Genomic DNA, 71,155 nt, shown 5'->3' with positions numbered 1-71,155 from the left:
ATACGAAATAATTCTAAAACAAAATTGTTGTGTCCACAATTTATTTTATGTGCATGTAAATCCACTTAACTCAATTCAGTAACAAATCTAAATAATAGATTCATCGTGAACACGTTAATCCAGAATTTAGTGTGCACGATTTTGGGCTGGGAATTTAAGTCCAAAACTCCTAACTAGAACCCAAAAGCATAGACTTTTAGGGAATGGGCCAACACTATAGATCACACTACCACCCCGACCCCATCTTGCAAGTAGAGAGGCAAAGAAATGGAGACAGTGAAGAAACTTATAGGCGCATCCCACCATGCACCTTGCAAACAACGATGAAGTGGGGAATTAGGATTGGAGGTTTTGAACCTAATACGTCCTGCAACCAGTACTCTGAACTTTTGATACATACATAGACAAAGAGGAAAAAAAAAATAGATGCAGCCCTACCCTCCAAACCACAAAGAAGTGGGTGGTTGAGATTAGGTTCCAACCCAGAAGCTCCTGCAACGAGAGCATTCATATGATGATAGACAACCACTAGAGACCAAAAGCTTAAGCTATTAGGGAATGTGCCAACAATGTATATCATGCTAACAGCCCAATCTCAAATTGTCTTTTATTTGCAACAGAAAATGCCAAATGTTCATATAAAGAACCCTTTTTTTTCCCGTTTGATCATTGCTAAAACAATTAGTTTAGATTCCTTCTTATTAACTAACTAAGGAAAATCATCTATTCAATTTAATCTGTGACAATTCTAAGTACAAATCTCATAGGGCTTGACTGTCCACTTTAGGGTTGAACCATAAGAAAAGAAAGCAATCGATCTAAGACAATGGTGCCTAAAGTAAGTCCATCTTATCAAGGCTAGAGAACCAACCTATAGAATCTATCCCTTTGAAAACAGGACTAGGCTAGACCCTAAGCTCTCTGTTCACAACTTCTGGTCAAATCCTTGTCAGTTGGGGAAAGTGCAGCACCTGTTCTGCACAATCAATATATTAAAAGGGGGAAAGAGGGAAGAAAATAAATTGTTCGAGTATCTGCTTTGATGCAACAGTCATACTCAACCTGACATGCGCTGCTGTATCTCAATTCTTAAGCAAATCAAACTATGATTTCATATATAACAAACAAAATTCCAAAATATGGTATGCAGTAACTTTATTATTCAATTCCAAAATATGGTATGCAGTAACTTTATTATTCAATAACCTAGAATCTGATATATCTTAAATCATGCATCACAGCATCATGTGTTTACTTTTACGAATATCGCAATGTAGCAAAGCGCAAAAAGAGTCAATACATTAGGTTGCAAGGCCTAAAGGATTATAGTTAACTGCAGAAAACACTTTATGGGATCAGCAAATTGGCAAACAACCTAGATCTCCAGGATGCCTACAACATACAGGCACATGCAATTGAATACATAACAGAGCATCACATACCACAACCATTTGCTTAAAAGTACAACTACACAAAATCACTTCAGTAGTGTATGATAAAGCTTAGTGATGGCAACCAATACGATCAACTAGGTCAGGCTGAACAATTGTTAAGAGAACTGCTGCAATGAGTATATATTATATGCCCAACAGAATTAACACATTCTTTTTTTTATTTTTGGTCACTGCATACGGTTGAATCTGGAACCACCTAGATTTGGTGATCTTCCTAGGAAGCCTTTTAAGTGCCCCCCCACCAGGCGTTGAGGTAAGAAACCTAGCTTTTTTTGTTCAATTTTGTTTCTTTCTTTTGTTTGGGCCAGAAGGGGGGTGTTCAGTAAAAGATGATTATGTGACACTGACAATATGATGCAAAACTATGAACATGCCATCCTTCTGTGTCGCAGAAAAAAACAAGAAGCAAACAGGATTGAAGAATGTCTCACATGAATGCATGTTTAGGAGAATCCAAAGGAACACCTTTTCAGACCTTACTCAACTTTGTTACGCTTCTCTTCCAAGTTAACCGCTGAAATTGTAGAATTAACACGTCTCCTCAGTAGTATCATTTGGCAGGTATGTAATGCAGTTAGTGTTTAGAGCGACCTATTGTCAAAGGTTTATTTATTTTGTCAAAAAAAACCCATTCTGTCAAGTACTTATTCAAAGACATCACATGAGTGCGGCACTTGGAGACTCAAAGAGCATCAAGACTAAAGCCAGAGTCGAGATGGAACCAAGACAGTGAAGACAAGATCAGGACATCGTCAAGCCTTCAGAACACTTCAAGTAAGGTAGGTTATGTCTACAGAGTTGAGAACATTTCTATGACTCTTTTAAGGAAAAAAAATACAAATATGACAATGAAAGACAAACCTACATAAATTGTTTGGTTAAATAAAGAAGATGCCCTCAATTTATCGAGGCCAAAAAGTTTGACCAGCATACACAAGGTAGACCCAAAAAACATTTTTATGAAAGCAAAATACAATGAATAGAGATCTCTCTGAGCAACTTTCTACGTCGGTGTATCTAAAGGCAATTTCTCAAAAAGCCTCCAACTGAGTCATGTCTTATTCTCAAGAACGGTCACTTGATACAGATTTCAATAATTAGGTAGACATATATACACAATTTATTTATATACATACGAGAATGCATGAAAATGAAGTACATTCAGCATAAATTTCCATAAATTGATATAATGACAAGCTGAAGTAACTGACCAAGAAGAGCCCCTGAGCAACGGTGGCCTGGACAAGCTGTTGAAGCAAAACACCTTTAACAACGGAGGGGAGTGGAACCGAGTTCTTATCATCTTCTTCTCTTCTTGTATGCAAGCGGTAATTGTCCAAAGGCGGCAACAACTGATATAACCCCGCATACAACCAGTATACCAAAATTGGGGCAAAGGTCCCCATTGCCTCATCACTCACATACCCTTCCCAAAACACCATCTTTTTTCTGTTTTCTTTTTCTTTTTCTTTCGCAAGTCAAATCCAATTCAAGCTTATATCATATATTACTCCCAAACAAAATCCACTACATTTACAGTTGAAGATCTAGAATTCGAATGCACATTCTCTGAACCCTGAAAAGGAAACGAAGGAAGAATAACTAAATGCCAGAGTTTCTCATTTTTTCTGAATCAGGAGCGGTTTCAGTCAAACCAACATGATTTCATAATAATCAATCAAGAATGCAGAAGTTACTATTTTCACAATTTTCAAATTTTCTCGGAAAATCATACAGAGCAGGAAAATAGTATTCCTAGAAGACTAGACAAAACAAAAACACAAGGACATTGAAATGTAATGAAATGAATGTTTTCAGAAACAATTCAGCAGAAGAAATTGCTACGACTTACAGAGAATGTGGGTTCTCATTCAGATCTAAGGCCCTGTTTGGCGCACAGCAATGCGAAACTCTTTTCCGTTGACAGTTGTGAGATTCCAACAAATTAAACACGATAAAAAGGGTTTTGTGATCTTGTTTGGGAGACAAGAAAATTAATGATTGAATTTTCTCTCTTTTTCCCGTCATTCTCCTTTTATACCTCCTTTTCTTTTTCCTTTTTAAGGAATTTTTTTATAATCCTGGCTTTAAAATACTTTTAGGCCACGTATGATTTCTGTGGTGTCGCGTAGGCAGTGATTTTTGAGTTGTGGAAGGACCGCCAGGATCCCCAAGCTTTGATACTTGTCAGGCCCACTTTTTTTGTTGCTTCAGTTATTTAATTCTGGCCATTAGCTTGCGCACGAAGTCCTCTAATTGGAAGAAAATATGTTCACGAACTATCTATTTTTTAGTTAAAATTTATTTTTTAATTCAATATAAATAGTTTATTTCTATTAAAAAAAATTATATAAAATATAGGCAATATTAATTAAAGATTTAAAAATATTCATTAAATGTGGCAACATTAAATTATAAGTATCCACTAAGAGTCCATTCTCTCTTCTTAGATTTAGAAGCTCCTAGAGGCCTTCCTATTTTAGAAGTTAGATAGGGAGCATAATTGGAGGTGAGTTTTTACATTTCCTTTCTAAATTTTATATAAGAAGATGGTTTGGGGAGTCCATTACGGATGCTCTAATGAAATTGTTTTTTGAGCCTGATTTTGTAGTAAATAAAAATAGGGTGGGCATAGTCCGGATTCGATTGATTTCGCTTTTAAAACGGCCGAGCCATATTTTCTTTCCTTGTGCATTGTTTTTAGGGTTAAAAACATTTTTGGTCACTAGGGTTAGCCTGGAAAACAAAAGATTACCGAAATTTCAATTTTTCCAATTTCGTCTATCTCATTTGGTCAACAAATTAAGTCACATTCTCTAATTTCGTCATTTTTTAGTGCACGTGTTGCATGCGTGCAGGGGCAAAATTGGAACTCCAATTCAATCTTGATCATCATCATCATCCCAGCCCTGCCAATCCCCTTCTTTCTCTCCCTTCCACGTTAGCCACCTACACAACATCCTCCCCCATCCATCCAGGTCACAACTAACCTCATCGGTGACAACACCTCTCCTCCTCAATTTCGACCACCCTTCTCTCTCTTCCATAATCTCTTAATAAAAACCCATAAATCTTGCACTTTGAATCAAAATCCAGAAATCTTTTGCTTTGATAAAACACCATAAAATCTTTTGACCCTGAAACACCTCCAAAGCTCTCTCTCTCTTCTCTTCGACAACTCCGCCCACCTCTCTTTAAACCTCCCCGACCTCGTGAGCGTTCCATTCTCGTCACCAAAAAACAGCACTTCCTTTTTCGGGCTCCATTGAGGTCAACTCCATCACCGAAGACGACCTCAGAGGCTTCCGTAGCACGTGGTGCACCGAGTTCATCTAAAATGGTAAAACTTGATGTAACATTATGCTGGCAGATGTGAAAGTGGGGGATCAACTGCTTGTGGATAGGGGAATGGTGAGGTTTGAGGTGGTTGAGAAGCTTGGTTTGGATGTTCAAGTGTAGATGCACAAATCCCCACATCAATCTCATGGATTCAACTGCAATAACAACATCCCCTTATCATAAATGGTCGTTGTTCTAGACCAAATGGTCACCCCTTGCCCAAAGGTTACAATTTTGCTTTATTTTTATTTATTAATTGTTTAAATGGTGGAAGTACAATTTTGACCATGCACACACACATCACGTGCACTTAAAATGACAGAACTGAGGGATGTGACTTAATTTGTTAACAACTGCGAATGAGATGACGAAATTGGGAAAATTAGAATTTCAGTGACAAAAATTGTTTTCAAGCCCAACTCCACTAACCAAAAAATATTTTTAACCCATTTTTTAAAAAACATTGTTAGCGCAATTACAACAAAAAATTCACAACTTGCTACATAATTTTTTTTTTCCCTCATTTTCTAGCATATCAAGCCATCTTAAAACTCAACATATCATAAAACTTCAAATTTCAATAATTGAGGGCTCGTCTAGTAACTTTTTGGATGAATATTTTCATAAAATGAAAACGAGTGTTTCCCTCTTTTCAGCCGAGTTGGTTGATGGAAGCAACTTTTTTGTCCTTCTTTTGGATGCATAGGTGTTCCACCATCAAGTTACCGATTGGCTTGAATGGAAAGGGTTAGATTGTTGTGCTCGTGCTTCTTAATTCTAACTAGCCAATTGACCGGCCAAGCAAGGAACCTTATCTTGGCCTAGGCTTTGTAGGTATATTTTTCGGGTTTTTTTGGATATTTAAGTGAGAATGTTAAAATTTAATTAAAATGTGATTTAAACTAATTGACAAGAAAGTAAAGTTTGAAAAAGTAGATTAAAGCGATAACAAATGTAAATTTAAGCAAGAACGACATAAGAATGGTAAAGATGATAAAATAAAGTAATCTTAAATTGAAATTAAACTGTAACATCCCATATCGACCAACAGAGAGGGGGTGATGTGCCTTATATGTACATGCCCGCCTCCATCTAGCATGAGGCCTTTTGGGATGGGTGACCCACTGGGAAGTTTCTTGTGAGCTCCCATAAACAAAACCGCGAGGGCAGAGAAGGGGGCCCAAAGTGAACAATATCGTGCTACGGCGGAGCCGATCCCGGGATATGACATAAACTTAACCTAAATTTGATAACAATTGAAAATTTCGCGATACCTCTATCTCTCCAACGTGCTGGAAGAGATAGGCAATGAGTTTGAGTCTGCTGAAGCCTACAACACCTAGGGGTGTTGCGAAATCGAAGGTGAACACATTATATCTCTAGGTAAAAGAAGGGCGTAGAGTATTTTGGATTGAAGTATATGGATTAGTAATGCATTTTCCTTATTATCTATTAATGATTAGGGATGGGTGTAGTAATTCCTTTTAGGGTTTTGTAATGGAAATTTTTGGCGTATTCATGTGTTGGGTACCCGTTTAAATTTGGCGTAGGAGTTGACATTTGGAGCGTTGATATAGTTTGGAGGGGACAATTCTAGGTGTTGTGTTTGTTAAACGAATTGATGATTCATTTATGGAACTTGATATGGAGCATAATGATGACCAAACTTAACTGAAGATCCATTTGTGGAACTTGCAGATTCATTTAACTTATTGAATTAATTGTTCTATTAATTTTGAATTTTCCTTTGGCAATATATGTGATAATCCGATGATGTAATGTAATACCCTTACATGTTGACATGCAGAGATTGCAATTTGAGATCGATGGTGTTTTAGCACAAACATGGAGCACCAAAAGGATATGAAGTTAGTTATTCCCGAAGACCAAGTATTTTGTGCGAAGATACAGTGTGAAAGCTAAGCGTTAATCGCGTGCTCCCAATTATTCGCAATAAGCTCAGTGACCAGCTGCTAAAACAGTTCAAAGCTTCGCAAGTTTTCTTCTTGGGGAAGGTGTCATACAATTCACCAAGCATGACTTTTGCTTAATAATATGTCTGTCTTGTGTAAAGTTCCCCAAATATACACAGACAATGATCGTGGTAGGCTGCAGGACACGTACTTCAAACTGAAGAAGAAAAATACTATCGGTGATGTATAGTTACATTCAAGTCTTGCACTGTGGAGCTCGATCATTGCAGATATGTCTTTTATATTTCGTCGAAGCAGTGTTGTTGGGTCAAGAAATAACTAATCAGATAAACTTGAAGTATCCGAAGCTCGTAGAAAATATGATAATATGGAAACAGTATCCATGGGAAGCTGTTTCATACGCAAAGACCCATAATTCATTATCAATGGCACTAGTAATAGGGTATAAGTTATAACATAAGTAAAGGTAAGGGTGAAAGTAGCAAAAGAGAGGGTAGACTACAATGGGATGTAGCAGAAGAGGAAAGTGAATGGGAGTAGAAGCAGAGAAAAGGATGAGAAAGTTGAAGAGTTGAAGAAGGTCAAGGGCAAGAAGGCAAAGGGCAATAATCACCCAACATTATTAACAACTTTATTGCCAAAAATAAATATAGGAATTGAAAACATGTGTGACCATTAGGCCAAATCTCGAAATTTTTTTTTTTTTTAAAAGGTGTTTTTGTATTTTTTTTTAAAAAATTATCTGCATATGCACGTAAAATAGAATAGGCATTTTTTGTATACCAATATGTATGTAATCAAGAAGGCATTTTTCCATGAATTGACATTAGATTGAATAAAACAATAAACAAACATAACACAAATTCTGATTTATAAATAACAAAAAGACAATGTATATAAGATCAAGAAATAGATTTCCATTTCAGGTTATTTATTTATTTATTTAAAATTTGACAGAACTAAACAAGTGGAAAATGATAAGTTTTTGTATTGTTTTATTTTACAAAATTCAAACTAAGTTATTTTCCTGGAGTTTTATAGCAATACTCACACTTGCATAAGATAGAGTATTAATTGGTAACACTTATCTCGCCGTATATGATATTGGACCCCTGATATATCGATTCCCTCGTAACTCCCGCTTGAAAATCACATAAATCTCTATTCCCATAAATAAAATAAGCTTTGAACAAGATCGTTGGTGCAATATATATGTATAGTTATATAAAATAAGTTATATAAAATACTTGAAAGACACCACACATAACATAAATCTCTATTTTCCAAGGCCAAAGATAGTTGATATCCAACATCAACAATAATATAATTACTATATTAATATACCAACGCTATTGAAATAAAATCATTAATTAAACCTATTAATAAAAGAAGTTGCAGTCTGAACTTTGCAAAATATCAATTAGTCATTCCAAATGAATGGCCAGTGTGAAAGTTCAACGTAAATTATTAATTAAAGAAAATATATTAATCGGCTCATAAATTTCATCAAAGCAAACTCTCAATTTCAAAATACAAGTGCTTACTGAATAATGTACACAATTGCAAATCACAAATTACATATGTAACTAAAATTTATAATGTCAGAATTTTAATAAAAATTTAGAGGAATAGTATCATAATTATAAGAGTGATAATTTCAATGCATTAATTCAAAGCATATAGCATCTATATGATATAAATAGGCCAAATGCGTTTTTAATTTTTAATTTTTTTTTTCCTTCTGAAAAGGAGCTGAAACCCAAACGACAAAATGAATTGTGCAAAGTTTCAAATATACAAAATAAACTGTGCAATATATATACCATGACAAAGATACAACAAAACAAACAATTTTTCCCCAAAATTATACAAACCAATAATTCTGTTTAACCAACAAGATAATAAAAATTTATTTTGATAGAACTTCGAAAATTATAGATAAACGGGTCTTTGAGCAAAAGGTTGAGAACATGTTTGGTTGTTCAAACAGTAAATTCAAATCATCACACTAGCAATTTCAAATCAACACGCTTTTTACCAAACACACTTAATAAATGTGATATAAAATTAAATCATGCAGAGCTTACATAAATATAGATATGCAATTGCAATAATTGTAAACTACAAAGAATAGTACTGAAAGGGAATAAATTAAACGTTTACAAAGGCTTTAGATTGTTATAAAAATTATAGGTTTTCTCTTTCTGTAAAGACAAATAAAAAAACCTTTATATTATAAATAACATATAAACAAATTGGAAAGCTATTAAGGTATAATAAAACTGAAGAAAAACAAATTGATAAGTAAGTAAAAGCAAAATAAATATTATAAGTAAGAAGGTGAGCTTGGTACGGTGAAGCACGTCAAAGACGCTGTCCTAAAGCCTTTGTAGCCTCCCTACGTGTAGGTACTGGCGGTCTGTAAGAATCCAAGATACGACCTTAATACACAAGCTCAGATTCGCTATGAGCACGTTCATAGATGGATATAAGTATCCAAGTCACAGAACCATTACCCAAAATAATAATATAAGTAGAGAAAGTATAAAAAGTAGAAGATGAGAGAATTAGATTATGGTATTGTTTCCCTCTTTTCAACTGAGGCGGTCGACAGAAAGAACTTTTGGTCATTCTTCTTTTGGGTGTGGGGTGTGACACCACCAAGCCATGAATTTGGGCTTGAATGGAATGTGAGTAGATGGATATGTTGTGCTTCTGACTTCTGATCAAGTGATTAATCGGCCAAGCAAAGAACCTCCTCTTGGCCTAGGTTCTTTCACTTCCTCGGTCTCGAGGATGGTTAAGCTTCGTATGGATGTTTTTGTGATTTTTAGGTTTTTAAGTGAAAAACGTGCGATTAAATTAAATTTGCATTTAAACGTAAAGACAAGAATTAAAATGCGATAAAATAGATCAAAGTGATAAATAAAGCAAGAACGAAATAAAAGCGATAAGAATGATAAGAACGATAAACTAAATTAAACTTGAAATTAAACTTAATTAAAATGCGATAACAATGAAAAGTAAAGCAATTGAAATAAACTTGAATTTAAATGACAAGAAAATGTAAATTGAACAAGAATTTAAAATTACACTAGGAAAAGGAAGAACTTGCTACACTAGGTGCTTGAAAAGTAAAATCCTAAGTCTAGATAAAGAAAAGTGCAAGACGAAAAATAGGTTTCAGTGTCTGATGATCTGTGTCTTTTGCCTTCGTTTGGTGAGGTTTATATAGGGCGTCCGTTGGCCTATGGGTTGGCCATTGAATGGCCAAATGTCAACTCTTCTAAAAAAAAATTCCTTTCGAGGCCCCTAAATATGTGAGATTACATTGATGGAGATATTATGATCAACTTGATTCTTTCTTACTTTGGAATATTCTGAATTATTATCAACATCCTTGATTTATTTCCTTTTGAGGCCTCCGTCACGTGCATATATCCTCCAAAAATCCTGGGCTGGAATCCGTGGCTTGGGCTTGAACCTCCGAGCTTTTGGAATGATATAGGGATGCCCCTCATGACCTTTGAATTCCTGGAGCTCTAAAATTGGTCTGCCGAGGAACCTCATATATTTACGCATGTAGGCTCCTCGATTATTAAAGTCATCAGTCGCACATTCACATAACATGAATTTTACATGCATATATATATATATATGTGGGTGGAGGCGGCCACTTGGGTTTTATTGTTGAAACCATTTAATCTTGTTCACATATATATAAAAATAAAATGGGCAGCTGCAAAAACCTCTCCAAAACTAAAATACTCTAGCTGCAACAACTCTAACACTCCTGCCCAAAAACCCGGCCAGAACTCACCATTCAAAACCCCATTGCACCCTTGGGCACCGACCGCCAAACCCAGCCACAATTTTCCAAACCCTCCGTGAGCTTCGACCGAGTTCTACCTTTAAGCTCCATCCACAGAGTAGAGTGTAGCCAGATTGCTTTAGCCCGGTCGTTAAACTTCAATGTCCCATCGCATCTCGAGCATTCCCAGCCCAACCGCATCCTCCAGCCACGCGATCTGGCCACATTCTCCGGACATGTTCCAACTCAGGCCGGCCGCATCCTCCATCCACGTGAGTCTGGCGGTTTAGCTCCAAAATCCCATAGCTTTGACTCGGCCGTAGCTTCACCAATCCGATCGCCTTCAAGTGCAGCTCGGATTACCATGAACTCGCCACTTGAATCCGTCAAACCCGATTAACAAATTCAAAATCTGGGTCACCAGCTTTCAACGCCCAGAGCCATTCGATTTCAACACCCCCGACGGTGTTCTCTCATCCGTTAGTAACTCCTAGAGCCCAACTGTTTGTATTTTCGAAAAGTGCCCGAGTTGGATGAATTTTCACCACCCCCAAACATTGGCTCCTCAACTTGTTTAGCTCAAATTTGGTGTAGAGGTAAGCAAATTGAAACCCGAGACCTCTAAATTTCTAAAGTTTGAGACTTTTTGCTTGCCTTGCACATTATTTAATATGTTGAATCGAGTTGGAATTTAGGACAACACCAATTAAATTGGAGGGACTTTTGAACTTCCTATATGTTAAAAACCCTAGGTATTATAAATACCCAAGTGCTCTATTTCATTTCCATGTAAAACACTTCCACCATAGCCATAAGTTTTTAGAAGGTTTTCTCTCAAAACCCATATCCTTTTTAATTACCTTCAAATTCATCATTTCGCACACCGAATCCACCCAAATCGACGTCAAACTTGAGATTTGTAAGTTTCTAGGTACGTTGCACTAATTCTTGATTGATTTTAGCATGATTTTCATGTATTTGTAGCCTTCAAAAGTTTAGGCTTCAAACCTTGAATGTGTGAATAGTGCCATGATGTTCTTCGCCTTCTTGATTCAAATCTTACTTTCTTCACCATCCTTTTCTTTGATTTAATCTTATTTCATGTTTGTAGGATGGAGTCCATTCCAAACGATAGTGCCTAATTTTTTGAAGACATGAAAGTGGCGATGGACAAAGATTTGGGCAAGCAAGTATTCGCCTACTTCCTCAATGCCTTTCCCAACTCTGACCAATATATCCTGGGCCCATTTTTCTGCACCTATCCGGAGGAGGTAGAGAAACTATGGGTGACACAACCGAGAAATGGCCCAACTTACTTCTCAGACCTTACATGGGTAACTGTTTGGGAGAGTTCCAAGCCATTTAAGGGTTGGCCAATGGGAACCCCTATCAAAATGGATCCCGCTGCAACTAAAGAAGCCCTATCAAAGAAAGCATCATCCGTGTCGGGAAATCCGACCACTCAAGCTTTGCGGAAGGTAAATTTGATTGCTATCATTGGTTCAAAATTTTAGAACCAAAATTGAAGGATCATTGGAAGAAGGTAGGAATATATGATACGTTGCTCCTATGTGGGGCAACTCCTTTCCTTGCAATTGATCTCTCGTCATCACGATGCTATGCTTTTGGTCTTCATCCATCAATTGCATAAGGCTTCGCTTCCGGATGATGACACCCAACTTGCTAGACTTTGCCGCTATCATCAACCTTCACCCTCATACAGATGATTTCTGCACCGCTAACCATCCGGATGCCAAGGTGGGCTTAGATTTCCACAAGTCAAATAAGACTTTTGGGAGTTAGGTGAAAACATATCTTGGTCATGGTGGAGAGTCCACTGACCCCCTTCCACCAATGGCGTATCCTACACTAAGCATTTGGCTTTTCCTGTAATGTGGTTGTGCAAGTTCTTGGCTTGTCCAAGATCCAACGGGATTACTAAGGAATTCCAAGCACTGGAAGAAGTTCTTGTGGATGGCTATCAAGTGTCCATAGGCCCTATCTTTCTTGCCTATCTTTATATAGGGCTCAACTAGGTAACCACTAAACCCATAGATTATCATGCTTCTGGCCCTATATGGATTTTTCAATTGTGGCTCTAGCTCTTTTTTCGGGATATGAGTCCCACCAACATTTGCCCCAATGACAAAGCGCTCCTTGGCTCGCCCTTTTTAAACACCCCACCTCGGAAGCATTATGTCGAGGATTGCTTCCGATTTTTCAATGAGTGCTAGGAGAGGACCATGAAGCATCTCTCAATTTGCCTAGATCACCATTTCTCAGACTGTCTAGCCTTAGATCTCTCCTCATTTCCTACGGTGGAGAAAAAAGAGGAAAAACATAACATGTGGGCGCGGATTCTCATTAGCCGAGATCTTCCATACAACCTAATGGTGAACAAAGGTAACAACTATCATTATGGTGGTGAGCTCTATTATCCAGCCGTTTCTAGCTACCAACTTGGTTTTATACAGAGCATCCCGATACCTCCCATGGATTTCCGTCAACCTGCTTTCCTCTTGACAAGCGGAATTTAAAGAGGTGAAAGAAGTCACCACCTAGATGAATTTCAACCAAGACTTGGTTAAATCTTTCAGTATTCCAATTAGAGATCCCCAGTTTGGTGCCCCTAATATTTTCATCAACTGGTGGAAAGAGATGTCGGTCAATTGGTTTTCTCATTCATGCTCAGAGATATGAGATAGGATCTTTAGGCATTGTCCATGCTCATTGATTTATCAACAAGAAAAAGAAAAGAAGAAAGCCCAAGCTAAAGGTAAGATACTTATTTTTTCCTAATTTTGACTATCTTCTCTTTTGTTCTTACCTTTCAAATCTCACAGCTGACACCACAGAGAAAGAAAATCCTCCCACCGAAATTATTGAGAGATAGGCTCAGCCAATCCCCGATGCTAACTCTGGGCGGGGCAAAAAAAGGCCCAATGTCCCATCCAAGGTAGGCTACTTTCTATGATTATTTTAGCCCTTATAAAGATTTGCACTTCTGGTTTTCTAAATTCTTTGATGGGCACCATTGAGAGTTTAACCCCCAACTTTTAGGAGGTACCCCTACCGGAAATATCGTGCCCCCACAACTGTTCCTTCAACCCAAAAAAATTCTGCAGAACCTCTCGCCTCAAGGTTTGCCCATGCACCCTTTCTTTTTTCTTTTAATTTTTTTTTATAAATAAATTAACTTAAACTTGTTGCAGGATCCTCCTGCTTCTCATTCGATCGGGGTTGTGCAATCGATCATTTCTTCATTCGCCGGTCTGGTAAGCCTATATCTTTACATACTTTCATTTATTAATTTTGAAGGGCCGGAACTTACCCTTATGCTAAAAAATGTACGAAGCTCAACCTTCCGTACTTGAGACGGGAGTTGGGGTGCAAGTCATGACCCCTGCGGTTGTGGACGAGGTAAGCTCATCTCTTTAGCCGATTGAATTTTCCTTTACGCAACACTTCTTTTATGCTCACTAAATTTTCAAACTTAATTGGTCGAGGTTAATACCGCGGGGCACCCAGAGGAGGTTTTCATGGAGTCACACGAGATGATTCCCTTACTCGAGGATCACGCCTTGGATCATGTGGCCGTGTTGATTGAGGAAGACTTCTCTCACATTCCAAATTCCTAGGTTCATTGAAATTTCGTATTTTCAAAATCTCTTTTACACTTGCTCCCAATTCCTCACTTTCAATGCTTGAACATGTCAGCCTCTTTTTGCCATAAGTTCGAACCCTCCCTCGACTCGCCCTCTCGAGGTGCCCCGACGTGGCTCGACCTTCAGGTGATCTTACTATCTTTTAATGTTTTTCGAAGTTTTCTTTTTGTTAGAAAACTTATATCATCTTTTTTTAGGCATATGTGGTGGAGTCTACCGCCATCACGATCGAACATGCGATCGTTACTAGCAATGCACCTTCTACTATTCCCACTGACAAAAGTGCAACACTTGAACCCATCCTTATATTTACCTAGGGAGCTCCCGCCTTGGTAGTCGATACTATTATGCCCGAACATCAACTTGAGGTAAGCCCCGATGTCTTCATACTTCTTTCAAATGATGGGACATTATTATAACTCTTATGCCCTTTTGCCAGGTTGAAGAATCTTCATCTTTTATTCTTGCCTAGATTATTGTAAATCTATCAGCAGCGGATGGAAGAGGCTTAGCCATGGTCCCTTATGAAAGAGCCTTTCTACCATTACCTGATCAGGTATGAAAAAGGAAATATATATAAATATATACATGCAATTTATTTTCTTCACTTGAAAAAATATAATGCACATTTTTTTTTCTTGTAGCCTTTCGGTCACATTTTCGACTTCCTCAATCAGTGGGATGAATCTATATCTTCGGTGGAGGCTTCCACTCACATTGCCACTTCTTCCACCATGGCCGGGCCCTACCAAATTCCAGGGCTGAGGCATTACTTTGGTCATATAGTGATGGAGACCTCATGACCTTGGAGGACAAGGATGAGAGAGACAAGCTCAAGGCTGCCATTGAGACTTTGGAAAGATCTGGCTTCTTCCCAGATCCACACTCGTTGACTATGATCACATATCTCTTTGGTCAGTTAGAGAAGTTTGCCACTCGACGCTGTTCTTTTCAGGATGAGCGAAGGATAGGTCATAACCTAGAGCAATGGATTATCTCATGTGGTGCAACCATGAGGAAGAAGATCAAGATGACCTTCCAAGTATAACAGGAGACCAAGGATATTGATGAGCAGGTGAGGCAACTTCATGAGAAGAAAGCCGCCATCATTGCCAAAGTTTCCGAGGTTTTTTGGAGCAATTGACCTCTTGAGGAATTGACGCTTCAGTCTACTTTGTACTTAGCTAGTTTCTTTTTGTTTGGTCACCACATGTGGTAAAACTAGCTTATTTATCATTTCTTACACCTTTGGTGAATGCTTAGGCCATTGCTTGGCTCTATTTTGTAGTAAACTTTTACCCACCCATATATATGATATCTTTTGGAAGAAACCCTTTTATGATTCCCATTCTTCCAATAAAAATCATTATTTTATTACGATGATAACTCCTTACGGCGAGCTACCTTTCCGCCATTTCCCAAATTGTTGGGTAATATTTTTTCCAAAAATTGACCATTGATTGGAGAGTCATGGACCCGACCATTTTAGTCACTTAACTTGTACACCCCCTTCCCCAAGACTTGGTGCACGAGAAATGGGCCTTCCCATCCGTATCCACTACTAATAGTGAAGTTGGTTCATCATTCGCATCCGTATCCACATCAGCGTCCGCATCTGCATCAACACCTTCACCCACTTTACCCATCCCTCAAACACCAACTAAAAGTACACCTTATGCCCAAACACCACCTCAACCGAGTGGTCTTCCACCGTTATCCATTCCGGCCCAAGAAAAGAAAAATTAGAAGTATGAGAACACTTTGAAAGACATGAAGATGTGGTTAAGAGTGTGAAGGAGGATGGGAGCAAATCTGCAATCACTAAAAAGAGAGCTAGGTGCAAGTATTTCTCTATAAGTTATGTGGTAGACTCCACTATAAATGGGACCTCAAATTTGAGAAGCATATTGAAAACCTATGTAAGAAATATCTGGGGACGGTTCCTAAACGTTAACGGCAAAAACTCGTCTTTTGACCAAAAACATGGGGTTCTTACATCAACAGTGCATGGTAAAGAAGAGTGGTTAAATGCATGTGTTGAGATGATAGTAATGGATGAGATGCCGTTAGTGTGGCTGAAGGAAAAGGGTTTAGGCGGTTTTGTAATTCTTTGAACCCTCATTTCCAAGTGTCATCTCGTAGGACACTTGTGAGGCATTTCATGGTAATGTATGATGCCATGAAACAAAAATTGAAAGAAGAATTAGCGCCTTATAGAGTGTGCCTCACAATGGACACTTGGACAAGTGTTCAAAACATAAATTACATGGTCATCACGGCACACTTCATAGATGGTGATTGGAACTTGCACAAAATAGTCTTGAACTTTTGTGTCATTTCCAATCATAAAAGGAACTCAATTGATAAACTCCTCAAGTCATGTTTGTTTGATTGGGATATGAAGAAGATACTAAGTATCATGGCCGATAATGTTTCTTCAAACACAAAGACCATAAACTATCATTGGGGAAATGGTAGTCTTGTATTAGAGGGAAAGTACATGCACATTAGGTGTTGTGCTTATATTGTGAATTTGATAGTTCGTGATAGGTTGAAGAAGTTGGAGAAAAGCATATTGTGTATAAGAAATGTGGTGAAGTATATCTTCTCCCAAAAGGTTAGAGGACTTTAAGAGTTGTGTTAAGAAGGAGCAAATTGAATGCAAATGGCTTGTGGTGTTGGATGTGCCAACTAGGTGGAATTCCACATATATAATGTTGGAAGCCACTTTAAAGTTTGAAAAAACCTTTTGGAGAATGGGAGAAGATGATGAAGGCCCATATATTTCTTTGTTTGGTGAAGATGAATCGGATCATGAAGATGGGGTGATTATGTCTCATTACTCTAGAAAGAGGGAAGGGCCACTTAACTAATGAGGATTGGAACAATGCTCGTACCTTTTTGAATTTTTTAAAGGTATTTTAAGATACTATATTGAAGATGAGTGTCACTTTGCATCCCGCTTCCCACACCACATTTCACGACTTGATTGCAATGGAAGAAGAAATTGAGGATTTGTTGATGGAAGATGAGGAAATATTAAGTAAAACCCAAACCTCAAAGGTTTTAAAGGACATGACGTTTAACATGAAGTTGAAATTTAAAAAGTATTGGGGTGACCTTGATAAATTGAACCAAATTTCGATGGTTGCTCTTGTTCTTGACCCTCAATACAAATTGGGGAACTTGGAGTTTATCTTGAAGATCCGGTTTAAAAATCTGGAAGATGCGGTTAAGAAGAAGAATGAGATCAAAGAAATTTTAAAGAAGCTTTATGCTGCCATCACCATCCACTCAAAGTAGTAGTTATTGTTCTAGTGATACTACTACCATGAATATAAGTAGTAGCCTAAGCCGAGGGGGAAAGAAATGGAGGCAAATGACTGAAAATTGGAGAAAAGACACTCGAGCGAATGATGTTGTGATATTGGAGCATGAGATTGATAGGTACATCACCGACCCTATTGAAGATGTGGTTGACGAAGTCGATGTTTTGAAGTGGTGGAAATTGAATCGGGTTAATTATCCAAGGTTTGCACTTATTGCAAAGGATGTGTTTGCCATCTTAGTATCAACGGTGACTTTGGAATCATGCTTTAGCACGGGTGGTTGGACAGTTAATTTATTTCGTGCTTCTTTGACTCCTAAGATTGTGGAGGTCTTAATTTGCTCTCAAAATTGGTTAAGGTCGGATAACATATCCTCTTTACAATATGAGCCAACAATTCAAGAGATGGAATTCTATGAATCGATTGAATTAGGTATGTCTTTGTAATTTTATGTGCTTTATTAATGTATTATATAATATGTATGTTTGACTAATGTTTTAATGCGTTTATGTTTTTTTATGTAAATATTATGAGTTCATCCACACCTACCAAGTCTACTCAAGCTACTTTTCAATGTTATGAGGAATTTAATGAAGTTGGGTCGAATTTGGGTTGTAATATATATTTGGATTGAATTTGGGTTGTAATTTATATGTTATTGAAGTTGGATTGTAATTTATATTTTGTTGAACTTGGATTCATTTTGATGTGTTGAAAGCTTGTTGGAATCTCAAATTTGGGGTATGTCAGTAATATAAATACATTTTGGGCAAGTCGGTAAAAAAATTATAAATTTTTTTTTTAGGTCAAGCCCAAACTAGAACCCCAAGAACCGAACTGGACCGGACAGGTCCAAGTTGGTTTAGATTTATGTATGGATTTGTAGCAGAATTGGTCCAAATGAACCAATTTGCATTTTCGGTTCAAGTTTCATTTTTTTAAGAAAATCGGTCCAAACCGAATCGTGCCCACCCCTATTGCCATTCTTTGGGATTATTGTCGATCATTTTTTCCAAAATCCCTTTTATCCCCTTGTAACTAGCCTTCGCTTGGCCATTCGATTGGGGATTGTACGGGGTGAATTAAACCATCCTAATTCTCCAATTCCTCGCAGCGACTTGAACAACCTAACCCATTAAAGTTATTCCTCAGTCTGTCATGATGGATTGGGGCAAGCCAAATCGGTGGATGATATTTTTCTCAATAAATTCTGTCACCTTGACTTGGGTAACCTTCTTAAGTGGGACGGCCTCCACCCACTTTGTGAAAAAATCAGTGGCCACCAAGATGTACTTATGGCCCTTGGATGACTTTGGGTGGATTTGACTAATCACATCCATTGCCCAACCATTGAAAGGCCAAGCCTTGACAATGGGGTTCATTGGTCCTGCCAGTACATGTTGGATCGGCCTGTGTTTTGACAATCTTTGCATCTTTTAGCATAGTCAATGCAATCTTTGAGGATGGTCGGCCAATAACAACAGTGCCTCCTTAAAAGCCACCTCATCTTGATGCCAGCTTGATGAACACCGCATATTCTTTCGTGGACCTCGGTCATTGCTATGAGTTGTTCCTTTTTGCCTAAATATTTCGTGGACCTTGGTCATTGCTGAACAATACCTCATCCCTTATCAGATAATATTAGGCCATTCGTCGCACTTATTGGCTATGTGACCCATTTGGAGTTTTCAAATATTGCACGACGTCGTGCCTTCAATCCTCTGGTGCTATAGTTAACACCACAACTTCTGTCGAAGTCCCTTTTTCAATGACAGAGGTGAATGTTCGTTTATCTACTTTAAAAAGCTCCTCGGAAATTTGCACTGCGAATACTAATTGGGCCATTGCGTTGGCCTGAGAGTTATGCTCCCTTGGTAGGTGGGTGAGTCTCACCTCATCAAAGTCTAATTGAAACGAATAACGAGTTTGGAATCCTTGGGGTGATTCATTGATGATACTTGCCCCGCCCTTGTTAGATGTTCAAGAAAGAAAAGTGCAAGACAAAAAATATGTTTGTGTGTCTGATGATGTGTGTTTTCTGCCTTCATTTGGTGAGGTTTATATAGGGCGTTCGTTGGCCCATGGGTAGGCCATTGAATGACCAAAGGTCAACTCTTTCAATATTCTTCCCATTCGAGGCCCCTAAATCCATGGGATTACATTGATGGAGATATTCTGATATGCTTGATTTTTTCTTGCTTTGGAATATTCTGAATTATTTATCAACCTCCTTGATTTTTTTTCCCTTTGAGGCCTCCATCACGTGCACATATCCTCCGAAAATCTTAGGTTGGAATCTGTGGCTTGGGCTTGCACCTCCGAGCTTTTGGAATGATATAGGGATGCCCCTCATGACCTAAAAATTCTTGGAGCTCTAATGTACGCCCAACAATTTTGATCAGATCAAGCTCCATCCGCCGCAGAGAGTGTAGCCCGAATTGCTTCACCGACACTTGCTTGACTGTCCCCGCGTCTCGAGCTCCCACCGGCTGCATCTTCCATCCACGTTGGAACGCAGCCCGATCGCATCCTCCATCCATGCAGTCCGGCCGCTTTAGCTCCAAAATCCCACAGCTTTGACATCGGCCGCATAGCTCCACCAACTGCTGCCTTCGAGTGCAGCCCGACTACTCTGTGGACTCCCAACCACTGAATCCGTCAAACTTGATCGCCAAATTTGAAATCTCGGCCCCACTTTCAATGCCTCGGGCCATTCGATTTAACACCTAATCGATATTCTCGCATCCTGTAACTCATAGAACCTAGCTGCTTGTATTTTCGAAAGGTGCCCGAGTTGGGTGAATTTTCACTACCCCCAAATAGGTATGCGATATTTTGATGGTGTTGTGGTTGTTCAAATGTGGAGGAGTGGTCTTTTATAGACATTTAGGCCCCGTTTGGGATTTCTTTTTTTGGCCAAAAATCTGCTTCACTTCAAAGTTAAGCCTAAGGCGTTTGGTAAAAATAAAATATCTTGATTATTTTAAAAGCAGTGGCTTTTTGACAGTAGCTTTTAAAAGCAGGCTCTTAGTTGCTTTTCAAAGTTTCTTTCAAAAGAAGCAGAGATGAACATTTAAGGAATTTTTTTAATTCCCAAAATACCATCATTCATTTTAAAATGACACCACCTCCATCACGCCCGACTCGGGTCGGTGAAACCATGCGCCTGTGTGTGAGAAAGTAAAAAGTAAAAAAAAATAAAAAGAAACCGAAACAAGGGTTTAAAATAAACTTCTCTTATAAAAATAGATCCAAAAATCTTACAACTTTACAATTAATAAACAAAGCTCTATCACTCTCATTTAATTCAGCCTCAACTGGTTTAGTCCTTGTATTGCCCACTAATTTATCTGAAAAGTTAAACAGGGTGAGGGATGAGCAACCACCGCTCAGTGAGTAGATTATGTAATATGCCAGTCAAACAGTGCCGTTTTACACACTCTAGAAAATATCATGAAAAGATACATCAATCCAGATCATATCACATCATCCTTTCATATCTTGGTTATCCTTCATAGCATGTAACCAACCACGTTACCCCTATTGGTCTCACTGCCCTATGTCTCCGTGTGGTACATCTATCCCTCGGATACTCCAACATTGAAGTTCTCATGTTTCATGAATAATACATACTTCATAAATATTCTAATCAATATATATAGCGCGTGAAAGATTGCATCAAATTAGACATGCTTGACTTGAAATAGAAAGATATTTGTAAATAGAGCAAATCCATGATAATTCATGGTTTTCATATTTTATCACAAAATAAGAACTTTTAGAACACATTACATAAACCACTCACCTCGGTAATGAGAGCCCTTAAAATAAATTGGCAAGACAACCCATTTACCTATCTTCATATACTATCACCCAAACCAAACTCCAAGAGTTTCATCACCACTCTCTCTCTCCTTCTCTCTCATATTTCTTTCTTGTTTCTTACTCTTATTTCAAATTTGAAAGGTCCTATTTATACAAGTATAAGTTGGCAAGCACAAAGATCCTATTGGATAATTGTTTGGTGGTTAAAGGAGATATGCATGGAAAACCTTATATAATATAAACTAATATTAATCCTATCACAAAAGTAGATTAAGTAACCAGAAATTTGACACATCAACCCTAAGAGATAAATGATATATGCATGTGCTCCAAGTGGCATGAATTTGACGCCAACTCCCATATAAAGCCACCTATTGCCAATCAAAAGATAATTCTAACACCTCATGCTTCTTATATACATATTTAATATAATAAAATACATATAATTATTAAAATGGTAAAACAACTATATATATATATAATCAATTTAAATATATAACTAAATAGGCAGCAAATATATATATATATATATTTTTAAATACAGGTCTTCACATCCACTTCCACATCCAACTCCACCATTTGCACTACCACATTCACTACCTCCACAACCACCGCCACCACAACAACCACCTCCTCCACCATCTCCACCTCCACCTCTACCTCCACCACCACCATCACCACCACCACCACCACCACCACTATCACCACCACCATCATCACCACCACCACTACTATCACCACCATCACCACCACCACCTCCCCAAACATGGAGCTGCTTTACTTTACAACTAATTATTTTCAAAGCACAGCGGAAGCAACTTTTTTTAAAAGTGACAGCAATCTCAAACTAGGCCTTAATAACATGTAACTTTTACCACATTAAACTAGAAAATTAAGGCATTCAATATAGAAATAAAACCTGAAAATTAAACATAGAACTCAATCATATGATAAACCATCACAGAAAAGGCCTAATTTCGGTCCAAAAGAGCAATTCGAGGATATGGTTCTTACCTAAAATGCTTTGGTGAAGTTGCAAAATCACCTTTGTCCTCATGATCAAACCTTTCAATAGCTAAAAAAAGAATGAAAGGAAATTTTCATTGTAATTCCAAGAACATGCAGGGAAGAACAAAGGCACCAAATTTTCAATCCAGCATAATTATAGGACAAAGACTCAACCTATTGACTTTATGTCCTTGAGTTTGCACAGAAACACAGGTGATTTCAATGAAAATTACTAATCTTATTAATTGGTTGATCTCAAACGGTCTTATAAGCACAATTAGTGAATTGCTATCCACAAAATAATAGTCAAACGTTTAAAAAGATGAACTGTTCTGTTTTTTCTACCATTTTCTTAGCAAATAAATAGAGGGTATGTAGGTTTTTACATCTTTTATACAGCGTTAAATCATATTTTTTTGTTTGAATGATTTTAAATTGAAGCAACCATCTTAACCTTCCAGTTGAGAGATTGGTCAATTAGTTCAAAATATCAGCTTTAAATCATATTTTGTTTACATGCAAACAGATATTAAGTTCAAAAGGTTCATTATCCACATGCTCAAATAGAGAGAGGTAGAGAGACTTTGCCTGCTTAATAAGAATAGGTAAAGAAAGTAGGAGAAATAAATTGTATACCTTGAAATTCTTTAACTTTGAGGCTTGTAAAAGTCACAAATGTAGGTGGCACTAACTGTTGTAAAGCTTTTACATCGAAAGTCTTTGCTGTGTCGCCCCACAAAGTGACTCTAATTTTCCCGCTTTTATATCAATAGAGATATAAAAAATTAAAAAAAATCATTCTAATAAGATATGTAACATTTTGAAAATTTATAGATGTTTTGTTAACATTTATACCTAATATTTTCAATGTGGATTTCACACTTTGTTTCCTTGCGTTGTCAACCATTTTTGTTTTCAAATCTTGTGGTGCAATGATGTGTCCCAGAACATCTTGCAATTTAACAAAATAACATCATAAGATAATTAGAATGTGTAAAAGCTGAAATATTGAAAATAGGATATATAAAAAATTATTTGTATGTATATGCAGATTGTTACTTTTTAGGATTGAATCATCATTTATCCGAGAGAATAAGTTGTTGTAATCAACAAAATAGAAACGGTGCCCTGCATGATTGAAAAAGAAGGGGAAAAAGTTACAGACAAATATACCACAAAACAATAATTCATTCTCGAATTTTAATCTATGCCGTGATCTAAAAAGTAGGATCTGGTAAATAACAAAACAACATAAGCAAAAGATGAATCTACTAAATTAAAAGCATTGATGATTAATGAGGAAGAAAAGTATTGTAGATTAAATGAGTTGTTTAAGTATGGATATACATTTAGTTGAATGCAATCAGCATCCTAAATGTAAATATAAGGCCAAAATTATCAAAAACACCAGAGATTAGATTGCAGAATTAACAATGAAAGTTGATCAATAAGACTTGTGTTAAGAGTCAAATATTATCGTTTAAAATATATAAGAAGTTTTTTTGTTTATGGCCATGAAGAAAATAATGGGTTTTTTGTGTGGCATACACGTTATTTCAAATGCATTCTCATAAATTGTATGAGCTATTACAAATTGTAATAAATTTGAAGCGGAAATTATATAAACAAACTATCAATCTGATAAGCTAAAATCATACACGATTAATGAGGGAAAAAATTATTCAAAATGAATGGTGTTGTTTAAACATGAATATACCTTTAATTGAATGCGGTGAATATTCTAAATGTAGATGAAAGACCAAAATTATGACAAATGGCAAGGGTTAGATTGTATAATTAACAATAAGAGTTTATTAATAAGACATGTGTTAACAGTGACATATTAATGTTCAAGCAAATACACAATTCATGTATATCCAGTTACTGTTTAAGTTGAAATAGTGTAAAGGACTGATTTTCTCACCATTGCATCAACCAAGATGCATTGCAAACTAGCAAATTGATCATTAGATCTGAACACTTTTGGTCTCCAGATTTTGTGTACACGCACTCTAATTTTCACGCCGGATTGAAAGGGGTGCAAATTGTGGATTAGAATAGTGTTCATTGTGCCATCAATCTGAAGAGAAAAAATATATGTCCTTGGTTAGTATAAAGATGCATAAAAAATTATTGCATAAAATAGAGGAATGTTTAATCATGTAAGAATAGAAGCTGAAACCTTATACTAAATTTTAAAGAACGTCTTTGTACACTATGTTTTTAGTGTATTTATTTGGCACTTCCTTATTATTATCTATTATGATTTTGAAGCCTTCTCTAGACGTAGCTATAGATAACGCGACATAAAGCTGTTCATGAGTGAAAACAGGTTGGGGAAGATATAACCCAACTTGATTTAAAGATTGACCATGACTTTTGTTTATTGTCATAGCATAGCATGGCCTAATTGGAAATTGGCGCCTTTTAAAAATGAAAGGCCATTTGTTTTCTGTTTCTGAAAGAATGATCCTAGGTATAAACACTTTGTGGCCAATGTGGCTACGAGTGAGTATTTTTGCTTCAATAACTCTATCAACCATTTGGGTCACAACTAATCTTGTGCCATTACATAAACCTGAAGATTGATTTAGGTTTCTCAATAACATTATAGGCATGCCTATTTTTAAAGTCAAACTATGTTTAGTCAAACCATTGAATTCAAGTTGATTGAGAAATTCTATGGGATACATCATACAAAGGTTTTCAAAATTGGTTGATGATGAACATAAAGAATTTGAGCTCAAATAAATGCGTTTTTCTCCAGGCAATAAGTCTATTGCGTAATTATTTATCTCTATCATAGTAGAATTCCTAGCTATAATAATGGCTCGTTCCCTTAAATAAGCAAAATCAGCAAAAAAAAATTCAAAATCTGGGTAAGTTGCCAAAAAAATTGATGAATAGGATCTATGTATGATTGAATGAGTAAATCTTGAGGAATTTCAATCCAAGGTGCCTCTTCATCATTTGGATCGTCAATATCAATTATCTGGCCATTTCCAATTCGAAGAATCCAAGCATCGAACTCACTTATTTTCGGTTTTTCTTCATTGTTCAATCCTTTTTTTGATAGCCTCATGTTTTCTTTTAAACAGAATATTTAAAATAAGGCCATAGGTAAGAGCTATTAAGAGATGCGTCTATGATTTCTTTTCTCGTTCCTCTTGGAATAACTGGCAATATATGTCTAAAATCACCACCTAGCTAAAAAGGCTTGCCACCAAATGGAGCATTTTGATTTGAATCATTGAGATGCGATAAAATATCTCGAAATGATTTATCTAATGCTTCAAAACAATGTTTATGATTCATAGGAGCTTCATCCCAAACAATCAGTTCAGCCTTTTCAATCAATCTGGCAAGATGAGTTGTTTTTTTAATTTGACATGTTGAGGAATTGGTAACAATTAAGGGAATCTTAAATCTAGAGTGAGATGTTCTACCACCTGGCAATAATAATGACGCTATTCTGATGAAGAAACAGCTAAAATAGTCTTGCCTTCAGATCTAATTTTACTTATTATAGTATGCGACAAAAAAGTTTTTCCAGTTCCTCCATGGCCATGAACAAAAAAAATGCATGGTTTTTTCTCATTCACAGCATTAATCACAGAATCATATACATCTATTTGGCCTTTGTTAAGCTGTGTTATCAAAATTGATTGTTCTTTTTCTAAATGATGAACGTCATAATTTAACTCTTCTCTTAGCAATTTAATTCTAATTTATGACATTTTATGTTCATCAGGCATAGGAAGATAATGATCTTTTAAAGAGCTAGATGATGCGTTAAAAAGTTCTAATTCAAACAAAAGTGAATTTTTTAATTCAGATTCTGACAAAATAAGATTTGGCATTAGAAAAGTTTTCTGTAGTTTGTACAAAATGTCATCACAAAACAAAATGACTGTAACAAACAATTGTCTTAGTTGAGAACATGAGGCTGTGTCCACAGCATTTGCTAAGGCCTCAATCCATTCTTTATCATCTCCTAACAAACTAAGGCATTTGCATGCAGCTTGATATGACGGATGTATGATACTATCAATAGTTTTGATGTGATCAAAATCTAAGGCACCTTTTTGCAAATTCAAAAGCATTCTCAAGTAACACAATTCACCAGATGCAGGATGTACATAGGTTATTCTACCTATTGATCTCCTTTTTTTCCTAGGTTTCCAAAATTTGTTGCGAGAATCCCATACAAATTTTGTAGGGAATTCTGCATAAGTCAATGTTAGCGCTTCAGGAAACATTTGGTTTGCTTTAAACCAACTTGTTAGCGTTGTATCTTCAATACCCTTTTAGCTAACAATTGATTCAAGTGATTGATCACCATTAAAAACAACATTTTGTTCTAAAGGCAAATGTATTGATAATCATTCAACAACAGGCTCTCTAAAATGAATAGGATACTGAAACAATCTCCAAATGGCTTCATATGGAGATATGTATCTACAATTAAGATAAACTAATATCTCATCTTCTGGCTTGTCTTGAAAAACTACTCTAGCTCTATCAGAACCTTTGTTTATATATTTAAAAAGATATTTTATAAGCATTGATTGACAATATGATTCAACATTTATGTGAGCATTGTATCTCAATAATAGTTCTAAATTGTAAGGCACCACAAAGCTGTTGTTAACCTTTATTCCATTTTTTAGCACAAATTTTGTTGGATCTTCACGGCGCCTATATGTAGGAAAACCATTTTTTTCAAAAACTGATTCACTCTTGTATTGTTTGGGAAAAGATTTAGAACACACATCTCCCCGCATGCAAGGAGAATTACGGTTGATTTCCCCACAAGGACCGTGGATCATGAATTGGTTTATAGCATCATAAAGCATAGGATCCACATCCTTGTCTGGTAATTCAGCAGAAATGATGGAATCTATATCTACTGCTGAAAAGCACTTATAACCTTGTTTCAACCAGACCAACATATGACAATGAGGCAATCCTCTTTTTGGAACTCGACCGTTCAAATTTCTGTTTATGATGAGGGCAACAAGTACAAAAAAAAAAAAAAAAAAACCTAATGAGTTTTATTATCGTTAAAAAAAATCTAAGAAATTGAGGATAGCAGAAATTATGAGTTTGTAAAATTCACCTGCCTCAACTTCTCCAAAAACTTTTCCTGATTTGATATAACTGATCATATCATCAAGCTCCATTTTAAACACTCTAGAAATTAGATCAGGTCTATCTTCTCCCTTGTATCCAGGCTTATTATCAAGTTCTCTAACAATTTTAGGTCATTTGACGTTGCAGGTGAAAGTTATAAACAAATCAGGATTACCATAATGCCTACAAATTGCCATAGCATCTTGATAGTTATTAAGCATGTATCTAGTACTTCCAGAGCTAGGTAATATCACTTTTGTCCCACATTATTGGCATCACTATCACCATTTGAAATTGCATCATAAATACCTTTATAAATCCCACTTCACAAATTTTTTTGATTTTTTCTAATGTAATCCAATTGATCTTCTTCAAGTGTTGCGTAAGAATCTACTAAAAACTGTTGGAACAATCTTCCACCTTTTAACAATGTATCTAATAAAGGCCCTCTTTCCTGAATCTGGTAAGTTATGAAAGCTCTCATAGGCACCCTTCCTTTTTTGGGCTCATGACCTTTGTAATATTTACTCCATTTTAAATCAGGTCTATAGCCATCTTTGTCATAAGGGAAAAGAATAGGATATTGCAAAGACATAACTTTGAATTTAATTTTATGATGCGTTGCAACTCTCTAGTTTTCAACTCTATAACAATATCTCTATTTGAATAAAAAAAGGCCTATATCTCCCACAACCAAACGACCAATTTCATCACATGTCGATGGTTCATATTGTTTAGTATCATCTGCTTGCCAGCCCAACAATCTTAGTTTTAAAGGAGTTAGACAATCCCTTTCAAATTCATCACGGATTGTTCGAAAAAGTTTTACTAATTCATTTGATTCGTCAAACATTCTAATAAGACCTTGAACAATGTCTTCATCAAGCTTTTCATTCTTTTGTTTACAATTAACAGCGTTAAGGCGATTCATTGTTTCATTATGGGTATCATATATGTAAAGCTGAGCAAATTTTGGACATTCACCTTCAAAGGGTAACAAAGAACCCATTAAATGCTGAACTTGACCACTAATTTTAAAAATGTAAGGACCTGGTCCACTGTTAATTGAGTGATCAACTTTGGCTCCCATTGAAGTAAATGCGAACATAGAATTATAGGCCCTGATATTCTCTCTAAACAGCAAACCTTTTGGGCCTTTACCCGGATCAAGTAAATTTTCTAAAAAATGAGGTGTTGGCTTTGAAATCGGAAGTTTGATCTTTCCTTGTTGACAACAAAGAGTAAAAAAAGGCTCATTGGCTGCATTTTCTTTTTTTAACAGATTCTTTGAACCAAAAAAGTGCACCACAATAAATGCACTTATAATTTTTATCTTCCAAATCCACATATTGTTCCATCATTCCTACAAAGAAAAGAAACATAGAATAGGACAAAAAGAGAAAGAAAAAAAATAAGACAAATGTACGCCATGAGTAATATAAAGATAGAGTTGAAAATAAATATTTAACATAGGAAAAAAACGTACTTTGCCTCTTCCTCTGATAAAATGCTTGACCCCTATTCATTTGATCATAAGTGTTAAATGAAATCTCTTCTCTGGTTGTTTGACTTGTGTTTGTGTGATGATAACATATATTTTGAACACATTTTTGTTTCTTGTTCTCAGTTTGAAAGGCTTTGTTATGGCTCGTTTTGGAAATTTTTTTTGTCTCGATGCTTATTTTCGTTGTTAGGATGATAGACATTTTCGTGAGAACATTCTATACCAGCTGAACTACCATAACTATAGGCTTGTTGCACTATGAAAGCTCTATTGGAAACTCTGGTTCCATAATTTTTTTTGGCTTCATGCTTATGGTTAGTATTAGTGCAACAAATATTTTCATGACAGATTTGTTTACCACTCGAAGTGCCAGAAATATGGGTTTCTTGTGTCCTCAAGCTTTCTCTAGTTTTTCCAATCCTTTTAGACATGATATTCAAAAATTACAAATTCCAACCAACAGATCGATAGCTGGAAAAGAAAAAAAAAACATGCATGAGTTAAATTATAATATTTTTATTACATCTATAGCCTAATTAAGCAAAATAGACACACACCAACAATACTGCAGATATAAAAATAACAAATTTCAAACAACACAACATCTGAAAATGAATTAATACAATTTCTATAGCCCAACCAAGCAAACCATATATGAGCAATAACATCACAACCACATAAATAACAATTTTCAAATAACACAATATCCAAAAACCAATTTGCCACAGTTGATATGAATGACCTCTTCAAAAGACGAAGAGAAAACTGACATGTTGCCTAACAGCAATGGAAAGAGCTATCAAGCAATCCAAAAAGCAGTTAGACAACACCTATAACAAACGCAACCAAAAAAATGAAATCAAGAAACAATCAAAAGAGCAAAAAATAAAAACATACAGATTTTGTTTGTGATAATGGTCTAAAAACATATGGCTTATGATAATTAATGATTTTCAAAAGAAATGATAATAAAAAAGGAGCTACTAATATACAAAAATCAGATAATCATCTTACTTACGATGATTAATGATTTTCAAAAGAAAACGAAGAAAGAAAGGAGTTATTAATGGCAAGCAATCGTCTGAACAAACCTATGAAGCACGTACACTCCTATAAGGTGGCCATGGTTGTGTTGGATACATACAGACATCATGACAATTAAGGTTTGATAAACCGACCTATGGTTAGTGATTCCAAGGATTGAAATATCGGCCGATATATCGATATTTTGAACTGTCGACACCGATATTGGGGGGTAAGGTCATATCTTCCCCGACATCGACGATATATCCCCGATAAGTGCGATATCCCCGATATTTTGCCGATATTCCCGATATTTTCCGATACCCATAACAAAACCCAAAAAAATTCAAAAGTTTTGAAGCAAATTGAAACTGAAAAGATTTTTTGGAGGTATATGTGCAGTGATTAGATATATGTGTGAAGGCTTTTGGCAATATTCAATTCAAAAGATGTTTTGGAGTATGCATGTTTTACAGTATGCATCAAAAGAATATAGACTATGCATCAAAAGAATATAGACCTAGTACTAACTCAAATGAATCTTATGATGACTATGGTTATGTCATGTCTGATTATAGTGGAACTAGATATGGAGCTCAAAATGATGAAACAAATTATGGACCTACTAGTTGGGTTAATCCTAACTATCCCATATATGAGATGACAGTAGGGAGCTCAAGGGAGACATATGTACACCATGTTCAAACATGGCTTACAAACTACTCGGGTTACATGACTTGGTATGATTATTGTACGAATCTAGATGGTTGTTCCACATTGTTTGAACCTCATAGGAGCTCTTCATTTATGTAGTTGGACACTCATCTAAATTGTAATCCAATGTTCAAATAAACTATGGATTTATGCATGGTTTATTCATTCTAATCAACTTTTTATTTTCAAACTTTTCATTAACGCGTATTACATACCACTTATATTTCATTATATATATATATATATCTTATTATTAGTAAATTTTGAGTTTTATTTGTTCAATACATTCATTGACAATGTACATAACATCTATGAAAGTTTTACACCAAAATTATGTGTTTCAATGCCTATATCTGTCATTTTTGTTAATTTTTTCCCGATACCCAAAACGATAACGATATATCCCTCGAAATATCTGTAAATTGGAGGCCCGATATTATCTGCACGGCCGATATTTTAATCCTTGAGTGATTCTAACTTTCTTTGATAAATAATCCTTTGCTCCCATCTTACCCTATGACTTCTATTTGTTCTCCTTCTCTTAAAAGCAAGTATTAACAAAATCCTAAAAATTTCCTGCAGGTTTTATAGAATATATATACATACATATACATTCATATATACTAGATATACATTCCTATTAATACACACACATATATATATGCATACTCTAAATAAAATGTAAGAAAAACCGAAGTAACAACACATTAAAAGCAGCACCTTCTAAGCTAATTACTTTTGAAAGTTTCAAACTTTCATATATATATATATAAATGTGTGTTTGTGTGTGTGTGTGTGTGTGCATACGTACATATATATATATATAGAGAGAGAGAGAGAGAGAGACAGAGAGAGAGAGAGAGAGAGAGAGACAGAGAGAGAGATTACTAATGCAAAAGCCAAGCTCCTCGCCAAGATCAGCAGCAAAAATTGTATCTGTCAATTACAACCAAGATCATAAAAACTTAGCCAAAGATACTGATACATGGTGTATCCATAATTATAAACTGATTAGTTATATTTGAGTATTCTATAAATCCTAAAAAGTTGGTGATGAAGTTGGTGATTTAGTTTGTTTGATCATATATTTCTTTATTAGTAAGAATAAGTAGCCTGAGACTATGAATTACATATAGTTCCAGCTAGCTTTCATAAAATCTTTAAGAGAAGGTATCACTCAGCCAAAAGAAAAATAGATACCTTTAATCAACAGTGAGCAATAAAATTACGCCTTTTTTCCTAAGCAAATCAGTTGAAGATAAAATATCAGAAGCAGGATTGGTCTCTAAGCATTTCAATTATCATCACATCTTATACTTCGGAAGCATGGTGTAAACGGCAAAAATAAAGATTTTATTAACACTTAACCAATGAGACATTCCTAGCATACATTAAACCTAACTATTTTGACACACCAATAGACCTGAAAATCAAATATGAAAAGCAACATTAGTCACTGAGCACGCTTTTATGCATAACCTTTTGGTTCATTAGTTCATTGGCTTTAATATATCAACTTTTGGTCAAGACTAACTACTCAGTTTTTTTAACATCATTCATTAATTATAATTGATTAATGAATTAATACATTTGTTTTTATGAACTTGCACATCATTCACACATAATTCGTGGAATCTGATTAACCAATTTGTGCATTTGCTTAAATTGGATTGAGGTTTTATTATAATTGATGCAACAAAAGAAAGAAAAAGTAAACAAAGGTTATTAACAATTACTCATTTACCAACAGAGATTTTGAGAAATTATCTTCTTATTGATCAACCTCATGTATTAAAAATCAATTCCTTGTTTGGAGCCCAAAAGTTTTTAATTTAAAATAAAATATGACAAAAAGCCTCCAAACAATCCAAATTGAAAGCAAAATCATCAACCAGTTCAATCGAAAGCAACAATCAAAGGCTAAGATAGCTAAAATATCTCAGTTGTAATGATTCAAAACGAAAAACATAGAAAATAAACTCAGCAAGCAACAAAATCCCAGAAAAACAGTGCCTAAACAAATTATACTAATAGAATCAATAACAATTTTCCATTTTTTTTTCTGTAAAGTAAAAAATGGAGAAGTTCAAAAACTCATCACATAGTCCTCATTCATAATCTTGATCCTTAATTAATTTATAAAAATGTATATGCAAAGTCATCCTGAACAAATTGTGTTTCCTATCAAATCATCTAAGAATCCAGGGGGCATAATACTGCATGAAACTACTTAGCTTAAATTGGAAGGGGTACCACCTGCAGCCGAAGGCCACATGAAACATAAAGAAAGAAGTATGGATATGTAGAGTCATCCTAATCAAATCTTGTTGCCCATCATATCATCGGAGATAAAGAATTCATAAGAAACAACCTAAATTAACTTTTCTTATCTTGTTAAGTATCAGTGTCATCTGACAATGCACATTACAAAACTTTGGTTAACAAAAAAAAAAAAAGTATAATAGATGCGAAGTTCATAAAATTGATTTATAAAATACTAAATCTTGAACATGCCCGGTTCATAACCATAGTCAAATCTTTAATATAACATATACTCAGTTCATCAATTCAATGAAAAATCAAGCGTACCACATATATAAATCATAATTTCAATGAAAAAAAACATTTATACAAATACTATTCTCCTCTGTTTTTCTTCTCTAGCAGTCATTAACATCCTGAGGTTGGTCTCTCTCTTTCTCTCTCTCTCTCTCTCTACAAAATATTTTAAAATAAGGCCATATATCTATCAATTGGAATTTCTATAACTTTTTATTTATTGAAAACTAAAGTGGGCATCAAAACGTGGATAATTTGTTTGAGTGATCTTCTGGTTTTTCCCTTCTGTTGGATTTAAAAAAATTTGAATCTTAATGCATCTAAAGTCAAATCCTTAACTTTTGTTAGTAGGATTTTTCCAAATATAATTCTTTAATAATCACCAAAAAGATGTATAATATATTAACAGGTGTGATAAAAAATATCTAGGTAGGAGAAATAGCTTTCACAGCCGCAGAATCAATTTGGGCAAGGAATCAAAGGATTCAACAACATACTCAGAAACCCATCAAAAGCTATTAATATGTTAAAAAGTTGAGGGGATGCAAACCTGAAGAGAAATTATGGAAGAACTTGCAGATCGAAAATCTCTCAAACGAACGTTGGACAGAGGATGAAAGATGGTTGAACCAATGAAGAGCAGATGAGATGAGATGAAAACCAAACGAAAGGCGAGATTCGCGAGGGGAAAGAGATATGGGAATAAGCTATGCAGGCTTACCTTGAAAGTACCCTGAGAATTAGAGAAGAAGCGACAGGTTTCTCTGATTTGGTTTCGTTTCATCGAACAGTTGTCTTTGTTCGCATGTGTTTCATCGAATGTGTTTCTCGCAAGGGTTGAGTCAACATAATTAAGACTCAAATTGGGCAAAAGGGCTATGTCGTTGTGCATCAGGGCAAAAAGGTCATTGCACTGTTCATTAGTCAATGTAATTAACAGAGCGACCAGTTAATTAGGGGCACAAACGTCATTCCATTATTGCGAATGAATAGTCTAGGAACAGTACTCGGGATTCAGTTTTAGTATATGTATAATTTCCTTTTGTGCTTATGTATAATGTCTTTGTTGCAATAAGATAGCAAAGAAGAATAGTAACTTCACCACAATTGAAAATGTTGCAAGTGGATCCCGAAAAGTGTCAGCACTGTGGAATGCTCAAACTATGGCCATCTTCATTTACCTTTGCATCAAGGAGATGGATCTAGGCAATCGTCCCGATACTCACTTTAACAAAGTTAGATAGGCAAGGTTGGTTACAAATATTAGTAAAGAGATAGGAAGACCGTATAAAAAATTACAATTGAAAAACAAGTGGGATTTACTAAAAAAAGAATGGAAATTATGGAAAGATCTAAAAGGGAAGGAAACTGGTCTTGGGTAGAATGTCACTAAGAATACCGTTGATGCATCTGATGAATGGTGGCAAGATAAAATTAAGATATTTGAATGTTTTGTTCTTGTTTTATTATATTATTGATATCCATGTTTTTTTAACAATGTTTAAAATTTCATTATAATATTTGTATATTCCATAATGCAGGTAGAACCCAAATATGCAAAATTCCAATTTGAAGGTATTAGTCCTGAGATGGAGGAGAAGTTAGATATGATGTTTTTGAACGTCACAGCCACAGGTAAGCATTCTTGGGCACCTTCATCTGGTGTACTTCCAGTTGAAAGTGATGATGATGTCGATCCACTTGAAGTTAACGGTGGATCGAATGAGTCTATGCCAATTGAAACCACTTTCACTACAAACAATGTTTCGAAAAAAGAGAACTAATCAATCACTTGAAATTGAAGATAATAATGAGAAGAAAGGTAAAGGAGGGGGGAAAATGGGAGGTGCTGCAAATTATCACAGCAAATTGAACGTCTTGTTGAGGTGGTTGAGAGTAGAAGTACCGGAACATCAATGGCTAATACAGTTTCACAAGGAACTAGTATTGCTGAAGTGATGAAAGATGTTGCAACTTTACCTGGGGCAAAGCGTGGTAGCAAGTTGTGGTGGTTTGCAACTAAACTGTTTTGTGCTCAAGAGAAGAGAGATATGTTTGTTGTCATGGAAGATCCTAACCTCAAGCTTCAATTTCTTGATCATGAGTTAGTTGAAGGATAGAATTTGCTAGTTTGGTGACTTTAATTTATGTTTTGTTTTTGTGTTGTTAATTTTTTTTTTTGGATGATCTTTTATTGGAATTTGTGAGTGATATTTGAATTAATGTTGAGTGATCTTTTATTTGAATTTGTGAGTGATATTTTAATTCTTGTCATTATATTTTATTTTATATAAACATGCATGCACAGTGAAAATGACTTTTGAAGGAAATAAACATATTTACAGGCTATTTTAGAACATGTCCATTCCAGAAGATAAGGAGGAGATCAACCAAATTATATGTGTCACTGCCCGTCCTATTGAACTTTATTACGTGAAATATATTCATAAGACCCCATGTATGAATGACCATCATACAAGAAATATTTGGTTGATGGGAGTGTTACAAGGAAATGAAAGTCGTTGCCATAATATGTTCAGGATGGACAAAAAATGTATTTATAAGATTGTGTGATGACTTGCAAAAAAATTATGGATTAAAGGGTTCAAGAAGAATGAGTGCTGCTGAGATGTTAGGGATGTTCTTGAACATCTTAGGACATGGTTCTGCAAATAAGCAAGCACAGGATCGCTTTCAACATTCTGGTGAGACTGTAAGCAGATATTTTAGTATCTTACTTGATGTTGTATGTCGTTTGGTTGTGGATGTAATTAAACCATTGGAAAATGCATTTAACAACACTCCAAAGGAAATCCTACATAATTCTAGATATATGCCTCATTTCAAGATAACTATTGCATCTGCTACTCTTAAATATTTCTCTTTATTTTATTATGTTATAATTATTATTATGTTTGTCTTTTTATCACTTGTAGGATTGTATTGATGCTATATATGGTGTTCATGTGCAAGGCATAGTATCTCCTTCTAATCAAATACCATTTTATTGGTAGAAAATGGATACCTACCCAAAATGTGATGGCTGCATGCAATTTTGACATGCAATTTATATTTGCATGTGCCGGATGGGAAGGCACGGCCCATGACACATGGATGTTTCTATCGGCTTTACGTGATCAGAGTTTGAATTTTCCTAAACCTCCAAATGGTACTATTTCTATGTAAAGAAAAAATTTATATTTAAGTTTTTTACATTGTGAATAATCAATTAAATTTCTTTTTTAGCAAAATATTATCTAGTCAATGCGGGATACCCACAAATGAGAGGCTACTTAGAACCATATAAAGGTGAAAGATATCATCTTCCAGATTTTCATAGGGGTGTTCAACTGATGGGTCATAAAGAGGTATTCAATCATGCACACTCTTCCCTTAGAAGTGTTATTGAACGCACTTTTGTAGTATGGAAAAAGAGATGGAGTATTTTACGAGACATGCCTAGTTATCCTTTTGCAAAACAAGTAAAAATCGTTATTTCAACCATGACACTTCATAACTATATAAGAAGACATGCCAAACGTGATTGTCATTTTGATGAGTGAAGATGACCTAAATGGTATTCAAGGTGAAGAGATTGAGATAGAGGTTGATGCACAACAAGAAGATGGTGCTGCAACACAAGAAATGGAGGCATTGAGAAATCATATAGCAACAAGTTTAATGAGTCCATCTACGTAGAAATGTATATGATTGCTTTATGACTAGCTTAATTTTTGTTATGAACATATTTTTTACAATATATTTATTTTTAATGGAAACTTTATTTATTTTATAATTAAAATAAAATTAGGGTGTCATGGAAACATATTTAATACCAAAAAAAAATTATATATATATATATATATATATATAAAGTGAAAGTGCTTTTCTTTTTACCAAATACTTGAACAGAAAAGTCATTTCAACATAATGCCATTTTTAGTCATTATACATAGCTCACAACACTTTCACAAAAAATTACCAAACACTCATAAACTGATTATTGTACAGACAACACTTTTAACAAAAAGTTTACCAAACGTCAAACTGATTTCTCTCACAATTGATTTCTTTCACAAAATATGATAAAGAATTATTTTTACAGATAGCAATGCCAAATTAGCCCTAAATTTTCTTTTTCCATGTTCTTCTCCGTCATAATCATTCGGAAAACCTATATTGGATGAATTTTTTTTATGAACTTGTGGACATGAATCGGGAAATGAAATTGAGTTTGAGACTATGAGTTTCAAATTCACATTAATGGAGTTATCTTTGTTTCATATGAGATCATTTCATACCTTCATTTTGTTTGGGTACCTTCTCATATTGTACAAACAGTCAGGGATTGAAGAGAAAAAAAAAAAAAAAAACGAATGCTTCTCATATAAAAATTTCGGCATTCCAAGTCTGTAGGAGAATCCAAAAGCTTGGGTTTTGTTGTGTTACGATGATGATGTAGAAATCCAAAATCCTGGGTTTTATTCACTCTCATTGATTGAGTACCCATATGAAAATATTAATGTAGAACGAGGGTAGAATAGAAAAGAAAAATAACAAAAAATAACAAATTGATTCAAAGGTATTAAATAACAAAAACGAGTGTAAGTGGAAAACAGAGGAGTGAGAAAATCAGATTAAAAATTAAAAATTAAATAAAAAGGTAACATTTTACCAATATCTGCTGCTGTGGGGTCAAAGCCACCAATTTCCCAATTGATTAGCCAAAGCCGAGTGGTTCGGCTCATTAAGCGGCTCCTAAAACCCTAACCCTACAGTCTCTAATCCTCCCGCCCTCTCTCTCAGACATCAATGGCAAGATCGCAGCTTATGGAGAACTTGGGGTTTTACCAGACGGATTGCGAGTCCCTCTGGTCACAAATTAAACGCCAAGAGAAGCAGATACAGCTCAAAAGGAGGTCATTCAAATAATTTTTTTTCTCCTTTTTGCTTACCAATTTTCCATTAATGAGTTCCTGAATCCAGATTGTGTGTGAATTATGACAATTTCGCTCTTCCTTTTGTTCCCGATTTTATTTTGATTGTTGTGAGGGTGATGTTAATGTTATGTTATTGATTGATTGATTGATTTTTTTATTTAATTTTCTGCGACGTGTTGCTGAAATCCGTGCAGGTGGTTGTTGGGGCTTCCTACTTCCAAATCTGAGCAGAAGAAGTTGGAGAGGTGTGAGTTCTTGAACAACACGTGTTTGCCGGAATCGTTTCTTAGGGAAGACGATGTAAGTTAATTTCTCATCTCCGTTAAAGTGTTCGATTTGAAAGAAGATTTTATGTAATTCATGCATTTCGTAGCGATGGAATATGAATATTTTGGGTTATCAACAATTTAGGAATCTAGAAATGTCGGCCTTGTCTCAAGTTTTAAAGTTTGGATGGCAGTCTCAGTTGAACCTTAAAAATGCCATATGCTCTTTTTCTTTAATGATGTAAATTATCACATTGATAATAATCAGAATTGCGCATGGAAGTGCGTGCAAAGTAGACAACCACTTGCTATGAATGGTTCACTTTTCAAGGTTATGCATAGACGATAAACAAACCCCTGGAAGTTACCCACTGAAGCTATGCATATACAGCTATCTTCTTTATTTTTGAGTTTCCTTTAAAATCTGGAGCTTCTTATCAAAAGAAAAAAAAGTTTGAGCTTGATCCCAATGCCGGCCCTCAGGTGGTGAGGACAATATTTATCTGTCTTCCTTTGTATTATATTTATATTATAGCGAAAGCTCTATTTGCAGCGGAGATGGTATTTCTGCTTATTTTTTAGAAACGGGGCTCGTGTTTGAGTCTTATCAATGACATGTTGGCGGGTTTTTCATTTTTTGAGGAATTGTTGTTAGCAGCCAAACCTTTTCTCTTGCCATCTATAACTAAATACTTTCCAATGAACATTTTATCCAGTTACAGAATAGTAGTCCTAGATGCTCCCGGTTGTCAATTGTCAGAGGAACCTTTCTGCTTGGATGAAGCAGCAAGGTCTTTGAAACCAAAGAATGAATACATGTAAGCAGGGATACGTGTGAGTCATGATTTCACATTATCATTTGCCCATTCTAGGCATTTCATTTTTGATTAGCAAGTTCTCAAATGTGAAGTTCAGTTTTTCTTGTGCTCTTTTGGTGTAAAAGGAAAAATTAACTATATTATAGGATTTTGTCCCTTATTGAAAAAGTTTTCACTAATGTAATCAATTGAGTAGTGGTGACCGTGTTTACAAGTTCCTTTATGACTTTTTCTTTTTTACTTTGTTTAGCTTAGGGATAAATGCTTGAATAGTGGATCTAGTTTTGATACATTAGAGTTCAGTTAGATGTCCATCTATGCTGTCATTTTATTTTTAGAACTTTAGTGGCTTTTATCATGTAGTAGGAAGAGAAAAGTATATAGGGGCATCTGGACCATAGAATCAATACAATGACACATTTAAATAGTCTTAAGCATAATACCTATAATAATTTTGCTTGGAATTGTAATAGAGAATTCAGTATGCTATGTATCAGTACTTTATACTTTTATTCTTCGACAAATTATCATGCATGTTTAATATGATTGCCATTCTTCTTGTACCAATATAAGGTTTAACACAGTCAGCTGGTTGCATTAAGGTACTACTAAAATTTAGTTAAGCAGTTTTGGTTTGATATATTATATATGTATACATATATATTGGTGTTTTTAACAAAAGCGCTGCTGATTAAGTGTTTCGTAAAGACGCATTCCCAGCCAGGATCGTAGTTGTCTTATGTGTTTCTTCTGCCATGCTTGTGTTGCTCTAGCATTATGGCGAAACTGTTTGATTAGAATATATTTTCTTGAATATACTAATGATCCACTCAAAATATCTGTCTTCCAGATGTTCTATGAGACTGTAAAATCTTCTGTTGACACAGCTTTTGGAGCATGTGATATTGAAGGAGGGAATAGAGTATTTCAAGATGATATGAAATTGCTTGACGCACCCTATATATCCGGAGCCTTGTCATCATGCCTTGATGATTTAACTAACAAGGGTCTTTACCTTTTTGCTGTTATACTAACAGGACGCTCAGTGAAGTTTGAGAAAACTCGTTGGAAGATGAAAAGGGTTATCAGAGAATCTCTTCCAAAAGTTTTTGGAAGACAAGATAATCATAATGATAAAATGGAAATATCTAAACAGATATCTCAACTTCTCAATGACCCACAATATTTCCAGGATAATTTTATCACATTTTCGTCCTCCAGATTACAGTCTCATCATGCTGCTGTTAGAAAGGTGCTGGATAGACTCAGGGACTTGCCTTATGAGACCCTACTTGCAATGCACAGAAAGCTTAAAGGAGGGCGACAAAGTCTACCGCAATTACGGCCTAAGAAAAGTGGCTGGAATCGAGACAGTCTAATTAATCAAGTGAGGAAAACAATTGAAAAGATGCTTTCAGAACTTTCAATAGGTGATGAACTGCAGGAGCCATTAACCAAAGCCATGGCAGTAGTAGGCTTATCGCTGAAGTTGATACCAGGTTTTCATAATTCCACCATAACAGAGTTTCACCAATTCACACCAGAAATAAAGATATTGCAGGATGAGATAGCTAGGGCTATTTGGTTAGTTAAAACAAAAATTAGAATACCAGAGCTGAAGAACTTAAAGACTCTGTTAGACCCAAATGCTAAAGTGTCAAACAGGAGTTTGCGAACAGCAATTAGGAAAATGCTAACTGAATATCTTTTCGATTGTGGTGATATGGATACCATTCCCAAGGCGTTATTAGAAACTCTTGTTGTTATCAACAGGAATTCACAAAGTAAACCGCATAGACGCATCACAAAAGATGAAATTGAAGCAGAGGTAGAATGTATACTGAATGTGAGTGCTCAGGTAAAGCAGATTGTTTGGGATTTGTCCCCTGACCATGACTTGGATTTAGATTTTGATGACGCATATATGGAAGAAATGGAGGAATGTGATGATGATGATGATAAGTCCAATGGTGATGATAACGAAAATAATGGTCGGCTAGAGAAAGATGGATTATGTGGAAGTGATATATCTCATTCTAATGATTCGTTTTATGAAGCTGAAAGTACCGCGGAGTCAACACCATTTGTTTGCAAGCCACCTACTGCTGAAACTACCAGAAATGACTGTTATCCTCTCCTTACCCCTAACAAAAGTGTACTTGTCGAGGGGCAGGAACCCATGTTGTCCACTCAAGGAGATTCTCTTGACTCCAGTAGTATCAAAAGAGGGTTAGATGGTAATTATATTGAAAGACATAAACCTGAATGCAATACTGGAATGAACACAGAAAACCTGCTGCATCTCAAGCCAGAAGATACATATGAGAAACAAACCACTTGTAAAAACAAATACCTTGCAGTTCAAGAAGTTTGTGATGAGACAAGCATAGTTGCCTATAATCTCATTGGTCACATGTTGGAGGAGTTTGCAAAGACAGAAGGTTTGGATTTAAACTGGGATGATACTTTGTATCTCAGAGGTGATTGTGCAACTCAAGAAGGTATCTGAACTATCTTTTCTTGTTCTTGTTATTTTTCCTTTTTCCTTCTCTCATATCATCTGGAGTAAATTGAAGAAAAAAGAAATCCATCATTCACAATAAGTTTTCTCCATAACTTCTTTACTAAACTCTAATACTAATCACATATTAGTTTTTTCTTTCTTTGTTATTTGTGTAAAGTCCCCTTGTATTGGAGTGTAAAGTTACCAGTCCCAAATTATCAGGATTTTACCTGCTCTCATTAATTATAATATTGCTATAAGAGATTGTGGCGTTTTCAAGTTGGACTCCTATTAATTCTAGTAGTTAGGTTTCACATGATGGGAATTCAGTTTATGTCAGTCTGTTTGCATTGTACATGCATCAGCAATTCTGAAAGTTTAAAAATGGTGTTCGTCAGTGTAAGTTGAGTCATCTCCATGGTGTAAGATCACTATGGAGTGTGGACATAGGACGATTCAACAGAAAATGAAGAAGCGAAAGTTTTACACCATTTTATTGGGTAGAATACATGTACTTTCTTACGTTTTGATATAGACGAATTATTAACTGTATCTGATGTCTAATAAATATATGCCTATGCTTTTCTTGTCTCAGTGGTATCCAATATCTTAAAAGAAGAACAAATAACGGAAGATGGTAAACTAAACATCATTTGAGGAAATTGTTTGCTAAATGTCAACTAGTAATTAGTAATTTACTAGATTTGTTTGGTGATCGTTCTCTGCATATAAGTAGTAGCATCGCACTAATGTTTGCAGAACGAGTAGTAATCGTCCTGCCATCTCTAGTTTTACTTGATTTTTAGCATTTGTTCTTAGTTTTCTTGTATTAGTAAAAATTAAAAATGGCTTAAATAGGCCTTTTTTCCTTTGTTTTGATTTTCTTTTGTGCTTGAAAAACACTTAATTTTTATTTTCAAATGGTACATTGTTTTACTTTTTATTTTCATTATTATTATTATTATTATTATTATTATTATTATTATTATTATTATTTATTATTTATTTGTATTCTCCCATCTTTGTGGTAGGAAGTGAAAACTGAAATACTTCTTTTTCACCCATGACAGTGGTAGAAGAAAAGCAGACATTGTCTTACGAAAACGATGATGGTTCTATAATTGTTCGAGTAGTTGAGGAACTAGTACCTTCTTTTCCACAGAGGTAGTGCTTCCCTTTTCTGGATACTCTTAACTTTGCTTTATACATTGAGATTTCTTATGAGGCTGTAGTAGCATCTAACAGTATTCACTGCGCGTGGTCCTGAATTTGTAAAATAGAAGATATGTAGAAGCTTAAAACAAAAATTTGTTAAAAACCTTTGATATTTGTGTTGATAGCACATTTTTTACTGTATGTGCAGTGCATTAGAAGCATTAAGGAAGTTGGTGGGCCTACTATAGCATCTTATGAGGCTTTCGTGGTGAATTTTCTGAGGACTCCAGAAGAATATGCTAAAATGCTTTCACATCTATCCTCAAGCTTGTACTGCAGTTTTTTTCCTGTCCTTTTCTTTCCATTCTGGCAGGATTGAAGTGTGAGCTGAAAGAAGGTGCTTAGCTCTACAATGAGGGTGAAATTAATATGGACTGGCCCATTCTTCTTCGTCATTGGTGGCAGAGGAGGTCTTGTGTGGGGATTCCATTGACTGCTTGTTGCTCATGGAAGAAGGCCAGTCAGCAGTCCAGTTGGAAATTTGAGCTTTAGCGAGATGATTGGAACTACATAGGTGCTTGCATGCGCACAGATCTGAAAATTTTGATGGAAGTTAACGGTTTGTCCTGTGACTCTCGTCCACACTAAAGTAATTTCTGTAGCTGGCCCAGGGAACCATCAATGTAGAACTCTCATGTCATTTTTAGTTCATTCACTCTTTGTTTGCTTATGCTTTTATGCAAATAATCATGTGATCACCTGGAAATCATGTGCATTAGGCAGGAAGATAGAAATACCTGAGCAAGAATGTAAATGATTATTTTGACATACAAATTAACTGTTTTCTGCTCTCCACTGCAGCGGAAATGGAAGATCGATGATGTTAATGGGTTATAATGGCATTTTTTTGTGGCTTTGATAATCAGTTTCAGAGTGCCTAAAAAACTTTCCCCGCTCTTTGAGGCTTTGTATGACGTTAAGGTGGCGTACAGGGAGGAAAGTCACCGATCCAAATCTTGCCAGCCTGAGCTTCTTTCGAATTTACGTCCACGTGATTGCATGTCTGTTATGCCTGGCCTTGTAGCTCTACCGGCAACCTTCCATAGGTGGTAACTTTTTTCCTTTTTTGCTTGTCTTTATACAGAGAACCTTTCTTTGTAACTAATATTTCTTTAATTACTGGTGCAAATTTTCTATAATTTGCTGAAATTATGTCCATAATAAGCAGTAATCAGTTCCTAAAACTTTCAACTGTATGTTCTAACCATTGGGTGGCCTACTTTTGTGTTTTATTGTATAAGTGGGTTGATCTTGTAAGTACATATTGCATCCGCAGCCACTCATCTTATTCTTGTAGGATTTACTAGTGAAGCAGTAACTTCTCTCTGGTAATGTCCATTGTTCTCTTATGGAATGTGCTTAGCTTGCTCCCCAGTAATCATGACAAAATATAGGCAAGCCGAAATACTGTCTTTCTCGGTTATTTCATGTGGGAATGGTGTTAGTATCTGTATTTAGAGTGTCTCTGTGCTCTTCCGATTGTTGTGTTTATTCTTGGAGCGGAAGTGTATCAAATTCACATGTTTGTGCTTGTACCGGTAGTATATTTGCCTGGAAACGGTAACATTGTGCTTTAGGTGGTAATATACTAGTTTATGGACCCAATCTAGCACTCCAAATGATGTGAAAGTGAGGTCTAAACCCTAAACCCTAAAGTGCGTACGCACCAAGTATAACACTGCACTGAAAGAAAACCGAAGCAAGTAACCCGAGCTTAATTTCCAAGATCAGAGAATTTACGGCTAGTCATCTAATGAGCCATTAACAATTTGGCAGGAGCTGCAAAAGATTACATGACACCACACCAACATTCATATTGGTACTTGTGTTCACTCAAATTCTGGGCGGAAGAGATTCCTTTCTCCTTTTCAGTTTCTCTAAGTGCAAGCAAGGCTCACAGGTCAAGCAAAATGACACTGTTTTGGATGAACCTTGTTGGGTTTTGTTTAAACTCCCAATATCCTCAATACAAATCTACCTAGCTCCGAGAGCAATAAAACGCTACCCAATAATAGCAATACATAGTTGTAGCAATTACTTCATCATTTGAATATTAAGAAATTAAGATTAATCCTCACGGCATTATAATTGTATGTGTGAGAAATTCTCCTCCTTGTAATTTAGATTATTGTTTGTACTAAAAAATAAATAAATAAAGATTAAATATAGTTTAATATATTTTTTATTTAAAAATATCTCTGATATTAAAATAAATAAATAAAACATTTGTCAAATAAAAAAAAGCATTACCATGATTCATTCAAGACAGAAATTAATTACAAAAAATGAGCCATCCGAACAGGAAAATAATATGCGGTCCCTAAATCTCATCCAGTACAAACATCACACTTGTCAGACTCATAGTCAATCGTCCAACCGAGCCGCACCATAAACCCGCCCAAGTTACCTACCCACCACGCTTCATATCGCACGCAAAAATGGCAAAAATCTTAATTTTAAACAAAAATTTAAAAATAATTCAAAATAAATAAATAAATAGGAAAAATAGAAAATTGCAGCGCTGCGAGTCCAATTCCAAGAAACTTCTCGTCCGCTCTCACTAGTAAACCCGCAGCCCCATTCTTCGTTTGACCACCGCATAATCTCTCTCTCTCTCTCTCTCTGCCCTAGAGCCCTACTGTGTCATTTGTAGATTGTTCTTCTCTCTGTTTCAGTCCAACTCTCTCTCTCTGTTCGTATTGATCCAGACGAACAGAGATATAAAGTTGACTTTTTGATTGATTTATTGTTCAACTTCATCGTTTTACTTTTCTTTGAGGGTTTTGATATTTTTGGGGGGCGAAGCGATGGGCTCAGAGGACGATCCGGAGATGCTTTTTCGCAACGGCCGCTTCTGCGCGCCCGGGTTTCGGTTCCATCCACAGACGAGGAACTCGTCGTCTACTATCTGAAACGCAAAATCTGTAAGAAAAGGCTCAAGTTGAATGTCATCGCCGAGACCGACGTCTATAAGTGGGACCCTGAGGAACTTCCTGGTATGGGTTTATGGTTTTTTTCTTCTATGGGGAGTCTTTGTTGATTATGTGATTTGGGGTTTTGATCGTTGCGTTATTTGGATATGTGGGTTTGTTTGTGTTTTGGTTTTGGAATCGGTTTTGTGCGAATCTTATTTTGTTTGTATGATTGGTTGCGCTAACAAGTGAGAGTCCTGATCCCACGGTCAACCGTTTGGATCAAAGTCCAATGTTTGGCGTTAATTCTTAAACTCTAATCTTAACTGTTTGGATAAAAATCCAACCTTTGGTGATCATGTCATCGAAGTTTCAGTAGTTTTTTTTATATTGCTTTGCTTTTGACGTGTTTTGTATTGGTTGATTGGTTTTGGAGTATCTTTTGTTTGATTGACTGGATTTGGCCCTGTCGGATTTGTTTGGTTGCCTACGATTGGTGAGATACTTTGGTTACGTTTAATGGGTTTGGTTAACAGGGTTTTTGTTTAGTTTCAGTTTTGTTGTTTGGACACATACTTCTCCGAATTTGCAGTGTCCTTTTATGATATTTGTATGATCTGATCAAATGAACTAGTTTAGTATCAGCAGTTTGTGCTATAATACACATATGTAAGAGTAAAGTATTTTAATATATGTTCTAGCCCTTGGTTTTTAAATATCTAGGTTTTAACATGCAAGAAAATGGTATGTTTCTTATTGATTGTAGGCTTATCTACCTAAACACTCATTTATTTTTGTGTGTGTGTATGTGTGTGGACGGTATGTGTTTAAGTTACTAGAATGTCTTTTTTTGCTTTGTTTCAGCAATTAAGTGGATTTATTTAAGATAGTTTTATAATTGCTTCTCCGTTTTGAAATGTTAGCTTGGTTTCAGCGTAAGCAATTTTATCAATATGCTAATCTATGCTGTATGTATTCAATAACTGGTTTTGCTCTCTTAATTTTTTATGTTTGAGTTCACAGTGTTTGTTGATTGCATTTTTGGTTACTAACATTTGAAAGTGATATGATATGCAGGATTATCCCTATTGAAAACTGGTGACAGGCAATGGTTCTTTTTCAGTCCGAGAGATCGGAAATACCCTAATGGGGGAAGATCGAACAGGGCGACCAGACATGGGTATTGGAAAGCTACAGGAAAGGATCGTAACATTACATGTTATTCACGGTCTGTTGGATTGAAGAAGACCTTAGTGTATTATAAAGGCCGCGCACCTAGTGGGGAGCGCACTGACTGGGTGATGCATGAGTATACCTTGGATGAGGAAGAGCTCAAGAGATGCCGGAATGTACAGGTATTAGTTGGAACAGCTTCTCTTTCAATATTTTATTGAATTTCTTCTATATTTCTGCAAATTGAAGTCTAAAATGATGTCCTTTTTGTTTTCCCTTCTTTTAGGAATATTATGCTCTCTATAAGGTCTACAAAAAAAGTGGACCTGGTCCCAAAAATGGAGAGCAATATGGGGCGCCATTTAGAGAGGAAGAATGGGCTGATGATGAATTACCTGTAATCAATAACCCTGCTGATCGCCAAATCCCAGTGAAGCAATCTGTAGATGTTATTTCTGTTGATCCTGTGAAAGTTAATGGTGAAGTCCATTCTGCACTAAGTGACATCGAGGAGTTCATGAAACAGATTGCTGATGAGGCTGTGCTTGAGCTGCCACAAATGAATGGTTACGCTTACACCATACCTCAGGTTCGTAATCTGTCTCTCCTTACTCTTACTTTCACTTTTGTTTTCTTTCAGTGGTAGTTATTTATGGTTATTGACTATTAGATTTGTAGTATACTGTGTGGCAATCTCTGGTTAAACTTAATTCCAGCTTGTCGTACACAAGGGGGCCTGTGCCATATTTGGCAAACATGGGTGAATCAGAGGTGGTGGATCTGGTTTAGATGTTATCTTAATAGTCATCACAATCAGTATTTTAGTGTTAAAGCTGACTGAAATATGATTGCATAAATAAGAAAAAATTATGCTTTAAATTATTTTGCATTTTTGTAGTCTTGCGTGCACTCAGTCTCTGTCATGGAGAACATATAATAAATTTTATGCAATTTCATTATGCAGGCTGTGAGTGAAGAAGAGACCCAAAGTACTGTGGTTGATCTGTACTCCAGGGAAGTTGTATGTCCAGAACCTAACACAGTGTTTAATCCAAGTCATCACCAAGGCAATCTGCAGGCAAGCTTTGACTTCACACAGTCAGATACATCCCAAATACAACGGTACGAGGCATCTGAAGTCACCACATCTGCTCCTGAAATTCATGAGCAGGGTCCTCCCATACTTCGTGAAGAGGATTTCTTGGAGATGGATGATCTCCTTGGTCCTGAACCTACTATTTCAAACATTGAGAATCCCGTGGATAACTTGCAGTTTGAAGGGATAGATGGATTAAGTGAATTTGACTTGTATCATGATGCAGCCATGTTTTTTCATGACATGGAGCCTTTTGATCAAGGAACAGTTTCTCATCAGCAGTACATGAATTCTCTGGGGAATAATATTGTAGATCAGTTTGAATATCAGTTACAACCCAATCCACCAGCTGTTAACCAAGTTAACCATCAGCTGAATCCTGAATCAACTCAGATGAACAATCAGCTGTGGACACATACTGAAAGAGCAGAACCAAATCAGGGATGTCTCTCGTATTCAACCTCAGGTACATATATCAATGGAGATGAATTATCGATGCTTTTGCACATCTATTATTAAGTGCATGCCTTCAGCTTCGAGAGCTCTTCTAGAAGTATTCTTCTAATGTATCGTTGATTTCAGTGATTGGCATGACTAATTTGTTATGTATTTCAATTCCCTTTGCCCCTTTGTGGTACATTGGAATGTCCAACCGAACTTTAAATCTTATTATTAGTAGTCACTAATATAGGTAGTTCCTATCTGGTTTTGTCTAGGTGTGGTATATGAACCTTCAAATTTTGCTTCCCAAGCAAATCAAAATCAAAGCGGCAATGAGGCTGCTGGTGGTCCAAGTCAGTTCTCTTCTGCTCTATGGGCCTTTGTGGAATCTATACCTACTACTCCTGCATCTGCTTCAGAGAATGCTTTGGTGAATCGGGCTTTTGAACGAATGTCTAGCTTTAGCAGGTTGAGAATAAATAGCGTTAGTGCTAATGTCACTGCAGGTAGTAGTTCTGAAGCTAAGAGGGCAGGCAGAAAGAGAGGTTTCTTCTTCCTTCCAGTTGTTGTAGCACTTTGTGCCATTTTTTGGGTTTTGATGGCAACTCTCAGACCATGGTGGAGATGCCTCTCCGCTTGAGTCTCTAATTGGGAAGTTTTGCTGCTATATATATATTCATCATGGTGAAATTGATGGAAAACCATTATGGAAACATAGGATTTCAATTATCTATATGAATTTTTATTGTAAAGGATGAATTTTCCTCCTTTCTCTCGTGTAAATAGAAAATTCTAGATATAACTTGCAGGCTATTGTGTTTCATGGTCGCTATTGCTATTTTCCGTTCTCATACTTGCAATTGAACCCTAGTACACATGCAACTGCACCTGCCGTGCGCATGTCAGTGGTTGATTTATTTTATTTTCATTTATTTGGAGGATTCATAAATCAAAAAGGTCTTAACATCATTTTTCTTTCATACGGCGAAATCTAATGGATATAGTCCTCCAAAGTTAATAATGTTCTTTAAGAATCAAGCTTGCCTTATGTAGGACTAAGAAACAAATAAAGGAACTGTTTTTTATTTTATAGGCAGAGCCGCTTGGAATGGCATTGAAGAAGTGTAGCATCTCCAAAGGAGATGTCAAATCCTACATGGCGCTTTTAACGGACAAAAATAACAGCTGAAATTTACTCCAACCGAATTGCTATAGTCTACGTGGAATGGCGAATGAAGCCTCTGTTGTCAAAATTGCCGTCAAGTGCTACAAACATCTTTTGATTAATTTATTATTTCTTTGCCCATCTGGTTGTGGCTTTATCATTTCATTTAATACTTATCTATATTTTTTTTTTCTTCTTGTTATTATTTCATGTATCTACTGTCATTATATGCTTTCATTATTATTTTCCTTTTTAATTCTTTTCCTTTGTTATCGTCACTTTGACACTACTATATTATTGAATTTTTTACCGTTGAAAATTTATGTTGATCTGTTTTATGTTATTTTCATCAACCAACGTGGAGATAGATGATTTTTTTTTTTTGTTTAATTGTATTTATGTTACATTTATAATTAATTTATAAGTATTTTAACTTGATTAATGAATTACTCTTAATACTAAAATATAAAAATACATTCATTTAAGAAAGTAATAAATAAATCAACACTAATATAATAAAATAATATTTTAATTTGACATATCGGGTGGAGTGTAAAACTATGCAGGATGTCAAACTGCCACATCAACCATCAAATTTACATTTAATGTTTGGTATTTGACATCTCCCTTGGAGATGCTCTAGTCAAAGGCTCCAGATCAAGACTTCTTTTTTGTTAGTTGGGGCTTCGGACTTATTCTTTTCTTTTCATTTTCATGAAAAAAAAAATGGAACCATAGGTCGTTTGATAACCATTTCATTTTTCATTTTTAGTTTTCATCTTATGTGCTAGAGTATAAAAGGAAAACAGGGAGAATGGTAGTGAAAATGAGAGTGAAGATGTGGGATTGAGAGGGTAGATGAGAGTGGAAGATGAGAGGGATGAGTAACAAAAGTTGAAAGAAAAACTAAAAACTGAAATATACTTGAAATTGTTTTCACTTTTGTTACTCGTCTCTCCCACCCTCCCCTCTCATCCTATCTCTCAATCGTATCCTCACTCTCATTCTCACTCTCATTTTCCTCTATACCTTAGCACAAAAAATGAAAACTAAAAACTAAAATTGAAATGATTATCAAATGTGGTCAAAGTTTAGCTCTAATTTCATGAATGTCAATTTTTATAAAAAATTTCAAAATATAGCAAAAATCTAACTTGAATAGACACAAAATTAAAATCCACATAAGCCTAAAAGTAAAAACTTTTAGGGCTCATTTGGTGCCTAGTATTAGATTGGATTGGATAACTCCCTATATTTGAAGCATGTTCAAGGAAGAAATGACAAAAATCTTGACCAAGTTGAAGGTAGAAGATGAAGTACTCATAAAGAAAACTTATCTCATCTACTCCCCACAAAATGGTAGGATAACAACACCGTATAACTTATCTCTCCTAAACTCCCCAAAGTGGAGAATCATTCACCTCTACCTTCATTTCCTCCTTCAATATACCTTAGAGTTAGTGACTTATCCAATCCAATCTAATCTAATCCTAGAAACCAAATGAGCTTTTGCTGTTGGTTGAAAGATTGAGGGATATGATTGTTCATTCTTTTGTTTACCAGTAAAAAGTGATTCTCTTTACTCGAATGTTTACAAGATTCACTGATAAATCAACAATTATAATTTTAGTAGTCATGATTTACCGGCATATTTGCTAAATTTGGTAGTTTCAATGGAAATTGAAGAAAAGAGAAAATTAAAAATAAAAATAATTAGGGCAAAATGAGAAAGTTTCAAACATAAATAAGGATGATAATTTTCTTCATGGGTCAGGGTCTTTGTGAGGCTTTACCCCTAATGGATCAGTTTGGGAAAATTTTCAAGTATGAAGTTCGGGATAGGGCGGAGATGCTATTTCAATCCCTTGCCCAAATTCTCCCCTTTTAAAATATACTATATGTATTTGGGCACTAGAATTACTTTCTTTTTAAAATATTGCACTGAAATTTGGGCAGGGGCTGCGCCCACAGGAACAAATTATGACATCGGCTCTCCTACTTGAGGAGAACATTGGCAGACACCCTTCCTAAGTGCAATGGAGGTCACCAACCTAGGCCATGGGCCTTCTTGATTGCCCATAGACCCTGTCCAGGTAAGTATTTTTACACATGCTCATCCTTTTGTATTTATACGCGCCCACCTCAAACCCCCAGTCTATACATGGGCAATGTGGGACAGGTACACGCATATTGGTTTTACTAATTGTGCTTATATTGCAAAGCAAGTTCCCTAGTTTCACTAATAGTCGTTTGATAGTTGCACTTGATTGCATGACAAATTCTAATTTATGTAACAGCTACAATTTGTTTAGTACTATGGTTTTTCATTTAGGGTCCCGGACAAATTTTATTTAACAATCAAAACCATCTATTTTTCAAGTCTTATTTAATATATCATTATTGTAAAAAATTAAAAAAATAGAAAACCATTAAGACATCACGGTTTTTCAAGAGAGAAAACACTAAAACAATCACCATCTAATTGAGTGGTCAAATTATTTTGGATTCAAGTGATTTTTTTACAGAGATGAGCTTTGAGGGAATATCTAAAAATTAGACGGTTCGAATCATTGAAACACAATCTGTGGCAGTGGCGGACCCAACATTTTTTCAGGGAAGGGGCAATATTTAAAAGGCTAAAAGTTCTAAACAAAATTTAGACAACCACATACCCTTAGAATTTAAACAATACTAATGTCATTCATAATTCATGAAGGAAAAAAAAATAACATTACAAACAAAACATCAAAGCCTCTTTGAGGCATTTAGTCGAACACTTAAGCATCAAATCATTAAGGAGTAAGCTTTTTGAGACATCAATTTTTTTGACAAGAAAAATTATAAATCTACTAATTATTATTGAAGCATAATAATCAATTTAATATAATCAAATATAAATACTAATTGTCATTTAAGCACAATAATCAATTCCAAAATATAAAATACTCAATCGGCCATACAACTAATAAAGAGGAGGGGGGAAATAAAAGTGAGAAATAAGCTATAAAAGCCACATGAAATATTAACTAATAATGACTTATCTTCAAGACTAACCCATGAACACTTTTCCACTGAAGAAAGCTTTGAGAGATTTGGGAAGTGATTTTGGGATTGTGGGTTCTCTATCAGGTAGAAGATAGAAGGGAATTCTATCTACGTGGCACATGGTTGTCATGGATAATAAAAATGCTTTTTGAGCTGGAGAATAATAAAAAGTTTAAAGTAGTAAATTGTTGAAAGTCAGAAGAATTGCCTCAAAACTCCCCATTTCATTAACAGGAAATGAAACAAAAGTTTTACAAAGACGGCGTCGTTTGCGCTGCAAACAAATGAACCCAAGTCATCTTCCTCGTTTTGAAAAGCCTTGCAACACACCTAAGATGCAGAACCTTGGCACCAGAAGAGGGGCTTACTCTAGCCTCTCTACAGAATTTTCCGGCGAGGGGAGCTGCAACTGCACCTCCTTGCGCCTCTGTGGGTCCGCCACTGGTGGGTCCTACAAAGTTGCCTCTCAAAACTAACGGGTTTGCATGTATAGACCACCGCACATTGTCTTTCAATGATATGAACGTCTAGTATTTCGATATCTCATCAAATACCATTTATGTAAAAAATTACCTAAGTCCGAAATCACTTGACCACTCAATTACATGGTTATTATTTTAGACCTTGGAGAATGAATTGACATCTTGGAAGTTGATGCTGAAAGACATTACTTTGAGCCACCTTCCCTGGATCGGTCAGAAGAATAAAATAATCACTTTTTAATAGTTAAAGAGAAGAAAACAACATATTTACGTATCAGTATTGGAATGATTCCGATTCCTACTTTTGAGTGTTTATTAACACATGAGTATTGGAATGATTCCAATTCCTAACTTCCACTGCGTTTGCTAACACATAAGGAATAATAAAAAAATGTAGATTCCATGTTAAAATCAGGAAAGGAAGCAACAAAGGGGAGTAGTTAATCTGATTCTCATATCTTGATTACCCTATCTAAAAGTTCCCAGATTCATGACTTCTCTCATCTCTGTTTGGCACAAAAATCAAGAGGTAATATATTTGAATATGTTTTTTGCTTCTTTTAACACAAAATCAGTTTTGCAATGACAAGTAGTGAACCGGTTGTATAGACTCTAGAGAGGATAAACAAGAATTGATACATCAAAATATGAGAAAACAAGCCTCACAAATTAAAATTTGGGTCAATACATCTTATTTGTTGTCTGAAAGAATTGAAGTTTCGAATGTAAGTAACCAGTAAAAAAAACAAGAGTTGAGTTGAAATGATAGCACAGAAATCGATCGTCTATGATATTAATTTATACTCCGCGGGGAGGAGTGGTACTGGCTGAAGATTGGGTCAGTAGACCCCAAGCTCCCTGGTGGTCATTATGTCCTGTGATGGCCTCCCTTGTCCTCCGCAAGGAGTGGTGTACTAGCTGAGCAGTGTAGGATCTGGTTTGTGACTGGTTTTGTTATGGTCCTGTTTTGTGTTTAGGAGTTTCTTTGTGTATTGTTATCTTTTCTTTGTGGACTGCTGTCAATGGTTGTAGCTTGTGGTCTTCTGTTTCAATGAAGCATATTTTACCACCCCCCCACCCCCCAAAAAAAAAAACACTTTTAGATTAAATTCAAAAGTGGGTGACTACGAGTAATATAGTGTAGCACATGAGTATGTCCAAGTGGTATAATTCGTCCACATGTAAGTGGATATATATTCTTTTTTGTTGCTTTTCTTAGCCGAAGTTAGAAGGGGAAAGGAAATTTTGCCACACACACTGCCATGGTGCTATTGGAATTTGAACATGAGCCTATTGGTCTACAAGTTAAGTTATTTTCCACTGTATTAGACTTCGTTGGCAAGTAGATATTTATTATAATATAGAGCCGAGGAGAAGGGGATGGTAAAACTAGATTTTGTGCTTTTAAAAAAATTGCTTATGGAATCAAATAAGGGTTTAGGCCAATTGGCCAAGACAATGTCTTCTCCTTTTGTACTGAGTTCGAACCTCCTATACTAATAGCTTTTTTATTTTAGACTTTTTATCACAAATTGTCCCTGAGGTTTACGAAATTATCACCTTTCATCCCTAACATTTTTTTGTGACACTAGTGGTCCTTAAGGTTACCATCCACACATCAAAATGGTCTTTGCCGTTAGTTTCCATCAAATTTTTTGTTAAATTGCTGACGTGACATATGTGTGTAGCCCACACATTTAATGGTATAGAGCCACGTGATTTTAAATATAATATAATATTTTTAAAATATTTTTATAACTTAAAATTCATAAAAAATTAATTAATTAATTAAAAGCAACATAAATCTTTTTATACATTTTAAAATATCTTTCATGCTATGTTCAAATATATATATATATATATGTGTGTGTGTGTGTGTGTGTGGAGAGAGATAGAGAGAGAAAGAGAGAGAGAGAAATTTTTAAATATATAAAAAAGATTTAAGTTGCTTTGAATTTTTTTTTATTTATGAATTTTAAGTTTTAAAAATATTTAAAATATATTATATTTAATGTCATGTGGCTCTATACTATTGGATGTGTGGGCTTCCATATTTCATGTCATCAATTTAATAGAAAATTTGACTTAACAAAGAAAGATCATTTTGATGTATGAAAAGAATCTTACGACCACTAGTACAAAAAAAGTTAGAACAAAAGATAATAATGATGTAAACCTCAGAAACTGATAAAAAGCCTTTATTTTATTTTAAAGTCGTGTTTGTCAAAACAAAAAAAAATGTTGCAGACGGGAGAAAGACTTGCTGGGGTTCAAATAGAGCCTTCTTTCATTTTGTTTTTTTGGTTTTATTTTTTATTTATAGTAATTAAATAGGTTGGATTGCAGTAAAATGAGACACAAACCCGAATTGACCCGGATTCCTGTAATTAAAAGGAAAAAGGCCAAAAAACATTCAAGAGGGCAGTTTCTTGATTCTCTGCTTTCCTTCACGAGATCGAGTCTCTAATTCTCTCTCTCTCTCTCTCTCTCTCTAAATCCTGAGCTTCTCTGCCTTAAGGCACTGGTTGCGAGCCTTTGCTGTTTTACTTTGCATTCTCCAATTTCAGAATTCACAAATTCGTATCGAATTTAGGGTCTTTAATCTGCATAGTTGTTATTGTCAGAGTTCTTAAGAGCAAACAGTGAAAAGCGAAGACAAAAAAGAATGGTAAGGAGGAAGAAGATGAAGCAGTGCTTCACCTTCTTCTTCTCCTATTAATTCATGGCCGCTTCTCAGCACCGCTGCGTTTTTGGTACTCTCCCTTATTCTGATTCATTCTTTGTTTGTTTCCCAGGATATTCCTTTAGAAAATAAAAATGCAATGATGAAATCTTGTGGCTTTCGATTTCAAATCCTACTCAATTGCAATGGGTTCGAATGGCAATTACTTTTCCCTTAACTTTAAGGGTTTTGTAGAAATTGGCTGAAAATCTTATGTGGGTCTTTGGGTAAATTGTAATGTTTTTCTTTTGTTGTGGTTAAATTTGTTGTGATGCAGTGGGGAATATACCTTATGATGCCACTGAGGAACAGCTTATAGAAATCTGCCAGGAGGTTGGCCCTGTTGTATCTTTCAGGTTAGTCAGTTGACTCACTTCCCAATTAGAAATTAGAAATTTAACATAAACCCGTTTCTTCCTGAACCCTAAATTGAATTTCTAGAACCAAAAGAAAAAAAAATTGAATATCATATCTCTTTGAATCCTATTTATGCTTTATATGATTCGCTTGGAGGTCAATATATCATTATTCCCGAAGGAAAATATTTAATCTTTAACCGCAAAATTATACCTAGATTTGTTGTCATTTTCTAATTCTATACTAGATGCTTTTTAATTCAAAGGTTGTTAAATAAGTTCTTGTGTTTGCAAAGTTATATGTTTTCGGATGTTAAATACGTTAAAGATAACTTTTGGAGTGAATTCAGAAGCGAAGTTCTGATTTTGCTTGAGCTAGCTATTTCCATTTAGAAGGTTGATATTTTATGAAATTATATCACTTAGGGAATCAAGATTAGTGGAAACTACTATATGATGTAGATAGTGTATGCTATATACCCAGACTTATGGGTGGGTTGAAAGTAGAAACATTTGTTGAATTTGTTTTAATCTGTACATCCTTTTTGTTTCAGACTAGTTATTGATAGAGAGACTGGGAAACCAAAAGGTTATGGATTTTGTGAGTACAAGGATGAAGAAACAGCTCTAAGTGCTCGGCGTAATCTTCAGGGTTATGAGATCAATGGGAGACAATTACGAGTTGATTTTGCTGAAAATGACAAAGGTGCTGACCGAAATCGAGAACAGGTACTAGGAGACTTTTAGCTACAATATTTTCCCCATTTTCTTTGCGCTTTTTTTTTAAATAACAAATTTCCTGAAGTATTGTTATAAGCAGTATTGTATTCTACTTTTCTTTTACTTTCCTATGCCTTTTATTAGAAGGGGCGTGACCTAGAAGAATATTGTACTATGATGCTAAATTCTTGGATTGCAAATCTGATCTGGATTGCCCGTATAAATTGCTGTGATCTTGTATTTGTTGACTCGTTGAAGAAGTTCTGCAGTGTTTCATATGCTTGACTGTGGTCTTGTATTTGTTGACTCGCAGAAAAAGTTCTGTAGTGTTTCATATGCTTGACCTTTGATTTGGAGTTAAGAGCCCATACGGGCGAGTTACACTCATAATTTTGCTGTTTGCTTTCATTATTCAGACTTTTATCTGTTAGTTAGTTTATTACAGTATTGTTTGCATTCTAAAACCCTTCTTTTTCAAATGTTCTGCATTTTATCTGTTAGATTATTACTTTTGCTATAGTACTGTTTCCCTGGAATTTGTCCAAATTAGCAAAATGACTGGTATCAATCATCTTGATTTGAAAATAGCAACAGGTAGGTGTTATAAATTTCGTTTTTATTGTAAGAGTAAAGTAATTATTTTTCACTTGCAGGGTCGTGGTGGACCAGGACTGACTGCAAATGTTGGTTAGTTTTCTTATCTCATTTTCTGTCCTTTTTTTTCCCTCTTATTTATTATTTGACCTAAGAGAAACCTGAAACTGGTTATTCTTTTTTCTTATGGGTGCATCATAGATCCACAAAAACAAGTAGTGGGCCCATCTGTTCATGTGGAAGCTCTTCAACATCAGCCAATTGGTCTCCATATAGCTATAACTGCGGCAACCGTCATGGCAGGAGCTCTAGGTGGTGCTCAGGCTGGTTTGCAGTCTAGTCAAAATGGCTTGCAGAATCAATTGGCATCAGCCAATGATCCTTTGACACTTCATCTGGCCAAAATGTCTAGGGGTCAGTTGAATCAAATAATGTCGGAGCTCAAGGTGAGCAGTTTGACTGAAGCTTATTTCTTTATTCTGGATCCATCTTGGTATGTTTTTCATACTCTTTCTGATGATAGGTAATGGCTGTACAAAACAAAGAACTAGCTCGTCAGCTATTGCTTGCAAGGCCACAGTTGCCAAAAGCACTTTTCCAGGTAAATTTCTACTATTTGTATTGGTGTTTATGTTGTACAGGTTTCAATCTGTAAATTTATTTATAATATTACACTTTCGTCATTTAAATTGTGTAATTTTATTAGAGAGTTTTGCTTGACGTCCTGTAACAGAAGATATAATTGAGCTGTGTATTTCTGGTTTCCTTCTGAAACTAGGTCATTTGGATTTACTTTTTTCTACAGTTTTTCTCCTCTGTTTTATCGGCATCCTCCTTATACCCTTTTTTGACTTCAATTCTTCTTGAACGAGATGAAGTTGTTTGAATAATTACTTGTAAAAAGGTGACAAATTATTGTGTCAAAGTGGGACTGTCCTTATGGAATAAGGCATATTGAAATTTTTATATATCTTCCTTGCCCTCCCGTCTTACTGGTCTCAACACAGATGGATGTGGATGTTATATGCACAAACTATTAATTAAGGGGTCAAAGCTGTTTACATTTCAATTATGCGCGTATAACATCCACATCCATCTGTGTTGAGTTTTAAATCTAGAAACACCCATCTCAATGCATTGAGTATGTATAGTTAGGTATGCTTGTTTCCATGTTTTTCTTTAACCTTTTTATTTATAGAATTTGATATCTTAACTTTCTTTTCAGGCTCAAATAATGCTCGGAATGGTGAGCCCGCAAACGGTTCGTTTCTCCTCCTAGAACTATCTATTGTCATAACAAGATTGTTAAGTACTTGAACTGGGTTGACCTTTTAACACCTTGACTCTCCTTTTTCAGCTGCAGATGCCAAATATCAGGCAAACTTTAAGTCAGCCCTCACAGCCTCCATTCAATGAGGGCCAGCAGGGTCAGCCACCAGCTGTTCAAACCCTTTCTGAGCTACCCCCTCCTGCACAGAATAGGTTGCAAGCTGGGTTGGTGCCCAAAGCGCAAGAAGGCCAATTTTCTTCGGTACCTCAAAATCCATTGGTTCGGAGCCAGTTATCTGCACCCCAACAACAACACATGCAACCTCGAATGCAGCTTCCACAACATGCAAACCAACATGTCTTGCAACAGGCCCCATTGCTTGGGCAGTCTGGAGTTACAACACTTCCTTCCATACACCCCCAGTCTTCAGGCGGTTTGCCCATTCGACCACAAACTCAACTTGCAAATTCTTCTATTTCAAATCAGAAAATGCAGCCTCCTTTGCTACAGCATCCTGGTCTGGTCGGACGTGCCAATTTGGGGCATAACACTCAGATGGTTCGTCCAAATGCTTCTGTACATCAGTCTCGTTTTCCTCGCCCTCTATCTGATGCCAGTTTTCAGGTGCCAACTTTTTCTAATTCTTGTCACATGAATAGGCAAATATTAATATCTAGCTGTTGTTTTGTTTTATGTTTTATTTTTTATTTTTTATTTTTTATAATTGGAAGAAAAATATCCATCCTTTCCTTCTTCGTCTTGGATGTCTACTTCCCACCAAAGCAGAGGATAAGAAAAAGATGATTAGTTGTGTTGATGCATATAATATTTTGTTAAGCTGGATAAAATTTATACATAATTTATTTTGCATGTTTTGTATTTCTGTAGTTAACAGTCGTAAAATCTCTTCCACTTTTCTGATAAGGAAGGTTACTTGTTTGTATTTACAAATACAAAGAACTAGGGTGGGAAAAAACTACCTCACCTTTCTAGTCTTTAGGTGCTTTTAGTTATCTTGCTAGTTTCACTATTTGTTGGTGTTATTTAACTTGCTATATTTGTAACAGCCTGGTCCCTCAATGTCTTCGGGAATGTCACTGGCAGTCAACAGGGATGATAATTTATCTTTTGAATCAGTTAAGCGCCCTGCAAAGCAAATGAAGTTGGACGATGGAAGGAGTACCTCTTTGTCAGCAGGGCGTCTGAATGTGTCTAATGCCAATGGATCTGCATTGCCTCATGTTTTTGGAGCTGGCTCAATGCCTGGGAAGCCTGTTCCTAACCCAGAAGAAGTACAGCAGTCTGAGAAACAAACTTCTCAGGTAATGTCTTCCCTTGGTGATTTTTTTGTTTTGTTTTGTTTTGTTTTTGTTTGTTTTGTTCCAGTTTACTTCTCGTGTCTTTGCTAGTTTGGTCTTTAAACCGGACATTATTGTGTAAAAAGAAAGATGTCTTGCTCTCAGTGATGCAGAAGGTTTTTTATTTATTTAGCATTTTGATTAAGCCTATATTAAATTAGACCATCCAACTCAGAACCAATAACTAATTGGCATTGGTGGAGCCTGATGTGAGAATTTATATTCTTAACACATCCCCTCACGTGTGGGCTCACAAAGCCAAACTCATGGTTCAATTATATGGTGCAAATTGGGCCTCAACATGGATGAACTTCTTGTTCTGGTATCATGTTGCAGATACAGCATCAAATGGAAAACCAAATTGCATTCATGGAAAGATGTAGGATTTCATAAATTGAAATGTTAGGCTTTAAAAAAACATGTGGGATTTTGTACTCGGCAGATTTTGGAAAAGTGTTTGGATTTCCACATATTTGAGTAGCTGAAGGATTTCGTTTTTTTTTTTTTTTTTATTTTCCTGATAATGGGTTTTTCTTTATAATATTTTTGGTGAACTTTTGGTGTTCTCTTAACTCGGTTTAGAAATGAAATATCAATTACAGATGAACTGTTGGTTCTAAGCCATCCCTAGAGATGATTCAACAACTCAAAGTACCTTTTTTTCGTGTGTTCTTGATAAACCAGCATGTATAACATAAAGACTTTGCCCCTGAATCTTAGTACGTTTAACTCTAGTATGTAGTTTATAGTGTCCACTGTATGTACTTATTAAACTGTATGATAATAAAAGTTTCTTCTTTTCCAAAAAATGTTGGGCAAGAAATGCTAAAGGGTAGTTGCCAATTTCCCATTTTATCTGAGTATCTGAGATCATATGTTTTCTTTTTCTGTCTCAGCTTCCACCTGGGGTGGAGTCTGCTCTACTACAACAAGTTTTGAGCCTAACACCTGAAAAGCTGAGTTCATTGTCTCCGGAACAGCAACAACAGGTCATTAAACTCCAACAGATGCTTCGGCAAGATCAGATTCAGCCATCGTAGCACATAGTCATAGATGATCGGTTTTGATGCGGCAATTCATTACATACATGTGCAGGCACCAACTTGCTTGCTCTACAACAACATAAAGCTTGCTATTGATTCAATCAATTTTGATTGCTTGTAATATTATGCCCACATAAGAGTCAGATCAATGGATCTGCAGTGCACGAGGCACCATATTATTCACGTAGCTTACACAAGCTTGTGTTTAGTGTAATCAGTAAATTAGTTAGAATAGGAAAATTTTGGTTAGTTTTTGTATCACAAAAATTTAAATTTATCTTCACTTGCATGCAATTGTCGCTTCACTTTTGATCAGCATCTTCTATTTGTACTTTTGCTCCCACGTGTACTTGGTTTGAGGTAATTCAAAAAAGTGCATCGGCATCTTGTATCACTTCATGATCTGTATCGACACTTTGTTCTCCAGACTTGATCTGTTGTTTTTAGTTATTTACGTGTACTTCTTTTTCTTGGTTATAATTTATGTGTTACTTCTAAGCTTGTCCAGATCTGCTGTCTCCGAATTTCCTATGCCCGTCCCTTGCATAAATTTTTGACATCTCTCCCCAACTTAACAGGTCACGAACATTGGTTAATTCCTATTGAGAAGTAAAAAATCTGATCTTTTCTGTCAGTGCTTATGGATCTTCTACTTGCACATTCGGCCTTACTTTCTCATAGAGGAAACATGAAATTTGAGGACAGCAGATCTGGACTCCTTTTAAGCATAGAGAGCTGATTTGAGGACAGTAGATCCAAGACTCAGCGTAGAGAGTTGATGCTTATGAGGCTAATTGTACTGTAAGGTTGTTTGGTGCGGCAGACTATTGTGAATTGGACTAAATTCTAGGACTGTCTTGGATTAGTTCGAATTGGTTTAAGTTGGATTAAGTACTGAGCTACGTTTGGTGTTGCGTTGGACTAGAAAGCTGGATTGCAAAAATAGTAAAGACCTATGTTTGGTGCTATGTCGGACTAAAAAATAATTATTTTATTAATTTCTCTATTTTTCTGTTTTCGTTTTTTTTCCTAATGTTTTCTTCTTTTTTTTCCTTCCTATTTCATTCAAAAACATTTTTTTTTCTTCCCTCCTACCTACCTTTCTTTTTCCACTCTGACCCAAAAAAAAAAAAAAAAACTCTCTTTTTCCATTCAAAAACAATTTTTTTTCCCTCGTCTCTCGAAAGCACCCTATTTCTCCAGACTAACCCAAAACCTTCATCTCCCTGCTGCAGAAAAAATAAGGAAGCATGCTTCCCTGGCCTCCCTAGTTTTGATTTAGGGTCTTTCAACTGGCCTTTGGGCTAGCTAGATCTGCTTCCCCATCCCTTTATACTGTTGGAGGTCTTTATTGGCAGAGACTTGCCAGATGACAGAGCCAACTCATTGATTTGAGCTTTTTCTCTCTCTTGTACGCCACCAGGAAAGCTCTTCTTCCTTCCCTTTCAATTTGGTCAATGATTATATCATATTATTGGATATTGAACTTTTTGGTTTTGTTGGTTTCCTTAGTTTGTCTATATATCAATCTGCCTTTTGACTAGCCCAAGCCAACTTGGAGCGGCAACTAGAGTTAATTGAAACTCATCAGCAAGTTTCGATTGGGTCTGTGGTGGTGGGATTTTGATTCAAGCCAAGGGTCGGACTCGCGTGTTCAAAACAGCGCTCTCGCTATTTTGCGAGCCATATTTCGGCATCGCTGTATTAGACAAGCGAGTCCGGGGTTTTTTACATTGATGGATTATACAATCCCATTTAAGTTAATCCTCTCCTTTACCAAACATGAGTTTCAAGTATTATATAACACAGTTCAGTCCAATGAGGCATGGTGAGGCATACCAAACATGAGTACTATTTATAGTGCTAATGGTAGTTAACAAATATTATTGGGTTTTAAAAAAAAAAACTATTATTAGCACTTCAAAAAAGTCATTATGCACTCGACTTTGTAATATCGTTGCAATAAGAAGTGTATTTCAAATTAAATACAAAATACCGATCACAGAACAATAGCATTATTTGAATCTAGTTAAAATGTTTCAACTTAAAGCAACACTAGAGTTTTAAAGGCATCCACAATCATATCGAGTGTGACGAGTCATATCACTAAAAAGAGCTGTCATCAAGATGATACACACAAATTTGACAATCAACCCTGAATCTTGTTGTAGCAAACCAGCAAGATAAGTTTGTGTTGACAGCAGCACCAATCTCATCCTTCTTTCCTTCACATACTTATCCAAAGCCTCTTCCACTTTCATCATCATTATATGCCTTGCCCTTGATTTTTTATCATAATTTTCAGCTAACTTCTGAGCCAAACATCTGGCAATGACAATGGAGTCTTCAATGCCAGCAGAGCCACCCTGGCCAAGGAAAGGTCCCATCGTATGCATGGCATCGCCAGCCACTGTCACGCTTCCTTTTCGAAAGTTTCCTACCAGAATGTCCCACGGCGAACGGTATCTCAAGCGTGTGTTAGATAATGATTCTGTGTCACTCTTGCTTATCATGTCTATCATTTCTGAAGGGAAGTCTTTGATTGCTTCTAATGTCAGTTGCCGAATGAGCTCTGGATCCTTTGGAACCTCTAACCCTGTTCATGTAAACAATTTCTTTCATGTATGTAATCAGAATTCAGTCATGGTTCTACAATAGTTTGAGCAATTTTTCATTTTGATTCCGTAAATTGTATTTTGTCCAATTAGCCTTAACAATTAAAGCCAAATCAGAATGGAAGTGTCAAATTAATTCATAGAATGTCAGTGTGACGTGCACGTGTAGAAATATTTCGATCTTGTGCATATGTAGGCTTTAGGCTAGCACAAAAGAAAAGGTCAAAAATACCACATGAGGGCGTTGTGTGATTATTTTGTGAGTTAATTTAATGAAAATCCGTTTTAAAGAAAAGAAGAGGTTTTTTTTCAAAAAAATTTATTGTACAAGCGATAGTCTAAATTATAAGGGGAAGAAGGTTTCTCACACACACCATAAAGGTGTCATGGGGATTTGAACCTAAGACCACGGGTTTGCAAGTCAAGACATTTTTCCACTGAGCTAGACTCCATTGACTAAAGAAGAGGAGATTCTAGTTGATGAAAACTCTAAATTGGTCATTTGATTAACTAGGGAATAAGAATAAGATTGAAAAAATAGGAACAGTGTGGACCGAGATAGAAAATGACCTAAACTACAAGGATCAAAATTATAATTTAGCCCCACTCGCGGAACTGAGCCAAATTGGTCGAGGTGTGCGTTAGCTAGCCTAGACACCTTATGGTATTTATAAAAAAAAATTATAGTTTGGCCATTTGGCCTAGAAATATGAAGATTATATGCACTCTATGTGCGATCCACAAAATCATAGTAAGCTGGAGTGGATGGAATCCTAATTGTAATTGATTTTGTGTTGTAGAGAAGAATCAAGAATTTACCTCCTCTACCATACATGACTTTCTGAGTGACGAACCAATAAACCAATTTATTATGAATGGGTATTCTTCCAACTGTGCACTTGTCACCCTTAACTTGGACAAAATGGTTCCCAAAATGATGACCACTTGGATACATTGTAAAACCTCTAACCTCCGATAATGAGAAGAGCTTTGATGGTTTTAGGTCAAGAAAATCCGCAACAACTGAGTTGGTTCCATCACATCCAATCAAAACCTGACACGTATAATTTTCATTTTGGCTTAATATTATTTTTCATTGGAAATTGACAAATGAAATATAACTTTGTTCACCTTGGCTTTGATGGAGCTTCCATTCTGGAGATGAAGACTTGGACTGGAAGTTGATGAGTCTAACCTAACAGAGAGTACTTGGCATCCAAGGCGTATGGTGCCACGTGGCAAGCTCTCTGCTAGTGCTGTGATCAGATCCATCCGTTTCAGGCATCTTGTTTCCCCACCTCTATAATTAATTATATTACAAACAATTATAACATGTTACATAATTTTGTGACACTACTTGTGTGTCCCTTTATTCAAATTATAAGGTTAGGCCTAAAAGATACATACTTCATGTAAACATGAAAGAGGTGGATTAGTAAGAGTAATGTTAATTACCAGAAAGAGGTGGTTTTCTTTTTTACTTACATTGATTTGTTTTTCGATTTCTTTATAGGGTTGTGGTTTTTGTCATGCCTAACTATGTGTATCTTTCTTTTTCTTCTTAATAATATAGGGAGATAGGAGGTAAGGAGGGCTCCCTAAAGTATAGGTCCTCTCTCCTTTCGGGCCAAGAGTGGATGTTTGCATTATCTGACCATCATAAAGGAGCAAATTTCGCCTAATCTTCTATTTTAAAATGACTTGAACAGATTTGATGAAAATATATGATGACTATAAGCATTATTGATGTACGAAATATGCAGAAATTAACTTGGGTCATATATACTCACACTTACCCAAGCGGTATTTCTCGTTGCTTCCCACTATTGAGGCATATGTCTCTAGCCCTAAGTATGAAAATAGCAATAACAAAAACAATAATAGTATAATTAATTGTGAATTTTTTTTGTTGATAAATACAGATATGGACATATATACCCTTGAAGCGGCATGGCAGTCTGTCTGAGCTTTGAGGCCACACCAAGTTCGTCCAAAGCTCGCCAACCATTTGTTCGAATTGTGATTCCTGCCCCGGTGGCACGCAGGGATTCTGATCTTTCCAACACCACACTCCTCAAACCCTTCCTACATAAGTTCCATGTACTAAATCATGTTGATCTTTACATATAAAATAATTACTATAATTGCCAGAGGGTATAACTCAATTCATTATGAGTATTTGGCCATCAAGTCCTCCTGTGACAGGTTTGAAAACCCCAGACACTCATGAATGCTTGTATGTAAGCCCCTTTTTCCCAATTGCTTGTACTTAAAATAAATAAATACTATAATTAAGCATAAATTAATCAACTACTTGTTCCGTTTTGAAATATACTCCAGTAGTAGTGAAAAATCAAAGTACCTATGAAGAGCAAGGGCAGTTGCAAGGCCGCAGATTCCACCACCAACTATGGCAATCTCTATCTCTTCAGCTACTTCCATATTTCTGACCACCCCCTCTCTCTCTCTCTCTCTCTCTCTCTCTCTCTCTGGGGTAGAAATATATGCTTTTTGGCTCATTTTTTAAACCTCAGTTACATGTAGGTCCTACCATGTACAGCACAAGCTTTGTCCTTTTCCAAAAAGCTTAGAACATCTCTAGGAGAGTTTAGCCGAATTCTAGATAAAATAACTAAAAAGCTATTATAGCAAATCACTTAAAAGGTGTTTCCTCCAGCAATGTTCTCTATTTTGACTAATCTGAAATTTTTTTTATATTATTTTCTCTTCTCTTTTTCTCCCTTTTTCTCTTGCAAATCCAATATTAAATAAAAAAGTAGAAACCCAACCTCACCAACCTCCCAAATGTCTCTGTCTCCCTCTTCCTTTTTCTCTTTCATCCTAGCCAAATTCTCTCTCCTCCTTGCTAGATGTAGAGAGCCAAAAGTTGGTTCTCCAAAATAGAGAGCCAAGTAGGGAGTTTGCTTGAGGAGGATTTTCCTTCTTTTTAGCCAAACTAGCTAGGAATAAGAGGATAGAGAATCTATTGGAGATGCTCTTAAGGAGTCTTAAGCTAGCTAGCCAGCTAGGTGCTTACCTTTGAAGTGTATAAGGTTTTCGAATCCTAAGATCATATTGTGCTACTTGGAAAATGACATGTAGGGTTGATTGTTGAATGCCCAAGGATTTGTACTAAACAATGTTTAGTGGCTTTTGGGGTACTTTAAGAAAGAATGTTTACATTTTTAAAAGTTAGAAATAAAATGGTTCATAAAACAGTCCCTATTTCATTCAGGACATAAAAATAACTCATGTCAAGCTAGTTCTCCAATCTATTCACAATTGTTTGATTTCCCAAGATATATTGCTTATGTCTCACTCATATTTTCTCATTGGCCATTCGGTTCAAAGTTTAGGAGCTTGGAGTTGGAGAATGAGTATAAAAGAGCGTTATCAACAGCTTGGGACGAAATTGATTTATTTAGCTCATACACGTCCTAATATTGCATATGCAGTGAGTGTAGTGAGTCAATTTATGCATTATCCTAGTGAAGATCATATGGGTGCTGTGATGCGTATTTTGAGGTATTTGAAAGTAACTCATGGCAAGAGGTTAATATTTTCCAAGTATGGTCATACAGATGTGGAAGGGTATAAGGATGTTAATTGGGCTGGTTTAGTCACTTATAGATGTTCTACGTTTGGGTATTTCACATTTGTTGGTGGTAATCTTGTTACTTGGAGGAGTAAAAAGAAAAAAGTGGTGTCTCGGTCTAGTGCTGAAGCCGAGTATTGTGGGATGATGATAGGATGCTAAGGGTGTTTTAGTCTTTTGCATTAGCAATTAATTGACTATATTAGGAGTTTCATTAGTATTGTAAAGGAGGTTGAATTGTATTGTGTTTGAGTAATAAAAATAGTATATTCTTTCTGTACATTTGGGTTAAGGTCGAACGGGGTTCTAACATTTGTATCAGACTATGGACAATCGTATCTCTGCGCTTGAGGTCACCATGGATTCTCGTATCTCTAAGCTAGAGGCCACCATGGATGCTTTCATGCGTGCTTTTGATCAGAAATTTAGTCAATTGGATACCAAATATAATCAATTTTGTCGCGATGTTTCGGCTCGTCGTGATTCTACCTTTCCCGACAACTCTGGCGACGGTAATCACGAACCGCATCTTGATTCTGTTTTTCCATCGCAGCGTCCGCCATTGATGAAGATGGAGTTTCCTCGATTTTGTGATGGTGATGATCCTCTTGGGTGGATTTACATAGTGGAACACTACTTCGACTATTTCTCTGTTCCTGATACTCAGAAAGTCAAGCTTGCTTCCTTCCACATGGAACGTGAAGCTTTACAATGGTTTCAATGGTTGGACTGTATTCATCGATTTCCAAGGTGGGAGGATTTTAGCAAGGCATTGTGCCAAGAATTCGGATCTTCCGATTTGGAAGACTGTGCCGAATCTCTTCTCAAGTTGAAGCAAACAAGATCTTTACGAGATTATATCTCGAAATTTTGTCGTCTTGCTAATCGCACCCGTGATATGACTCCATCTATTCTTCGCAGTTGCTTTATTGGAGGTCTAAAGAAGGAATTGCGCCATGATGTCAAGCTATTACAACCTACTGCGGTTCAAGAAGCTTGTGCTCTTGCCTCACAACTCAATGCCAAGTTTCTTGATTTAAAGCCTACTATTCCTTTTCGTCATAATCCTCCAGTTTTTGTCCCGTCGTTTCAACCCAAGGTGGAATTGCCCGTCAAAACTCCACACGTGGCACAAGACTAAGGCTTCACTCTGGTGCTTTTGGATGTACGCTAACATACAACCTGTAAATTTGGCTGTAATTGAAACAAGATGATTCACACTTGTATTTCAATTAAATTTGAGCAACGTGTGCAACATTTTTAAATTTCTTTTTTGTTTGACCAAAAAAAAAAATTATTTTTGATGCGCACATCTTCGTTTTTTATACAACTTGCCAACAATAATCTTTTTGGCCCAACTCCCAAAAATAGTTGAATGGAAACAAATTATGTCCTTTAGTTCCAGAGTTTGGGAAGAATAAAGTTCGGCCCAATTCGAAATGGGTTGAAGTCTTTTTTAATTGCCTAGTCTTTTTTCCAAGTCTTTTTCCAAAGTCCTTTTAATTGGTGATTTGTTAGCTTCTTTTTGGTCTTCGTTGATTTGTTATCTATAAGTCAGAAGTAAGTTTGCCTGTATCTATGTGCACATAGTGGGAATTTACAAGCCAGCTTCTACCTGCAGCCTTTTAACAACTCAATCTGATTTGGCACCACCTGCCCAAACGACAACACGACCATGCGGACAAAACTAAGTGCTTTCGTTTCCCCATATTCTGAATTCCCCAAAGTACTCCTAGTGGTAGCTCTTGACCGTCTAGTTGAGCATGTTAAATTTCTTATAGCACAGTTGCCTATTGTGGATGTTTTGTTCCAACCCCAAGTGGGCAGTAAGCTGGCGCATTCTTTGGCCCAGGTAGGCATGCGGCTTAAACATCAGATGTTTAGGGAGGATATGGCACCTTTTGGGATTCTTCCATTGCTAGACAGGGATAGGGATGTAAATATGGTTTGGTTTTGTTTAGGGGATGTACTCTTTTTATGCATCCCTGTTTCATGACATATGAAAGGTAAACATGACAGTAAAGCAAATTTTTGACGAAATCCTTAGTAGAAGAGAGCATCCAACTTTAAAACTGTTTGGGGATGGTGAAAATTCACCCAACTTGGGCACATTTCAAAAACACGAGCGGCCGGGCTATAGTCTATTGCAGCCAGAATGGCTCGAGATTTGGAGAATAGGCGGCCAGGTATTGAATTGCTAATATGCGGCCGGGCTACGTGGCTAGGAGATTGGGTAAGGCTGCATGGCTGAAAGAATGGGTCGAGCAAGCGGCCGGATTTAATGTGAAGAATTCCTAGCGGCCGAAGAATATCTAGGTGGCCGAGAATTCCTACTTGCGCAATTCCTAGTGGGCGAAGAATTCCTAGCGGGTGAAGAATTCCTAGCGGCAGAGAATTCCTAGCGGTCGAAGTGCTTTCTCAAAAAGGTGGCTCAGGTCTTTTCTTCAAAGGTCATGGTGTCTTCTCAAAAATGCGGCCGAGGTGTTTTCTTCAAAGGCCGTGGTGCCTTCTCAAAAATATGGTCGGACACTTCCCTTTGCAAAAAGTAGCCAAGGATATCCTTACAAAAGTGGCCGAATACTTCCTTCTCAAAAAGTTGGGCCCGACACTCCTTAAATACCTTGGTCGGCCACCCCTCTTACAAAAAGCTAGGTTAGGGTGAATTTTCTCCTTGCTCACCTTGGCACCCTCCTCTCAACACTTGGGCAAGCAAAGTCGGGCCAAGGGAGTTGAAGTTCGGCGGGAGGTATGTCCGTCGAATTCCCAATATTCGAATATTTGAGAACTCAAATATAGTCCAATGTAGGGCCAAACTCAACATCCAAATATTTGGAGTTCCCATACCACCCATCTTGGCGGATGGTCGACGGATGGTAAGCCAACTCTAGAATTCTAAAAACTCAAGGGGCACAAGGTTCCACCATATGTCAAGATGAAATCTCGGAGGTCAAGGCCCAAGCCATAGATTCACGCCCAAGATTTTCAGAAGTCAATGTGCATGTGATGGAGGCCTCACAAGGAAACAAATCAAGAAGATTGATAATAGTTCAGCATACTCCAAAACAAGGAAGAATCAAGCAATCAGAATATTTCAACCAATGTAGTCCCACGAATTCGAGGGGCCTCAAAAGGAAAGATTTTTAAAAGGGTTGACATTTGGCCATTCAATGGCCAGCCCATGGGCTGACGAATGCCCTATATAAATCTCACCAGACGAAGATAGAAGACACACAACATCTAATAGACAAACCTATTTTTTGTCTCGCACTTTTCTTTTCCTAGACTTAGGATTTTACTTTTCATGCAATTAGTGTAGTGAGTTCTTCCTTTTCTTAGTGTAAGTTTAAATTCTCGTTCAATTTATATTTTCTTGTCATTTAAATTCAAGTTTATTTCAATTGCTTTACTTTTCATTGTTATCGCACTTCAATTAAGTTTAATTTCAAGTTCATTTTACTTTATCGTTCTTATCGCTTTCATTTCGTTCTTGCTTTATTTATCGCTTTGATTCATTTTATCGCACTTTAA

The 71,155-nt window shown here is 36.0% G+C and overlaps 5 protein-coding genes and 5 pseudogenes across 8 annotated transcripts in view; 4 read left to right on the top strand and 6 right to left on the bottom strand.

The window, feature by feature from the left end:
* Positions 1-3,512, bottom strand: part of LOC148915738 (very-long-chain aldehyde decarbonylase GL1-9-like) — a 6,232-nt gene extending 2,720 nt beyond the window's left edge. The window contains exons 1-2 of the mRNA XM_089054728.1: positions 3,307-3,512; positions 2,666-3,030 (exon numbers count right to left, since the gene is read on the bottom strand). Of these exons, the coding sequence (XP_088910854.1) occupies positions 2,666-2,896 (231 nt within the window). The 5' untranslated portion in view covers positions 2,897-3,030; positions 3,307-3,512. The remainder of the gene's footprint in view (positions 1-2,665; positions 3,031-3,306) is intronic.
* Positions 3,513-24,548: 21,036 nt separating this feature from the next.
* On the bottom strand, positions 24,549-25,061 carry LOC148915737 (uncharacterized; annotated as a pseudogene).
* Positions 25,062-25,888: 827 nt separating this feature from the next.
* LOC148915736 (uncharacterized) lies at positions 25,889-27,548 on the bottom strand (annotated as a pseudogene).
* On the bottom strand, positions 27,409-29,582 carry LOC148915735 (uncharacterized; annotated as a pseudogene).
* Positions 29,583-35,656: 6,074 nt separating this feature from the next.
* LOC148915734 (uncharacterized) lies at positions 35,657-36,997 on the top strand (annotated as a pseudogene).
* A 992-nt stretch (positions 36,998-37,989) lies between these two features.
* On the top strand, positions 37,990-44,224 carry LOC148915733 (uncharacterized). Of its 3 annotated transcripts, none has more exons than XR_016127694.1 (6): positions 37,990-38,217; positions 38,433-38,538; positions 40,173-41,823; positions 42,896-42,989; positions 43,189-43,599; positions 43,842-44,224. XR_016127694.1 is itself a non-coding variant. In XM_089053852.1 (6 exons), the coding sequence occupies exons 1-5, from the start codon at positions 38,111-38,113 to the stop codon at positions 43,226-43,228; spliced, it is 1,998 nt and encodes a 665-aa protein (XP_088909978.1). In that variant the 5' UTR covers positions 37,996-38,110; the 3' UTR covers positions 43,229-43,248; positions 43,354-43,493. The 3 variants fall into 3 exon arrangements, 1 of the variants encoding a protein (XP_088909978.1); XM_089053852.1 differs by lacking the exon at positions 43,842-44,224 and having other exon boundaries at positions 37,996-38,217; positions 43,189-43,248; positions 43,354-43,493; XR_016127695.1 differs by lacking the exon at positions 37,990-38,217 and adding an exon at positions 39,221-39,322 and having other exon boundaries at positions 38,521-38,538.
* A 1,329-nt stretch (positions 44,225-45,553) lies between these two features.
* LOC103336146 (NAC domain-containing protein 17) lies at positions 45,554-49,485 on the top strand. Its single transcript, XM_089053853.1, has 5 exons — positions 45,554-46,036; positions 47,030-47,307; positions 47,412-47,714; positions 48,090-48,687; positions 48,938-49,485. Exons 2-5 carry the CDS (start codon positions 47,254-47,256, stop codon positions 49,300-49,302), a joined length of 1,320 nt encoding a protein of 439 aa, XP_088909979.1. The 5' UTR covers positions 45,554-46,036; positions 47,030-47,253; the 3' UTR covers positions 49,303-49,485.
* Positions 49,486-51,775: 2,290 nt separating this feature from the next.
* LOC148915732 (U1 spliceosomal RNA) lies at positions 51,776-51,928 on the bottom strand (annotated as a pseudogene).
* A 3,780-nt stretch (positions 51,929-55,708) lies between these two features.
* Positions 55,709-61,811, top strand: LOC103336147 (cleavage stimulating factor 64). The gene is made up of 10 exons (XM_008239175.3): positions 55,709-56,107; positions 56,354-56,432; positions 56,987-57,161; positions 57,806-57,839; positions 57,948-58,192; positions 58,270-58,347; positions 58,972-59,007; positions 59,104-59,640; positions 60,084-60,338; positions 61,271-61,811. The coding sequence occupies exons 1-10, from the start codon at positions 56,077-56,079 to the stop codon at positions 61,412-61,414; spliced, it is 1,614 nt and encodes a 537-aa protein (XP_008237397.1). The 5' UTR covers positions 55,709-56,076; the 3' UTR covers positions 61,415-61,811.
* Positions 61,812-63,398: 1,587 nt separating this feature from the next.
* Positions 63,399-66,542, bottom strand: LOC103336148 (monooxygenase 1-like). Of its 2 annotated transcripts, XM_008239176.3 has the most exons (6): positions 66,395-66,542; positions 65,971-66,117; positions 65,829-65,879; positions 65,164-65,332; positions 64,852-65,086; positions 63,399-64,013 (listed from the first exon to the last, which is right to left on the bottom strand). In XM_008239176.3, exons 1-6 carry the CDS (start codon positions 66,472-66,474, stop codon positions 63,481-63,483), a joined length of 1,215 nt encoding a protein of 404 aa, XP_008237398.2. In that variant the 5' UTR covers positions 66,475-66,542; the 3' UTR covers positions 63,399-63,480. The 2 variants fall into 2 exon arrangements, with proteins under 2 accessions (XP_008237398.2, XP_008237399.2); XM_008239177.3 differs by lacking the exon at positions 65,829-65,879.
* Between the last annotated feature and the right edge of the window lie 4,613 nt (positions 66,543-71,155).

Source organism: Prunus mume, linkage group LG6 (assembly GCF_029339155.1).
Source record: "Prunus mume cultivar Tortuosa linkage group LG6, ASM2933915v1, whole genome shotgun sequence".
Taxonomy (NCBI): Eukaryota; Viridiplantae; Streptophyta; class Magnoliopsida; order Rosales; family Rosaceae; genus Prunus; species Prunus mume.
This window is presented reverse-complemented; position numbering and strand designations above follow the sequence as displayed.

What these genes read in the sequence shown, in the direction of transcription:
- LOC148915733 (XM_089053852.1), top strand. Translation starts at nt 38,111, where the DNA reads ATGGCAAGATCGCAGCTTATGGAGAACTTGGGGTTTTACCAGACGGAT. An exon ending in CAGATACAGCTCAAAAGGAG is followed by an intron (nt 38,218 to 38,432) that starts GTCATTCAAATA and finishes AAATCCGTGCAG; the next exon opens with GTGGTTGTTGGGGCTTCCTA. An exon ending in TGATTGTGCAACTCAAGAAG is followed by an intron (nt 41,824 to 42,895) that starts GTATCTGAACTA and finishes CACCCATGACAG; the next exon opens with TGGTAGAAGAAAAGCAGACA.
- LOC103336146 (XM_089053853.1), top strand. Translation starts at nt 47,254, where the DNA reads ATGCATGAGTATACCTTGGATGAGGAAGAGCTCAAGAGATGCCGGAAT. An exon ending in ACGCTTACACCATACCTCAG is followed by an intron (nt 47,715 to 48,089) that starts GTTCGTAATCTG and finishes TTCATTATGCAG; the next exon opens with GCTGTGAGTGAAGAAGAGAC. An exon ending in TCTCTCGTATTCAACCTCAG is followed by an intron (nt 48,688 to 48,937) that starts GTACATATATCA and finishes GGTTTTGTCTAG; the next exon opens with GTGTGGTATATGAACCTTCA.
- LOC103336147 (XM_008239175.3), top strand. Translation starts at nt 56,077, where the DNA reads ATGGCCGCTTCTCAGCACCGCTGCGTTTTTG. An exon ending in GGCCCTGTTGTATCTTTCAG is followed by an intron (nt 56,433 to 56,986) that starts GTTAGTCAGTTG and finishes TTTTTGTTTCAG; the next exon opens with ACTAGTTATTGATAGAGAGA. An exon ending in CTGAGAAACAAACTTCTCAG is followed by an intron (nt 60,339 to 61,270) that starts GTAATGTCTTCC and finishes TTTCTGTCTCAG; the next exon opens with CTTCCACCTGGGGTGGAGTC.
- LOC103336148 (XM_008239176.3), bottom strand. Translation starts at nt 66,474, where the DNA reads ATGGAAGTAGCTGAAGAGATAGAGATTGCCATAGTTGGTGGTGGAATC. An exon ending in ACTGCCATGCCGCTTCAAGG is followed by an intron (nt 65,880 to 65,970) that starts GTATATATGTCC and finishes TTTCATACTTAG; the next exon opens with GGCTAGAGACATATGCCTCA. An exon ending in GAAGCTCCATCAAAGCCAAG is followed by an intron (nt 65,087 to 65,163) that starts GTGAACAAAGTT and finishes TATACGTGTCAG; the next exon opens with GTTTTGATTGGATGTGATGG.